At 40.6% G+C, this 72,089-nt stretch overlaps 1 protein-coding gene across 1 annotated transcript; it reads right to left on the bottom strand.

The window, feature by feature from the left end:
* Positions 1–36,375: 36,375 nt before the first annotated feature.
* CD83 (CD83 molecule) lies at positions 36,376–52,826 on the bottom strand. Its single transcript, XM_060771657.2, has 5 exons — positions 52,748–52,826; positions 52,051–52,184; positions 40,731–40,929; positions 40,507–40,613; positions 36,376–37,108 (listed from the first exon to the last, which is right to left on the bottom strand). Exons 1-5 carry the CDS (start codon positions 52,788–52,790, stop codon positions 37,019–37,021), a joined length of 573 nt encoding a protein of 190 aa, XP_060627640.2. The 5' UTR covers positions 52,791–52,826; the 3' UTR covers positions 36,376–37,018.
* Positions 52,827–72,089: the final 19,263 nt, after the last annotated feature.

The raw sequence follows: 72,089 nt of genomic DNA, 5'->3' as shown, positions 1-72,089 counted from the left end.
AGTAACAGAGTTGGCAGCAAATAATCCATGAATAATCAAAATCGCGTAAGTGAAACTTGTGAAAGTGGTTGAACAACTCCCATCATTGTAATTCAAAATGACTAGCTGACAGACTTCATTTTGAGAATCTGGCAAAGGCAACGTTGCTAACAAACAAGAGTTATAAAGAAAAGTTACAGGCACAAAAAAGCTAGATGGTGCAGATAGCAGCACCTTTAAGAATATATTAATTGCTCCCACTGATAACTTAAATTTTTCTAAGGATAACTTAAATTTATTGGACCATAAGTAAAAGACTTGGAAATGCCCCTCTTGCTCCAATGCCAGAGTCAGGCGTTACAGGCAAAGGGCGCTGTGTTAGAATGACAGAAATACTGTAATTAGAGAAACTGAAAGACTGTATATGATGTGGTGGCATAAATTACCATTGCCTTCAACAATCTGTGATATTGATGTAATACTACATGGGATTTGTAGGAAACTGCACTTTATAGGCATAAGGGAAACAATTTCTGCCAGACCACAGTAATTCTCAAGGGCTCTACTTAATCCTATTCCCAATAGTTATTTGATATGCAGTCAGCTAAGTGGCATAATCACAAAAACATAAACAGTGCTTGAGCTCTCAGAACAGAGTCCCCCTATCAAGGTAAATTGGCAAAAGGGTTGCATATACATTATTTTAATCCCGAAGAACTTAGCCATATTACAGGTAAACAAGGATGCAGACAATGCTAGAACCAAATGAAGTGGGTTCATTCATGTATTCAGTTTTGCAAACTGAGCTGCAAAGAAGGCAGCCTTTGGCTCAAGGCTCCTCTCCACTGTTGCTTGACCACATTGCTCAGCTCAACTGCATTTAACGCACAGCTGCTCTTCCATTTTCCTCCACTGATATGTCTAAGAAAGGGGAAATAGGAAAGACTGTTGGCAGAGTGGGAACTGTTCTTATTTGAAATCGGACAAATGTTCTTGCTTCTTAGTTCTACAAAACCCACGGGGAAATGTGGACAAAGAATTAACTCTCCAGCCTAGCTTTCATGTGGTCTCCACTACTTGACCCTTATGCCTGCTCAAGTGAATCCCCCAGCCATAAGTTTCCATTTTTAAGACTGCATTTTCAAAAATATTATCAAGAAGGTTGCCTATACTCAACCCAAGCTCATTTATATTATAATTCTTAAGAATGTGGAACTACACTAGTGTCTAGCTTATCCAGCCTTCGCTCATCCAACGTTCTTTATTATCTAATGCAGTCTGCCTCCTGCCCGGATCCACAGCTGTTTCAATACATTGTGATGCTTTGATGCTAAATTCTCAAATACAGTAATTACTACATAATTTTACTGTGTATTGAACTGCTTCTTCTGTCAATTTGTTGTGAAACATGATGTTTTGGTGCTTAATTTGTAAAAACATAACGTAATTTGACATTTAACAGGTTTTTCCTTAATCCCTCCTTATTATTCAACATTTTCACTTATACAATGTTCTGTCACCCTGTTTATGTTGGATAAGCAAGACTCCACTGTAGTTGGAAATCATGAGGTGAAGCACATACAAGAACAATGGGAGATACAAGCAGTGAGACATTTCTCCAGGAACCCAACTCTGTTGAGTTAATTTGGACAAGGCTGGAAATGTGTAAATGAGGGGAAGACAATTCATAGTAGTAGTTGTTTGATTGCAGATATTACAAATACCGTATCGTCTCAACACTAGATACATTGGCATGGATTTAATCAAGGCATACCTTTAGTATAAAGTCTAGGCACATCGGAAGAGTAGAATGATGTTCATTTACTTTAACCACAGAACATTACTATGTCATGTAACTCTGTTGGCTATCCCTTAACTGTAAAAACTGTGTATTCCACTTATACACGTAGAGCTAATCCACTGTCACTCACATGCATAAATCCTGGAGAGCAATGACATATTGCAATCTTATGCACACAAACCTCTAAAGCAGTGGTTCCCATCCTGTAGGTCCCCAGGTGTTTTGGCCTACAGCTCCCAGAAATCTCAGCCAGTTTACCAGCTGTTTGGATTTCTCTGAGTTGAAGGCCAAAATATCTGGGGACCTACTGAGGCAGCCTTATTGATGTAGAAATGGGAATAAGGGATATGCTGCCAAATAAGGAAGGTGAAGGGGGGGTGTCCCGTGTGCAAAAGATGAGTGAGGGGCTTTGTGCAAAAGCTTGAGTGAGGGGTGCAGACCATCACGTGATTTCCTGGAAATCACCTGATTTAAGGGAAATGGGAAACTTTCGTTCTTCAAAAGGTATATATAGAGTTCAGTCCACCAGAAAGGGGTCGCCTCTACAGAAACGCCTCGTTGCGTGGGGGAGGCGGCCAGGCAGCTGCTTTTGAAACTTAATAAACTGCTTTTCCCTTGGATGAATCAAGTTGTCTGTCCCTTTTGACTCCTGCCTGCGCTCGCTTTGAAGGTTACAAGATAAGCTTTGGCAGAGGGGCCCTATTTGGGCAAAAAGGTCTGCTACATTTCTGGTGCTGTGACTCGGATTCAGACGAGCCAAGGATCAAGGGGGCAGATCCTGTTGCCAGGACGATTCCTGATCAGCAGCGAGGACTGGAGATAACCACCGTGAGCCGAGTATGAGGGGCCCCAGCTGACCGGTTGCGGTGCTTCTCTCTTCTGTCCACGTCGCTGGATCAAGGTAATCGCAACGACATAAATCACCAGAGAAAAGCAGACGGGAAGGCCAGGAGGGATACACAGGAGGAGGAAGGAGTCCAGAAGGCGAAGGTTGTTCCGACGTCTACAATAATCTGGCAAGTATTAGTGGTTGAGTGAAGACACTAAGGGAACACACACATACCGGCGCCGGGGGAAGGGAACCACTAAGTCTCCCATTGGGTTGGTGGGAGGAAAGGAGGAGGCTCTGCGTTTTCTGACGCGTACTGTCGAGTGTCCAGACGTCCAGGCCAGAGCCAAATCCCACCTAGAAGCCATGGGAGGGGGGAGTTCAAAGCCAATTTCCCCATTGCAGTGCATGTTACAACATTTTGACAAATTTGTGGCAGCATCTGGTCAAGCAGATCCAGGAGATTTTAAGGATTACAGGTTAAGAAATTTGTGTACAGGCGAGTGGCCCACTTTTCCTTTTGATTGGCCCGAAGAGGGAACTTGGGATCTGAAGAAGATTAGACAGGTAGAGGAATATTGTGCAAGCAAACATCCAGATCAACACATATATATTGCAACTTGGGACATTGTGGTCTCAGAAAATCCAGACTGGATAAGAAAATGTAAACAAGGACAGTGTATGGCAGTCAAGAAGAGAGGAGGCAAGGAAAAAGGGAAGGTTTGGTCACAAGAGGAGGACCAACCCGAGGCAGCAGGGAGAATTGTTAGAAGACCAGCGGCCCCTGCAGTGCCTAATGCCCCTTCACTGCCAGTCGCTCCTCCATTACCACCACCATCACCCCCACCTTATCAGGCACAGGGGGGAAATAAAAACTCATCTTTGAGATACCCAGACTTGTCGGCCCTTCAAGTTGGAGAAGGAGGACAGATTGAGAAAAAGTCCAGCAGAATGCCGAGTGATGCAAGCCCGGCCCAAACCAGGAGCCGGGGCAATTTGGCCCCGTCGTTTGGGTCACCTATAAATGCCCCACTGGTTGAGATGCCCATCCGGGAAGTTCCAATCCTCAACAGCCAGGATCAGATAGTGAGAACATACCAAGTGGTCCCATTTACCAGTAGCGATCTGTTGAACTGGAAAAATTCCACCCCTCCATACTCGGAGCAGCCCCAAGCAATGGCTAACTTATTGGAAAGTATTATGGCAACCCATAATCCCACCTGGCAGGATTGCAAACAATTGCTCCAGGTTTTGTTTACTACTGAGGAAAGGAGACAGGTGATCAATCAGGCGATACTACTGGCTCAGGCACAGCCCCCGGCGGGGACAGATGCAGTGGCTTGGGGGGCCCAACGTCTCCCGATGGAGGTGGATCCCCAATGGGACCCCAACAATCCACAACATAGGGTGGACTTGAAAGTATTTCAGGGCCTTTTGGTGGACGCTATAAGACACGGTCCACCACGCCCTGCAAACATACTCAAAATACAGAGTGTTAAACAAGAAAAAACAGAATCCCCTACAGCATTCTTGGAAAGGTTAGAGGATGCCTATAGAAAATATAGCCCCTACAACTTGGGAGATGACAATGGAAAGAGGGCACTGGCACAGTCTTTCATTACACAGGCAGCAGATGACATAAGAAGGAAGATCCAAAAACAACCTGGGTTTTTAGGAAAAACCATGAATGAGTTATTAGCCATAGCTGACCAGGTCTATATGGCTAGGAACCAGGTAGAAGAAGAAAAGAAGAAGAGGGATAGAAAGGAAGGATACAAGACTCTCCTATCCATGATGGATGGTAGAACAGGAGAAAAGAGGGGCAGAGGACGTGGAAGAGGAAATGGTAGAGGAAGAGGAGGAACTGGAAGATTAGAATGGAATCAATGTGCGAAATGCAGGAAATTTGGGCACTGGCGGGGCCAATGTACAGAGCAAGTAACTAGTGATCGAGGAGGTCAAGAAAATGGTAGAGGAAGAGGCCGGGGACGTAGCAGAGGACGAGGAAGTTATACACCGTACCAGGAAAAGGAGGCAATAGTGGCTGCAGTGGTGGAGGAAGAAGGATGGGAGGACATAGAAGATGGTGAATGAAGGAGCCAGGCTCTTGTTTTGTTGGACCCCGGGGAGCCTATGGTCACTATGGAAATCGGGGACCAACAAATTGACTTTTTGGTGGATACAGGGGCTGAAAGATCAGTAATAAACAAGCTAACGAGCCCACCAAGTGCTGAAACCACTCGAGTTATAGGGGTTTCAGGAATAGTCCAAAAATGCCCCTTGCTCCAGGAAAGGACTTGCAATTTGGCTGGACATAATGTGAGTCACAAATTATTATATCTCCCAGATTGTCCTGTCCCCCTCTTGGGGCGAGACATTCTCTCTAAATTAAGGGCACAGATTCAATTCATTAACACTGGCCAGATGGAATTGACTATTCCAATGGAAGAGGAATGGAGGTTGTTTCTCATAAGGCAGGGAACATCAGAACCACCGAGAGCCCAGTGGCCGTGGGAAAAGACGCCTTTGGTATGGGCAGAAGATAACCCACCCGGCCTGGCTAAATATGTGCCCCCAGTAGTGGTGGAAGTAAAGAAAGGAATGGGGCCGGTAAAGAGGCCCCAATACCCTGTCAGTCGGGAAGCATCAATAGGAATACAAAAACATATTGACAGGCTACTGGAACATGGATTAATTATACCTTGCAGCTCACCCTGGAACTCTCCCCTGTTGCCAATCAAAAAGCCAGGAGGCGAATTTCGCCCTGTTCAGGACTTAAGAGCAGTAAATCAAGTCACCGTTCCTCTGACCCCGGTAGTGCCAAATCCACATATCATGATGAGTTTAATACCTGCATGGACGGCGTGGTTTACGGTATTGGATATTAAAGATGCGTTCTTTTGTATCCGGTTGGCTCCGGTGTCCCAGCCGATTTTTGCGTTCCAGTGGGACACCCAGCAAGCCGGCCAAAGGACCCAATTTACGTGGGCCCGTATCCCTATGGGCTATCACAGTAGCCCCACGATATTCGGACAGGCACTGGCAAAAGACATGGAAGAATTTGAAATTCCGGAGAGTGAAGGGGTGTGGCTTCAATACGTGGATGATTTATTAATAGCCTGTAGGTCAGAGGTTGGGTGTAGGCACTACACCCTGAAAATGTTAGAAACATTGGAGGAAAAAGGATACAAAGTGTCCAAAAAGAAGGCTCAATTGTGTCAAAGAAGCGTAAAATATCTGGGATTTGAAATAACTGAGGGACATCGGTCACTGGGAGTTGAAAGAAAAAAAGTTATTTGTGCAATACCAACCCCGTCCAGCAGGAGGCAAGTTAGGGAATTTTTAGGTTCAACAGGATATTGTCGGCAGTGGATCCCAGGTTATGCTATATTGGCCAAGCCATTATACCAGGCCACCCGAGGGAATAGGGAAGATCCATTCCAGTGGACAGAAAAAAGCCAACAAGCCTTTGAGGCTTTAAAAGAGGCCCTGATGTCATCACCAGCCCTAGGCCTACCTGATATGGAAAAACCCTTCATTCTGTTCGTATCGGAGCGAGAAGGAGTAGCAGTGGGCGTACTTACCCAGGCTTTAGGGTCATGGCAAAGACCAGTGGCATACTTGTCAAGACAACTAGACACAGTAGCCCAGGGAATGCCACCATGCCTGCGGGCTGTGGCAGCAGCAGTAGATTTAATAAAAGAAGCAAGCAAATTGACTTTAGGGCAGCCACTGGTTGTAAAGGTACCACACCATGTGAAGGCGCTGTTAGATACCAAGGGACCACGCTGGCTCACAAACGAGAGACTGACAAAATATGAGGGGGTGTTATGTGACAACCCGATGGTAACCCTAGAAACTTGCGCCACCCTGAATCCGGCTACCTTGTTGCCTGCCCCGGGGGAGGAAATGGTCCACCAGTGCATTCAGGTGATGGAACAGGTATACTCCAGCCGACCCGATTTAAAAGACGTACCAATATCCAACATAGACATGACCCTATTCACTGATGGCAGTAGCTTCGTGGAGAATGGTGAGAGACGTGCAGGATATGCGGTGGTGCAGGGGGGGGGAGAGATTCTGGAAGCAGAGTCGCTCCCTCCGGGAACCTCCGCTCAGCGGGCCGAGTTAATAGCTCTCACCAGGGCACTGCAGTTGGCAAAAGGAAAGCGGGTCAATGTCTACACGGATTCAAAGTACGCTTTCACTACGCTTCATGCCCATGGAGCTTTGTACAAGGAGCGGGGACTCCTTACGTCGGCTGGAAAGGGCGTTAAGAATGCAGCTGAGATTGTGGCCCTTCTGGAGGCGGTTTGGGAGCCGGATCGGGTTGCTGTAATGCATTGTAAGGGACACCAGAGGGGAGAGGATCCAGTTACGCAAGGAAATAGGTTAGCTGATTTGACCGCGAGGGAGGCAGCCAAACACCCCCACCATAAGCAGTGCCTGCTCACTGCAACTGCATTAGAAGACCCCCCATTAGAAAAGTTTGCATATACACAGGAGGAGGAAAATTGGGCCTTGGGGGAAAAAGGAAAATGGAAGGGAGAGGTCATTGTGATGCCAGATAACCGCGTCTACGTCCCTAAAGACATGGCGTGGCACATAGTCCGACACATGCACTACACTACACACCTGGGTAAGACGGCCCTGGCAACATTGTTGGGACGACAGATGTACATCGATGGGCTCCATAGCTTAACAGCAGCGGCTGCACGCAGGTGCTGGACCTGCGCCAAGAATAACCCTCGAGAAGGACCCTTAAAGCCCCCAGGAGTTCAACATATAGGCAACACCCCGTTCGAGGCAATTTTGACTGATTTCACTGAACTGCCTTCGCAAAAGGGCTACAAATACTTGCTTGTTTTTGTGGACACTTACACTGGGTGGGTAGAGGCATACCCGACCCGTACTGAAAAGGCGGTAGAAGTTTCTAGGGCACTGTTGAGAGACATAATCCCAAGGTTTGGAATACCATTGGAAATAGGATCTGATAACGGTCCAGCTTATGTACACAAGATAGTTCAGGGATTGTGCCAAATATTGGGCACCAAGTGGAAGTTGCATTGTGCCTATAGACCCCAGTCATCGGCAAAAGTTGAAAGAATGAATCGGACTATAAAGAATGCTATATCAAAAACCTGCCAAGAGACAGGGCTGGGATGGACTGTAGTGCTGCCCATGGTGCTATTGAAAATAAGATGCACCCCCCACAAAAGAACAGGTTTGACCCCCTATGAGAGACTGTATGGAAGGCCACCACTAAATTTGAGGTCAATAATAAACAAAGGGGGAGACCAGCATGTGATAGGAGATAAACAGACAATTCAACAAGTGCAAGCTCTGGCTGGACAGATAGAACAAATTGCTCAATATACTTCAGAGCTGAATCCACCTTATCCTACCACACCTTTGCATTGTTTTTCGCCAGGTGACGAGGTGCTCATCAAGGAGTGGAAGATTGACCCGCTTGGACCAAAGTGGAGAGGACCCTATACTGTGCTGTTATCAACCCCTACCGCCATCAAAGTGAAGGAAGTCAAGCCTTGGATACATTACACCCGTGCCAAGTTGGCGCCCTCCGTGTGGAAAGTGGAAAGAGCGGATCAGAGTGACCTGAGACTCAGGATCGTCCGGCAACCCCCTACGGGGTCAACAAGGCCATGAAGCTGACCCCATCGGGCACAATAGAACGTCGAAGGTCAAGTATGTCGCAGTGTGGCCCAACAAAAGCACTGTCCTGGAAGTGGTGGAAAGACATTATGATGGGAAGGGGAGGAGGAGACACCAGAAAACCAACAGGAGTTCGGACTATATTTGGGTTCCTAATGCTCATAAATATGATCACTGTGATACAGGGAAATTGGTTAAAAGAACATGCAAGACTTATGTTTGCCCAACATGGTAAAGATGTGTCTCTTATATATGAACATCCAGAAAAAATAGGTGACTTATCTTTCCTCCCAGCCCTAATAGAAGACCCTCAGGTGGTACTTGGGGGATTACAAGGAAGTATTCAAAATCCCACTATGTTTTCCCAGGTTCCTGATGGACTAAATCAAGCTAGGTTTAGACGAATAAGATACACTGCCACTACGCGAGGAATGTGTTTTTGTTGTGGAAATAAGGGTACATGGAATCAAAAGTGGAGGGATTGGGAACGCAGAAAAGCCTTCCTAATAGGGTTAAAAAATTATACTTACTGCACAGATTGGTTTTATTTACATGGTACCCATAACTCCACCTATACAAATAGACAAAATTTGGCAGACACAGATTGGAAAGAATTGTATCCCGAATATCCAATGTTTGATTCAAATTACACTACCTTGAATAGTGGTGGTAGTATTTGTTCAGGATGGCAAATTAGAGATCCTAATATGTGGTTTTTCTTTGACAAATGGGCCACCAATTACCATCCGGGAAGATACCAGTGTGTTGGGGTAGGATATTTAACATTCCCTGTGAGAGTTCTCAGACACCCCAAAACCCTCACAAGGCTTCGAAGGTCCCTACAACCCGTGGTGCCTTTGGGACCCGAGTGTTCAGACGAAGTGATCATAAACTCTGCCTTGTCTGACACTGAGGGCTCACGGGTGGGGGGGGGATTGATAACAGGAGTCCTGACTCTCGGATCCTACCCAGGTATAATCGCCCAAGAGAATAGAAGAAGTATTCTAGGGCTCACGTGTAGGTTAGAAAAAAGCATAAATGCCACTGGAAAGATAGTTAAACAATTACAATCCGAAATTGAAGAGCTGAGTCAGATGTTATTACAGCACAAGTTGGCCCTGGATTATCTGCTGGCAGCAAAAGGAGGATTTTGTTCCATAATAAAGGGCCGTTGTATAGTTCAATTTCATAATCTCAACCAAACAATTGAAGATGATTTAGAAAAATTACAAGAATTGGTAAATCATAACGTAAAAGAAGATGGGTGGAAACCTTTCTCGTGGTTGACTTCCTGGTTTCCTTCAATAACATGGCTCAAAGAGTTGATGCTTATAATCATATTATGCAGTTTTACTTTTCTATTGTTAATATGTTGTTTCCCAATTATGCTTCAAGCCTGCCAAAAATATATAATACCGGTAACGCCAATGAAAAAGATAGGCCTCATCCAGAAGAAAAGTTGGAGAGACCCATAATAACCTTTGCTGATTTGCTTTCGCTTTTGTAAAACGCTTAGCAAAAAAAGAAAATGGAGAAATGAGGCAGCCTTATTGATGTAGAAATGGGAATAAGGGATATGCTGCCAAATAAGGAAGGTGAAGGGGGGGTGTCCCGTGTGCAAAAGATGAGTGAGGGGCTTTGTGCAAAAGCTTGAGTGAGGGGTGCAGACCATCACGTGATTTCCTGGAAATCACCTGATTTAAGGGAAATGGGAAACTTTCGTTCTTCAAAAGGTATATATAGAGTTCAGTCCACCAGAAAGGGGTCGCCTCTAGAGAAACGCCTCGTTGCGTGGGGGAGGCGGCCAGGCAGCTGCTTTTGAAACTTAATAAACTGCTTTTCCCTTGGATGAATCAAGTTGTCTGTCCCTTTTGACTCCTGCCTGCGCTCGCTTTGAAGGTTACAAGATAAGCTTTGGCAGAGGGGCCCTATTTGGGCAAAAAGGTCTGCTACACTACGGGTTGAGATCCACTGCTCTTGGCAAATGTTATACTCCAAAGGAGGACATGTGTTGTGTGCTGCATCATATTTAGGCCCCCATGTTCTTTTATTCATTTTTTCAAACAGATCTTTTAGTGCTCAGCACTGGATATCCAAATACATCTGGACTAGAGCTGCAAGAGTAAGACTCAATATGCTCTAAAGATGTAATCGCCAATGAAGAGGAATGCTGGAAGTTGCAGCTCAATAATAATATGGGGCTTTGTTATTCTCATCATTGTTCTATTGCTTCTCTAGTCCATTAATATACAAATCCGAAAGCTAGGAAGCAAGACCGGGAATACAAGGTCTGTGTTGAACAAATGGTGGTGCCCTTGTTTGCTGTCTGCCCAGGTAAGTTTCTAGCTGGCTCCCTGATAGCATCCTGTCTGCGAGTAAACCAATGGCTCATGTGTTCATGGCTGTAATGCACCATGCAAGGATCAAAGGGGCGGGGGAGACAGAAAACCTACCTGACTACGTCCAAAGTCAAACAGCAGTAATAATTGTCAGGAGAGCACCAGAATAACATGAGTTATTCCACAGAAGCTCTCATGGGCCTTACATGTTGCAGCACATTATTCTCCAGACCTTGTTTAAGAAGGAGGTAGTAGTGTGCAAATCAATGAATCTCTGTGTTTGAATGAGGGAATTATATTGGAGTAATAGGTCTGTAGAATGTTTACTCACTTGAACAGATTTATTGAACAGGTATTGGGCCCAGAGGATTTACCTGCAGGATATGCAGAGCTTACTGAGAAACCCACACCATCATTCAGCAAATACATCCTGCAATAAACAGGATCTTGTATCCATATTACTGAGCAGAGTAAAAAAGTAAAACTGACCCACTTGGATTTTGGAATCATGGTTCGGCATCATAGATTAACTTTCCTGGACTTGATAGCAATGCTGGATAGGACAGCATTTTTCTTCCTGCTTTACAGAAGAAAGCTCTTGGGTTGAAACAGTCCTCTATTTGAAAGGCTGTTCAAATTAACACCCATTTTAAGAGAAAGGAGGAGAGCAGGGGACTTTAAATTTACTGATCCAACAGTTTGCAACAGGAAAGAAGGCATGAAGTAGATACCCCACTATAGTAAAATATTCTGTATTTCCATTTGAATTTGCCAGAAAGTCCCAAATCTCCTCTGGCCCAAGGAATTGTCACAAACAGTGTGTCCAAATCTCCATCCCTACAAAGTCATATTGGCAGGAAGACCTGCTTTGTTTTATTCTGCAGTGGTAGGTTGCCTCCACCATGCTATTATTTGTACTTTGAATACCCATGATTCAATCGGTGTATTTCTTAAAACAAATTGTTACTAATTCCATACCATTACTATGTTCTTATTGCCAATTTGTCACCCAAGAGCCAGTCTTCTATGGTGACTATTTCCATAGTTAGAGAGGCAGAACATCAGTGTGGATCTGTAGCCCAGGGTGCCTTATTTGAAATCCTCCTTATTTGAAATCCTACTAGCATAAAAGAATCTGCCAGAGTTTGGACCCTGTTGGCATTGTCTTAAAGAGCCCAGGATCACCTCCACACCATAGTGAGATGACAGAGTAAGACTTTGTAGAGGTTATTAATAAATTCATTTAGTATTAAAGAACTAATAGTGTGAATATGTGGAAATCCAGGTTCATATTTTGCATAATATAAACAAGAGTGGGCTTTTGTTTTTTTAAAACAAACAAACTTCATTTAAATTCCTTTTGAATCACTCATGTATCTATCAGAGATACATTCCTGATGCTACCATGGAAACAGGATACTGGATAATAGTGAATTATTAAAATGAATGACCTCCATCAGAAATTACCACAGAGTCACCCTGGAAGGATCTAGAAAATTCCTAGAGAGACACCCCTTTAGGAATTTGCTTGGTCCTCCACGGCAACTCTATGGTGAATTCCAGTGGAAATTCACCATAGAGGACCTAGAAAAGTTCTGGACTGGGAGGACACATTTTATCAGATGTGAGAATTGGGCTGTAACTACTCCATAACTAACATGTTCTAGCCTATTAAGGTACAACAGTAAACAGTAAACAGTAAACAAATAGTAAGCACATCTCGATTAATCACACCCATAACAGAGTTCCAAATTGGTTTCAAGGTCATCTACGTAGGGATAAGTACCACTGTTTTATCTCATCACTTCCCTGATAAGCTAGATTTGGAACTTGAGAACTTTGCCGTGGAGAAGGAGTCTCCTATTGCTGGTCCTAGCAGATGCAAGGATGAGTTAGACTATTAGGTAAGACAAAAAGATCAGCCCTACCATATCATCCCAAGTGGGAAACGAATCTTGGATAAACTCTGACGCTGTGCAGGAAAGCAAACAGACAACAAAACCCCAGTGCATGCTTTTAATCTAACCTGCTCATAGCACTGGCCAAGACACATAAAGTTTATTCTAAGCCTGAGTATTTTATATAATTTCACAGGTGTGTAGACAAAGGCAAAGTCTGCATGAGCAACCTCTAATGCACATGTGATCATCCTTATCTGAGGTCTATATGATTAGCACAGAATGTTTTTAGGGCTTGCTGATGAGGATGTTTCTCAGGGCTTGGCACTGTATGTACCCATAACAGGTTGGTGGCACTGGGTACCCAGGATTGTTGTCAAACCATTTCTAGCATAGCACAAATGGCAGCAAACAATGTAGGCCATGAGTGAGATGTCACCTATTGCCGAAACAAACTTAATTAGACCCAAGACAACAGACTAGCTAAATTTGTAATGGGTCTGATTAAGTTCATTTTGGCCATAGCTGACATCTCACTCGTGGCCTACAGGTATATTGGTTTGCTGTGTTGGCCAGAAAGCCTTGGGATGTAAGTACACACCAAAATAGCAACGAATCAGGCATCAATTCTATTTCCCAGAAAGTTGCTTCCATGTACAACAAATGGTGCCAGTATGGGCCACTCTTGATCAATAGCAATAAAAATCAGCAATGCCTATTATAAGCAGCATCTTACACAACCTGCATGTGCAGTTCCAGATCTAGCAACCAAACTCTGCGTGCTTCAGCATGTAACTTTACTTTCCTGGATTGATTCCACACACTTGGAAACGGAATGTACTATCAAGAATGGGCATCTACTAAGTTTCTCTATCAATCAGTTTTCTTATCACTCTTGGTGATGATGGATTGTATTAATTGTGACTTACAGACACCTTTGTCAATGTTTCATCCAATCATGTTTTAAATTTATTTGGAAGTATGTGCTTTAATTCTTTATCCACAGTATATTTTAAAATTAATCTTTCGTAATTTAAGTTGTAATAAATTATTGTTGGGCCAGAATGTCTAATGTATCTTTAATGAATGTTGTATGTAATTATATAATGCTGCTTTTAGTCTGGACACCAGCTGTTTTATCAATGCTTTGCACAGCATTTATAATTCATGATCAGTTGCTCTGTGCAAACTGGAAAAGGTGCTCAGCGCTCAGATGGAGCTGGCCATGAGGCTCTCTGAACTCTCAGCTTTATGGTCAGCAAGACAAGGAGGAAATGAGGTTATTCAAGGTAACTGTTGATAGATAGAAAGCCTGCAGATAAAGCTGGTAATGCATATATGGGTTGTTAGAGATTATCTGCTTCAAATTTCTAAAACAGTCACTTACTCAATGCTACCTACTTTAGCTAGAATCCAATTCAGAACCTAGCTTTGAGAAATAATCTTCCTATCTCCCCATTACAATTAGAAAATCACAAAACCCAAGCTCAAATTACCAGAAGGCCAGAGCTCTTTTTTTTGAGTTCTGCTTACCCTGGAGAAATGAGGCAAGAGAAGCTTAAATAAGTTACTTTTTGCACAATTGCTCCCAAAATCTTCCAATGTGGCAAGCTTGGGAGGTAATTATTGCCCATTTATCCTGTGCCATCTAAAAATATCTCAAAATGGGGGGGGGGGGGGGGTCAGACCACTGTGAAAAGTTGTGCAACATGATTTTTATTCCTGGGTTATAAATGTCATTTCCTAATTGGTTCTATCACAAAAACATTACTTCAAAGGTTTCAAATGACATTCTGCAGCACTTTTTGCTATAGTTTTTCAATGAATATATCATCAAATTGCAACCAATTCAAACCAATAGTTTGTGGCGGCCACAAAAACAAAGTTTCTGGAGTATAACAACTGCTTTCAAAGTAAGTATCACACAATTAAACAGGAACAGATTTTTTCCCCAAATGTTATATAGTGTTATCAGTCAGAGTTGGACTCTAAAGGAAACACAAAGCTGGTGCTACCAATGTAATTACTGGAGTACTGTGATCAAACAGTTAGGCTCCAATATCTACTAAATGCTTTTCAAGTTTAGACTCACCTTCAGTGTAATATAATCTATCCTGGAATTGGGCCTGAATCCCCTAAATGCATGAGATCCTGTCTAATCTTGGAAGCTAAGCAGAATCAGCTCTGGTTAGTAATTCGCTAGGAGACCACCAATGAATATCAAGCTTCTTGGCAGGGGGTTGGACTGGATGGCCCACAAGTTCTCTTCCAACTCAATGATCCTAACTATATTTCAGAGGAAGGATTTGGCAAAACCACTTCTGGTACTCCTTGCCTAAGAACTTCTGATAAAATTAATGGGACCAAAACCACCTGAGTATTCCTCGTTTACTTGTGACATAAGTTCCAGTGAATCATCTGGGCCACAGAGTTGTGTCTTTGTTTGTAGTCCGTCTGTGCGATTTTCTTGCAACAGCTGAGGAGATGGTCCATGGTTTCATCAGCTTCCTTGCACAGTCTGCATTTTGGGTCATCTGCTGATTTTTCAATCCTGGCCTTAATTGCACTTGTTCTGATGGCTTGCTCCTGGGCTGCAAGAATCAGGCCTTCTGTCTCCTTCTTCAGGGTTCCATTCATGAGCCATAACCAGGTCTTCTCCTTGTCAACTTTTCCTTCAATCTTCTTCTTCTTCTTCTTCTTCTTCTTCTTATTATTATTATTATTATTATTATTATTATTTCTATTATTATTACTCAGTGTTGAATGGCTTATTATTACTACTTGGGTATTTTAATTTAATTTATTACTAGTATTATTTCTACTAAGTGTTGAATGACATTAGTATTATTGCTGTTAATATTATTCCTAATCAGGAATTATTATTATTGTTATTATTATTGTTATTATTGTTGTTGTTATTTGATACAGAACAAGATTAGCACATAGCAAACAAGATCACTATGCTGACTTTTGGACTGGATCACGTGTTGGACACTTCCCAAGCGTCTAAGAGTATGTGAAGTATCAGCGCATAATACCTGCAGATCTGAATAGGGTGGCCTTTTGCAGCTGACAGATGACAATTTTGTCAACAACAATTGTTTTTAAATGCAAGCCAAAGGTCTTTGGGCACTGCACCCAGTGTGCCGATCACCACTGGGACCAATTTTACTGGCTTGTGCCAGTCTTTGCAGTTCAATCTTTAAATTCTCATATCGTGTCAGCTTTTCCAGTTGTTTCTCTTCAATCCTACTGTCACAACATCAAGCATCCATATTTGGTTTTTTAACATGATCGTGAGGTCAGGAGTATTGTGCTCCAAAACTTTTGTCAGTCTGAATTTGGAAGTCCCAGAGTAGTTTGATGTGTTCATTTTCTGTAACCTTTTCAGGCTTGAGATCCCACCAGTTCTTTGTCGCAGACAGATGGTATTTGTGGCACAAATTCCAATGAATCATCTGAGCAACGGTGTTATGCCTCTGCTTTTAGTCTATCTGCACGATCCTCTTGCAGCAGCTGAGGATATGATCTATTGTTTCATCTAATTCCTTGCAGAGTCTACACTTGGGATCTGTTGTTGACTTTTCAGTTCTGCCTTTGATGGCATTTGTTCTAATGGCTTGTTCTTGGGCTGCCAGAATCAGGCCCTCCGTCTCCTTTTTCAATGTTCTATTTGTGTTTTTGTTTGTTAATTTGGCTCTCAATTTTTCCCAGGAACTGTCCATGGAGAGCCTTCTTTTGCCAGTTTTCTCTTCTGCTCTGGATTGTGTTTTTACGGTATTCCCTCTTTGTCTTTTGCACTTTAAGCAGTTTACTACTCTTGACTTCCCTCAATGTTGGTTCTTAACTGCCTTTCACATAATCTACCCGTGCATGTTTCTCTTCTTCTACCGTTTGTTTCACTTGCAGAAGCCTTCTGCCTCCTGATTTTCTGGGCAAGTAAAGTCTATTGACATCACTATGCGGATGTCATGAGTAGTGGATTGTCATCGGTTTTCTTGTTTTTCTGTCCAGATCATCCAGCTCTGCTTGTGTCCAGTTCACAATCCCAGCAGTGTATCTAATGACAGGGATGGCCCAGGTGTTGATAGCCTTGATCGTATTTCCACTATTTAATTTGCTCTTTGAAACCTTTGGATATATTCTTTGCCGACCACATTTTTCACATGCCCGTGCTTGATACTGTCCAGCTGTTGTATGCCCAGATATTTTTAGGCTTCAGTCTGATTGCATTTTGTGGTTGTTGTTGTTATTATTATTATTATTATTATTATTACTATTATTATTATTATTATTATTATGGTATTACTATTTTGAAAAGAGAGCGACCTTTGTGTGAACCATGAAGGACCTCCGGCGCCACCTGCCGCCCATCTGGAGTAACGCAGCTTCCCCTGCGGCGTGCTTTTTTTTCCCGAAGGCTCTCGGCTAAACCAAGCGTCGCGCGCGAGACAAGCGCCTAACTTTCCCTCTGAGTTGAGATTGGCTGGAGGCGCGGAGCTTCTCAGGGGATGACTGACAGGCGCGCGGCCGCCGCCTTCCCTCTTGATGGGGGAGCGCGCGAGCCGCCCGGCGGTCACGTGGGTTAGCAACAGGCAGCAGCCAGTGAGAGGCGAGGCTGTCAGGCGGGGCTGTCTGTCGCGGCCTCGCACTACGCATGCTCGGAGAGGGAAAGGCAGGCCTCCCCCCCACCTGAAGAGCTTCGGGGCGAAGGCTGTCGCGCGCTCAGCATTGAGAGAGGAGCGCGTGCTGAGCCTCGTTGTCATGCTTCGAAAGTAGCTTGTTGCTATCCCACAGAGGAGCTCCCACAGAGCCCCTGAAAGTGATGCTAAACCAAGTCCTTTCCCAATTATGATCAGAAGGGGGGTAGCTTTGTCCTTCCTCTGAGGCTGAGAGAGTGTGACTCCCAAAGCTGCCAAGGTTCAAAGCTATATACTAGGCATGGGCATACTTTGGCCCTTCAGGCGTTTTGGACTTCCAAGTCCTATCATTCCTAACAGCCTCAGGCCCCTTCCTTTCCCCCCTCAGCCGCTTATGCGGCTGAGGGGGAAAAGGAAAGGACCTGAGGCTGTTAGGAATGATGGGAGTTGAAGTCGTGGAAGTCCTACCAACAGCAGCCTTGTGAGGCAGGCCGGCCTGACGAGTGAATTACCCAAGGTTACGCAGAGAGTAGTTGGCCCAAAAGGCCCTTGAAACTGGATCTCTCACGTTCCAGTCTTGAAGTGCATCTACAACCAGGCATGGGCAAACTTGGGCCCTCCAGGTGTTTGGGATTTCAATTCCCACAATTCCTAACAGCCGGTAGACTCTTATAAATTGTTCATTCGTTCAGTTGTTTCCCACTCTTCATTTCATGGACCAGCCCACGCCAGAGCTCCCTGTCAGCCGTCACCACCCCCAGCTCTTTCAAGGTCAATCCAGTCACTTCAAGGATGCCATCCATCCATCTTGCCCTTGGTTGGCCCCTCTTCCTTTTTTCCTTCCATTTTCCCCAGCATAATTGTCTTCTCTAAGATTTCCTTTCTTCGCATAATGTGGCCAAAGTACTTCATCTTGTTAGAAATTGTGGGAGTTGAAATCCAAAACACCTGGAGGGCCCAAGTTTGTCCATGCCTGATCTATATTATAGAATGAATGAAATTTGACACCACTTTGGCTCAGTGTTCTGGAAACCTGGGATTTGTAGTTTGACAAGGTCTTTAGCCTTTTCCCCCAAAGAGCACCAGTCCCTCGATAATATTATTCAATAATATGAATGCCATAGCAGTTAAAGTGGTGCCAAACCGTATTAATTCTACAATGTAGAAACACCCTAGCACCATCCACTACACTACACAGACCCTTTTTGCTCTGTAGTTTTCTGGATTTTACATATATTTAACTGTTACGGAGATATGTCCTGCCATTCTAGCATCACTGGTGTTTCTGGATTCTGCACATGCTCTACTTGGCATGATGGTTTTCGTTTGTTTCAGCTATACGTTTCTATTCCTGGGAATAATGCCTTTACATGATGAAATCTTTGGATTTGTGGTTACCTAGTATATGGAATAACTCGCTGTCATTTATTGGAGGCAATCATAATCTGTGGGAGTTGCTTAAAAAGGGTGGGTGTGCATTTAATGTTAAGCATCTATGAACTAATTATTGGCATTTATATAGCGTGCTTTGATTTATTCTTGTGATTTACATTTCCTGTAATATAAATTGTGAGATTTAGATGTTAAGCCTTGTTTTGCATTCTTGGATAATTTTTCTTTGGTTTGTATTTTGTCCCTCCAGGAATCCTCCAGCTAGCTTTTGGTGACACAACACACATACCAACACATCTGTACAGAGCCACGCAGCTCTGGGAATGGGTGGGAATAAATGTCAAAGATTTTAAGCTGGAAAACGGATATTTAGAAAAAGGAGTAAAATTCCTTACCAGCCCAATGTGTTAAGAGTATGGGTGCATCTACATGGGAGTTGTGTTTTTGCAAGGTTTTTGCCTTCCCTGCTGGTGCCTCACCAAACTACAACTTCCAAGCTTTCATAGCATTGACCCATGGCAACAAACTATATTCATTATACAGCGCAGATGTGGAGAGCAAGGTTCAATTCTATATTTGACCATAGAAACCCACTGGACTACTACGGGTTATTCACACAGTCTCAGCCCTAGAATACCCCATGATAGGTTCAGTATAAGTCAGAAATTACTTGAAGGTATGACAATTTTTAATACATAAGAGCTAATTTCACTACATCTAATTCGTCTTGCAGGCTTCATCTCCCAAAATCTACTACTTAAGTATCTGGAAATCTTATCTACTTTTCTACATCACTGTCCTGCTTGTAGTCCAAAGAAATAACTGTTCCCAATTCTGGCCTGACATCCATTTTGCTTTCTTGTTAACATTAAGTGAAGAAGTGTTATACAGGGTTAGTCAAAAAGAATAGGCCAATTCGGGTACAATTAATTTTCTTATTGGCCTATTCATTTTGACTAACCCTGTATTTACCTAGGTTTTAGGGTATATTACCATGAAGTTTTTACTATGTTAGCTATTTATTCTGCTCTATTATTGTTGCATAATTGTTTTATTCTCCAGAAATTTCTTAGAACACTCCAACTGAAAAGACTCCATTAAGTACTACAAAATAAATAATTAGATAAATCAATGTACTTATTTTCACAATTCTATGAACAAATATCCTGGTCTCTTTTAACTCTATTTTTTTTCATGCCTACTACAAACATATTTTGTCTCACCCATAAAAAGATCTAGATAAAGGAATGCATATATTTACTATTTTGCTGTTAAATCATTGTGTCCCCACACAGGGCTTACAGTCACCTTGCCTCCTCAATCATATTAATATTTCAGGAAAATAAATATTATGGCACAAAGCTGCCTCCTTTGAGAATCCAGAGTTTGAATAAGCATATTTAAAATAAACAACAAACAAACAACAGTGCTGTGTGCATACCTTGATATTTCCTTCCTTAGAGGTATAAATGACTGTGTTAGAAGTCTGTGCTCATGAAAAGAACATGGGAGTTTGCCAAGCCTGCAGCCATTTGAAAGAAGTGCATTTTTGTCTTCAGAGGGGGGAAAGGTGTTAATATTTTTCCAAGCAGCCATAAGGAAATAAAGCTAAGACTATTTTACATTTTGGCGTGAGACCATCACACAACTTTCCAAACAGGAAGACCATGTGTCCTATTTGAAACATTATATTAACTCAATAATTAAAAGCACGTCAAAATAATGCTGGAGCCCAGTGTGATCCAAAAAATATACAGAATGAACGCACAATGACCCAAATGTAAATGGTACCAAAGACATTCTTTAAAACTCCCTTTTCTAAAGATCCCTTACTCAGCTTAAAATCCTGGACATCAATTCCCAGCCATACCCAAAGCTGTGTACAGATGTATTGGTACGTGTGTTGTGTCACCCAAAGCTAGCTGGAGGATTCCTGGAGGGACAAAATACAACTCAGTCTTTTGTGAAGTACCATGACAGTTGCCTAACATTACCTTCCTGCCTTGCAAATATGATAGGCCTAGAACAGGGCCTCAAAGGTTTGATGTTATAACATAATCATCCTGGTGGTTTCAGCAGTCATTTGAAACCTTCACCCAAGCTATTTGAGTTTGAATTTTTAATCATTTCTACTGAGTGTGAAGGGATGATTTTGATAACAAATCAAATGCCCCGACTGTACATGCTAAGACTTTAGGGTTGCCAGTTCTCAGGGTGCTGGCTGATGCATCAGGAAATTGCCATGTTTTTATGGATGCCCAGGCAAAGACAAATCTCAGTAGAGGAACCATAAAGGAAATAGGGTTACTTTAAATCCTGGCCATCCATCTCCACACAGCTGCCTTCCAAGCTCTGTGGTTCAGGATAAATATGGTGTATGTATTGTGCTGATGCAGTGTCAATGTACCAACACCTCAGGAGTGAGTGGAAGGGATTGGACATATGCATATGTAAAGCAGGTGATAACTGAGTATAGTTGACAAAGACCTCAGAGCATCCCTTTATTAGGGAATCAAAATGAGAGTTGTGCAATAGGGCGGAGGCACTTTGACTCTACAGCAGAAAAAAATCTTTGTAACTGTGTCCCACAGAACACAGTTCTAAGCTAAAATCTGTGTCCCTCCTTAAAAAGTTGAGCGCTGGGCACTATTTATGGTTTTGCAACCAGTATTAAGAAAAATATGTTCTCCATAGCATCCTTTTACCCTTACAAATATACTTGGGCCTCTTGTGTCATTTGGAGCAAGAAATAAGAGAACCTGCGCGTTGCCACTTCTGAACCTTCTTATGGTACAAACTTTGGCAGCAGTGGCATAAAGATGAATGGAGAAGCGGGTTAGTTTTTACTGAGTCCCAGAAACAGAACAGAGTCTAGAAAAACTTCTCACAAAGAGCAAGTCCACACAGAATATGCATCGTAGTGAGAAGTGGAGTGAGTACTCCAGCTATGAAACCATTTTCCTGCCTGTCCAACCATCCGAAACTGCTTCCTTATTGTTTTATCTGGCTCTGGGTTGACATTTTACCAGTTTAGCATAGTTTCATCCCAGTTTGAGACCATTTGGATGAACTGAATTGCTTTCATGCCTGTTTCCAGAACTAGTTGGCTCAGAAACAATCCTGCCTTAGTCCTTGCCTGTCTCACTTTCGTTATATTGCAGATTTTTGTCTTGAAATACCAGGGGAATGGGAAGCTGTTGATCTGATAACTCTAAATGGCACCCACATATTAGAACTCCACATACAATGCCATGGGATGGTAATGGGGGTCTTGTCGTGGGGGCAGGACTGAAGACCCACAGGTCGAAGGTGGTCTTGTTGGTAATGGGGGTCTTGTTGTGCCGGCAGGACTGAAGACCAACAGGTCGGAGGTTCGAATCTGGGGAAAGCATGGATGAGCTCCCTCTGTCAGCTCCAGCTCCCCACGTGGGGCCATGAGAGAAACCTACAAGGATGGTAAAACATCAAAACATCTGGGGCATTCCTGGGATACATCCTTGCAGATGGCTAATTTTCTCACAGCAGAAGCAACTTTCACTTTCTCAAGTCGCTTCTGTCATGAAAAAAAAAAAGCAGTATAGCTATGGGGCTTTCCATGCCTTTTCCCATTGGGATGCAAATTTTAAATCTCAGTGTCCAGGAGGCTGGAAGAAAACTTTTGGGTAGAGCAATGCATTTCAGCTCTTCAGTTTAAAGAGAATGTACAGCCTTCTACATGTCACTGTACTACAGTTCCCATTAGCCCTAGCCACCAGGCTGACTAGTAAAAGATACAAGGAATTGCAGCCCCACAAAATGTGTGAGGACTTTGCCCACCCATGATCCAAAATGGGTGTCTTAACTTGATGATTCAGTTACTCACTTCTAGATATGAAGGCAAGATAAAGAGTAATTAAGATGCAGTCCCACAGCCTACAGGGATGTTGTCATGTGCTTTAACATTCACAGTAAAAGACCAGCCGTTTATCACATTATTAATCAGGCAGAAGTAGAGCAGGGCACACTATTCCCAGAGAGACTGTGCCAGCCTGACCTTTTTTTTACTTTCTGGCTGCTTTTATTTATTCACCACAAAAGTCTTCCCTTCTCAGTAGAGAAAAGTTTCACTTTGCTGGCAGGAACCTTACTTAAATCTGAAATGCTTTAGTCTGTCCTTAGTTGACCCCACTCCAGGGTATTATTGCCCTTTTTCAAGAGTAAAAGAGACCTGAGTGCACCATTCCCACTGAAGATGTGAAGTGCTCCATGCAGTAATCCTATCATTTCTTTTGATTTATATTCTCTTCCCTTATTCACTCCAGTATCCTATTTGCCTTTTCTACAAGAGTCATACATTGTCCTAGTTGCTGCGAGGGTTTTACTGAAATAACCCTTAGAGCAAATTTCTTTTTAGGTCCGCTTGCTGTGAATTACTGTTCCATTTAAAATGCACTTTTTCCCTTGCTTCATTGCACCCAAATTTATTATGTAACATTTGCTTTACATTTCCTCTTCACCAGCCCAAGTTCCTATCAAGAGCAACATCACTTTGAAAGGACTGAGACTATATTTCCTTATAATTTTGAATGTTGTACCTTCCACTGACTTTGATATCCTACTTTCTCGTATTAACTGTTTAACTATTGATTGTTAATAATCGCATGAATTCTAAGGATAGGAAGTTGCACTCCTTTATAATTCCCCCAGTGGGAGTGGTTGGGTGACATTATTCCTTTTCAGAGTAATTTTCTGTATTTAAAATCTGATTGATTGATAGCTTTATACCCCACTTTTGACAAAGTTAAAATGAAAAGCATATCAATATTAAAACAATGATTAACATATCAACAAAAAACAAAGTGTAAATATGAATGGAATGCTCCAAATGTGAACTTTCAGTTCACAAAGGGAACCCATCACACACAAAAAGATGCAGTATGGAGTGCAGAGCTTGGCTTTCCCTCTGACTATGCTTGTTGGATATTCGCTGAGATGTAGTCCAAAAATTAAGGATTCTAGTTTAAGGAATTTAGCGAATTAGCTATTATTCCTTTCATAGTGTTCTTCATTTTATGCCACTTGTGTGTCCCTTCTCCACTGTCACTCACAAGAGTCAATTGCATCTCTCCACTAAACACACATAATATATATGATTTCCTTAAGTGAAGCATTACCTTTGTTTCTGCCAAGTACTGTGGAGACTCAGATATATATAATATGAAGGGAACAAAACCAGAATCTTTCTATTTTGACCATATTGATGACCTGCCTCATCTATCTGAACAGTGTTATTGGATGGCTGACGTAAGGTTTATCTTTAAAAGGCTTGTGTTATGCACTGTTTCTAGGAAACAGTTATTCATTTTCAAGAATTGCATCCCTACCACTGTGGTATGTGTTAATAACCTATATTAAAATATTTTAATAGACTTCTGAGTCTAGTCCAGCTTTTATTAGTATTTAAATCTAAACAAGCAGGCTTTATAGGCCATAAACAATGCAACGAGACTCTGAGATAAAGGAACATCCTGAAATAAAATGTCCCTCTTTAAAGGCATTTACTTAGTGGTAGTAAAAAGGAAAAAAAATTCTGGAAGAATAGCAATCAAAGTGTTTGCCTGGTGTATTTATTATCCTTTCAGCGACATGCCATGAAATGAAGACACTATTGTTTATATTCAGCCGATTTCAAAGATGTTTGCACATTTCACAAAATGTCCATATTTACTAGAGAGCTGTTTCCCTTTTACAAGCACAAATATCCTACCATAAACAGTGGCCCAAACCTATTGCAACTGTGTTGGCAAATAAATGCTGTTGTATAGATTGAGCGTCATTTATCTCAAATTCTAAAATACTCCAAAAACCAAAATTGTCCACATAAAGGGCTGAGATAGCGACACCTTTGCTTTCCGATGGCTGACAGTACATATGCTTGCACACACACACAAAAAACAATTAAAATATTTTATGTAGCATTACCTTCAGATATGTGTAGAATGAGTATGTGACATCTAAATGAATTTCAGGTTTAGACTTGGGTTCCATCTTGAAAATATCTCTTTATGTACATAAATATAGATATTTGAAAAAGCAAAAAAAAATTCCAAAAATTCCAAAACACTTCTAATCTCAAGCATTTTGGATAAAGAATATTCACCGTGTACCATATAGTGCTTGCTGTATGTGGATCGTGTGTACATTGTGCATTGTAAGGTTTATAGCATACTGTAGAAACTGTGGTAGTCCTCAATAGTCATTTTCTGCTCAGCCATTGCGCACTGAGGAGTCTAAGGACAAAATTTTCCTATATCTCCTGTCCCTGATCAGAGATAATGAATGAATTCTTCTAAGCAGAATTGATCATGTGGATGGCTTTCTCCCATTGTCTCTAGACAGTGGGCAAAACAAGAATCATCTATCATCCTTTTCCAGTTGCATAGATGATAAAGGATTTGCAATCTGACTATAAGATGCTGTATTTTCTGGCGTTTAAGGCTACTTTTATTTGTTTGTTTGTTTATTTCCATTATTTCTATCATGTTCCTTCTCAACCCCCGAAGGTGGACTCAGGACAGCTTACATTTGGCAGCAATTCAATGCCACTACATATAACAGAGCAATATAATAACAATTAGAAAAATAAGTAAAACATTCATTAAAACAGTAAAAAAACCCAGTATTAATAGCTGTATCACCATTCCAGTCAATTCCATATCCAATTCCATGTCCAAAGTGCTATCTATGTCTGTTGTCCAAAAGCCTGGTCCCAGAACCATGACTTCAATTTCTTCTTAAATGACAGGAGGGACGGAGCCAATCTTACCTCAGTGGGAAGCGAGTTCCACAGGCGGGGAGCCATAGCCAAGAAGGCCCGGTCTCTCATCCCTGCCAAACATATTTGCGATGCTGGCGAGAGCAGGGCCTCCCCGAATGATCATTAATCCAGGAAAATCTTCTCAAAAGTTGGGGGTCATCTTATAGGGCAGGTGCTGAAACTTCCAAGCCAGACTAGAGAATCTGTGGTTGCTGCATTATTGTTGTTGTTATTATTATTATTATTATTATTATTATTATTATTACTTTATTTGTACCCCGCTAGCATCTCCCGAAGGACTCGATGCGGCTTACATAGGCCAACGCCTCAAAACACAATACAACAAACAATACCTAAAGCAAATTAAAAAATTAAAAACAGTTAAGCAGTATAAACAACAACAATAAACAATACATCAAGACACTATAAAACTGGGCCGGAGTAATGGGTACAAGATTAAAGTGCTGATGTGGCAGGAGATATGTAGGATTATAAAGTAAGTGCAGTGTGCGGTGTGCAGCAATCTTAGTTCTACTAAAGTGCTTCTAGGACTTGGTATTGGAGATTCCTAATCTGGGAAGGCACATCGGAACAGCCAGGTCTTCAAGTTCTTTCTGAAGACTGTCAATGTAGGGGCCTGTGTAGGTGGGGGAGCATATGGTGGGGGAGCTCGAATATGGCCGCAGCCACATCCCCACCATATGCAGCAACCATATAAAAGCAGCAAGGACGGCTCTGTACAAGTACAATAGAAGAAAATCCACTTACCAGGATTCATGGAAAGAAGTGACTTAACGTGGTCCCGATGATGAGTTGAGGGGGGACCTCACCTGGAAGGTGTAAGTGAATGGCGGAGTAAGCTGCAAGCGTCCAGGATGCCAGGTGTGAAAAGGGGTCAGGCTGCCAGCCTGTGTAGATATTCCACTAATAAATATAAAGGGTGTTCAAATCTCCTGCCACCATTTTGGGTTCATTTAACCTGAGACTTAGAGATTGAGATTGCTTAAGGCAAAGCAGTAACTGTTGATTTATTTCTATCCTTCGAGTTGCATAAGCGTGATGGTTTCAAGAGTACTGTATAAATGCTTGATGGTTGCAATGATAGTTATTGATTCTTCTCTTATAAAGATGTTACTTTAAACATAGTTTCTGTGTGGCTTTTGTTTACGTATTTCCTCAGCCTTTCCTTCATAAAACCTTCGTAATATTACTCCTAAAAACAGTTTCCCAAACAAAAACTACACTCCTTAACCGGATGCTGAAAATCCTGACTACTTTGCACTTTAAAACCTCTCTACTACTAACTTTTCTCTCCCAGCTCCTTGGTATCAGCCAACTACACTAATTATCCCCAGCTAACTGAAAAAGAATGTTCAGTTGGTGTCCTCTGCCATTCTTGACTCCGCCCATCTGTTATGCCTTAGCACCTGCTCATTTGCATTTGGCCAATCAGGCTGCTCCTATGCAAATAGCTCATCCCCTGGCTCGATGAGAGCCACAAAATGGCTGTCTAACTTCCTGGTTCTACAAAATGGCTGCTCACACACCAACCCTTCAAGGTAGGTCACATATGAATTTTCCCAGGTAAGTCAGATCTGTTACACCCGGGGTATGGAAAAAAAGGGATAGAGTGGCACTGTGCTCAGAAAAACACACCTCTTTCACCTGCCTGGCCCGCCCTTGTATCTTATAACCATACCTCCTTCTCTGCCTCTCAGATCTCGCTCCTGAGGACTGCAGTAAAGCAGCGCAGATAGAATCATAGAGTTGAAAGAGACCTCATGGGCCATCCAGTCCAACCCCCTGCCAAAAAACAGGAAAATTGCATTCAAAGCACCTCTGACAGAGGTGCTTTCCAGACTGTTTAAAAGCTTCCAAAGAAGGAGCCTCTACCACACTCCGGGGCAGAGAGTTCCACTGCTGAACGTCTCTCACAGTCAGGAAGTTCTTCCTCATGTTCAAATGAAATCTCCTTTCTTGTACTTTGAAGCCATTGTTCCGCGTCCTAGTCCCCAGGGCAGCAGAAAACAAGTTTGCTCCCTCCTCCCTATGACTTCCTCTCACATATTTATACATGGCTATCATGTCTCCTCTCAGCCATCTCTTTTTCAGGCTAAACATGCACAGCTCTTTAAGCCGCTCCTCATAGGGCTTGTTCTCCAGACCCTTGATCATTTTAGTCGCTCTCCTCTTGACACATTCCACTTTTCAATATCACTCTTCAATTGTGGTGCCCAGAATTGGACACAATATTCCAGGTGTGGTCTAACCAAGGCAGAATAGAGGGGTAGCATGACTTCCCTGGATGTAGACACTATACTCATATTGATGCAGGCCAAAATCCCATTGGCTTTTTTGCTGCTGCATCACATTGTTGGCTCATGTTTAACTTCCTGTCCACGATGGCTCAAAGATCTTTTTCGCATAAACTGCTCTCGAGCCATGCGTTCCCCATTCTGTATCTTTGCATTTCCTTTTTTCTGCCTAAGTGGAATATCTTACATTTGTCACTATTGAACTTCATTGTGTGCATGTGCAAGATCTGAGAGGCAGAGAAGGAGGTACAGTATTAGGAAAACTACCATATTGAAATCAAATCTGAATTTTTTACAAAATCTATTTGGTGTGCATTAAAAGAGGGGTAGTCTTATACGGCAAGTATATCCCAAACTCTATATTTTAACTGGAAAAGTTGGGGGGTGTCCTATACGCCGGAAAATACGATAATTGTTGCTTAAGAAGACACATTTCACCATACTACAGAAAGATGTTTCCACTGTATATAAAGTGAAAAGATTTTCTGCCATTGGCCATATTTTTTGCTTGCTTAGACACATAAAAGTGAATTTGTGGTACAAAATGGAACACTACTACTATTCTTAATAAATACAATCATATGAATAAAACATAATAAATTGCCACAACCACAAAGTCAATTCCCTAAAGATAAAAATGTTCCACAAACCAGGCTGACAATGTTTAATAGAGAAATATTTCTGTTGAGAAACTCTGACTTACAGATCTTAATGTATAGCCTCACATCACATCTCCAGGGTCAAATTTAGTGATAATTCCGCTCATCTACATGAGGGATTTTTTTTTCAAATTTATAATTTCCAAAGGGCACATCTGCTAACATTCTATTATAATTTTCTTAACTCCGTTTCTTTCATTAAGGAGCTAATTTTGTTCCCAAGTGGATCATTAGCTTTTACCCATTTTGATTAATTTAATTTGTACTATGAAGAGCTACCTACGGCTTCATGAACTGAATGGGAACTTTAGCTTGCATTAAAACATAGTCTTTGGGAATCTTGTCAAATCTAATTGCATTGCAAGGAATTTAAATTCATTTCCTGTGACATTATTTCAAAAGCTATAAGACGCAAAGTGTGCACTACCACCATCACGTGGCTGTCTTCATTTCACGAGATGTGGGCAGGGCATGTCTCCGGAGTGTAGCTCAGCAGCTCCCAAATTCCTGATATACAAGGATGCTAACTTGACGAAATGTCTGAAGCTCTTTCTGAGTTGCTACATTTACAGCGAGGCCAAAAAAAAAATCTCAGTAAATGGCTCTCCCTGAGTTCTACCGATATCATTGATCTGCCCCTGGTGAAACTTTTGACATGTTTATTGTAGAATACTATTTTGGCAGTTTGCCAACAAAGGCATTTATGACTACATTTCTGTTCATCTTGGAAAATATCCCAGAATACGCTCAACTCCCCTCTGGACGGAGACTACTGAGAATGACAAGAAGTAGCTGCACAATTGACAGGCTCTTTCCCCTAGAGTAGTTATGGTATTGGAAATGACCACAGAAAAATGGTAGAAGATGAGTAGCATTTCTGCAAGTTTGGATCTCATGGTTGAAAAGCTCCCAACCCAACATGACAGCCCCCAGGATTAGGTCCAATAATTATGCCAGCCTGGAGCTATGCATAGTTAACTGGGCCTGGAATCTTTTAGGCAGATATTTTGCCAATTTCAGACTATGAAGAGAAAAATAGTTAATGCAAAAGATATGCAGTTGGCCATCCACTGGAATTAGGGGCACAAGAACTATGCAAAAAGAAGAAGAAAACACAAGTAAAAACACTGTTTATTTTGGGTTGTTGTGGGTTTTTCGGGCTATATGGCCATGTTCTAGAAGCATTTTCTCCTGACGTTTTGCCTCCATCTATGACAAACATCCTCAGAGGTTGTGACCTCACAACCTCTGAGGATGCTTGCTATAGATGCAGGTGAAATGTCAGGAGAGAATGCTTCTAGAACATGGCCATCTAGCCCAAAAAACCTACAACAACCCAGTGATTCCAGCTATGAAAGCCTTTGATAATACACTGCTTATTTTATCTAAGAGAATATACCTTTTTCGTGATTTCAATGTCCTCCAGTGTGACTCTCCAACTCACCAGAAGTTGTGCTGGAGGACCTAGAAATTCCTAGAAAGAACAAGTCTCTAGGAATCTCTAGGTCCTTCAACCCAAATCTGGTAGAAGCTGATCACAGGATTGCACTGAGAGATTATTCATCAAATCTGTGAATAATTAAAATCCACAAATGTGGAGGACTAACAGCACTGGGTTATGTTACCAGTGCCCAAGGGACACTGCTAATCCATGGTCCAGCTCCAAGACCCTTGCAAATAAGCCTCCAAAGTTGTCACAATACAGAAAGCACACATTACGAATGTCCAATTTACAAAGTAAGAACATTTTCAATACAGGATGGATGGACACTCAAAAGACAACTGCCTAGCACACACTCAAGCAAGAGCCCATGTTACCCATCACATACACACAGCCAGCCACTCTGGTATGGCCCGCCAACCAATGATATCAAACCCCAGGTTTAATTCATTCACTGGTGGTTCTCACCTTCCCAGGGAAGGAGATATCACATGGCCAAGGAGAAGATGACTCCTCTTTTCCTACTACTCTCTACCTTGCCAAGCATCATTGTCTTTTCTCTTCCAGTATGTCCAAGTACGACAGTTTCAGTTTAGTCATTTGGCTTCTGAGAATGTTCAGGCTTTTGAGTAGTCCAGGCAACTGTAGAACAAAACACTACTGTATTGTATGTACATTTTACTGCAAGTTGCTTTAGAACTTTATCACACCGACCCACTATGATGCAATAGTAGCATTAGTGTAGATACTGAATTGAACACTTTTCATATTGTACTTATCTTAAGTAATGTAATTGCATCAGTTTGCCAATCTGTGGTCCTGACATTAGACTTCTGCACACCCTTGTGTGCGTTCCTACAGTCTGCATACCCAGCATACTTTGCAGTTTCATTGCGCTAAAGAATTAATAATAAAAAAATAGAAGTAAAACAACTACCTTGGGAAGAATGAGGGGAAGATAGAGAGGAGGAGAATCCTACCTACTGACAATAGGTTAATGGCAGCATGCTGATAGAGAAGTGGAAAAGACCTATCCAAAATGATGTGGTATATTAAACACTAGCCATCCCCTGCCACGTGTTGCTGTGGCCCAGTGTGTGTATATGTGTTTTGTGTGTATATATATGTATTTATATATGCGCATATATTTGTGTATATGTGTGTGTGTGTATATATATATATATACACACACACACACATACATGGGTGTATATATGTGTATATATATATTTGTGTATTCATGTGTTTATATCTGTATATGCATATTGTGTATATGTGTGTGCTTATCTATATGCATATTTGTGTGTATATATGTGTGTATGTATGTGTATATGTATATGTGTGTGCATGTATATATGTATATTTGTGTGTGCATGTGTATATGTATATATGTACATATATGTATGCACATGTGTATATTTGCGTATGCTTGTGTATATATATGTGTATATGAACGTGTGTATGTGTATATGTATATGAGTGTATGTATATATGTATATATGGTGTATTTTTGGGGGGGTTAAGTCTGTTCAGCTGGGGGGGTGTTGAGGAGTGATGGACACTCATTGGACTGTTAGGTGTATTGTGTCAAAATTTCGCGTCAATTCGCCCAGTGGTTTCTGAATTATGTTAATCCCACAAATGAACATTACATTTTTATTTATATAGATAAGGTACATTAAAACATTACAGTAAGTTATCAAATGCACAGGAGGCCATTATACTTTGTTTAAAAATGGCTACTATTACGACCTTTCTTCCTTTTATTTCCTATTCCTTCTGTGTTCATCCCTACACTTAGGAAGGAGTTGTGCTGTCTTCCAGATTGATGGGTGTCAGGATTTTCCAGGCTGCGTCATGGCTTACTCGTACATTTGCTACACTCTGTTTTAGACACACAGCAATTAGATTTAAGTATATATTAATTGATTTGGATCTTAATGACCTCCTGTATATTTTCAGCCAAGCTAGTCTGATGCTCAACCATTTAACCTCCCCAGCCTGTTTATCTTGGCTGACCATCTCCTTCCATGCTTCCATGATGTTATTTCATCTGGCAGCCCTGAGCATTTCTCTTTCATTGAAACCCTTACTTTATCTCAGTACGTGCACGCATACACACCCTGGTGAATTATTGCTATAATGAGATAAAGATCTCTAGCCAAGGAACAATTCTTATTATAAAGTCCCCCTGGTCCTCCAAGAGACCTCCCCTGGGTATATATTAAAACCAAAATGGCCACGCACAATCATTTAAATCTACAAAACTCAATTCATTTTTGACTCCCTCCAGGCCATTGTCTTACAAGTGACCTAATAAGGACGAGTTGTGACTGTCTCCAAAGAGTACATGAGAACACCATGCAGCCATTCCCCAACATTTTCAGAGAGACTCAAATTATTTCTGCTTTCATGTATTTCATTTCGAGAGAGGACCTTTTCAGATCTATTAAGCTAAGTTCTTGGAGAGGAGACTCATAAAGAAAAAGAATGTGCACCAGAGCTAACTTGGAGGTTATTTAGAGGTTACATAGCTTAAACATATTTTTAATTAAAAACTGGTTATGTTCATCAGTGTAGAACAAATAATAGTCAAATTCTATATTCCCTGCCAGCATATTAATTGTCGAAGGTTCCCATGACTGGAATCACTGGGTTGTTGTGAGTTTTTCGGGCTTTATATCCATGTTCTAGAAGCATTCTCTCCTGACATTTCACCTGCATCTATGGCAGGCATCCTCAACAGACCTCACAACCTCTGAGGATGCCTGCTATAGATGCAGGTGAAACATCAGGAGAGAATGCTTCTAGAACATGGCCATGTGGCCAGAAAAACCTACAACAACCCAGCATATTAATCGTTAGATGTTCCATATGTTATTGATTCTCATGTGCAACTCAGATCTGGCTTTAGTGACACATGCCTCAATTACATCCCATTTGGATTATTCTAGCACGCTTTCTGCTGAGATGCCATTAGAAACCTTCGCTCATCCAGCGTTCTGCATTATCCAAAGCACTCTGCCTCCTGCTCAGGTCCACAGCTGTTTCAATACATTGCAATTTTTGGTGCTAAATTTGTAAATACAGTAATTATACATAACGTTACCATGTATTGAACTGCTTTTTCTGTCGATTTGTTGTACAACATGTTTTGGTGCTTAATTTCCAAAATGATAACGTAATTTAATGTTTAATAAGCTTTTCCTTAATCCCTCCTTATTATCCAACATTTTCACTTATCCAACGTTCTGCCGGCCCGTTTATGTTGGAAAAGTGAGACTCTACTGTATATGAAAGACCATAACCACAGAAATGACTGTTGGCTTGCATAGCGATGAGGAAAATAGAGCAGTGTTAGTCAAAGTAGTGGTCCACACATCACTGCTAGTCCCATGAGCCACTGGTTGTAAGTCTGCACCAGCTTCCAAGAAAGGAATAAGCAATTATGGATAACAGGCATAAATATGATGTGTGTCGCTGGTACATAAGTGAAAAGAACCCTCCCAATCCAATATATTAGTTTGAGAGGCACTCAATGTAATTTATCTCGATTCAGAGGACTCAGTCCTCCACTTACATACAAAAATGCCTCTTCTAAGGGTCGATTACAAAAAGCATTACTTATGTGAATGCAATTAACACATTTTGTTTCTATGTTTTAATTGCAATGGGAAAGGGAGAGATATTAGGATCTAGAGTGTGGTGTTTAGAGAGCAGAATAACACATTCCTGCCCAATCACAATTCTTCTGAAACTTCCCCCTTCTCCTAAAATAGGCACTAGCTCCAGGGCATAACCCTCCTCTTAGTCCAATTGTGAGTCTTGCCTCCAGGATTAATAACAGTTTTGCCTGTCAGCTGTCAGTTTATGGCAACCCTATGAATTTCTTAGTTTTCTTAGGTAAGGAATACTCTGAGATGGTTTATCAGAAGTATAGCCTACCAGCACCTGGTATTTCTTGGTGATCACCAATCCAAATACTAATGAGGGCTGACTCTGCTCAACTTCCAAGATCCAGTGCCCTTAGGGTATTTAGGCCATTCAGTGGCATCTATTTCCACAAACTATTGCAGAAGGAAAGAAAGCATACACTTTAGTCCCAATCACTCACCAAAACCAAGGGTTCCAAACAAATTTGGAAGGTGGAAGCATATTGTCTGATTTACATAATTTGTGGAATGCATAATGGGCCGCAGCACAAGCATACACCATCTCAAAGTTAAGAAACCATGCCTTTTCTTTAAATGTCTTGATTTATTTACACACAAACTGAAGAAAATTCCAAATTCAAACTCCTACACCTAGCAAGCTACAATCTTTTTAATCAAGCAATAGGAGCAGCGTTGGCGCAATGGGTTAAACACTTGTGCTGGCTGAACTGCTGACCTGAAGGTCAGCTGTTCAAATCTGCAAGACTGGGTGAGCTTCTGTCTGTTAACTCCAGCTTCCCATGCAGGGATGTGAGGGAAGCCTCTCACAGGATGGTAAAACATCTGGGCAACATCCCTGCAGACAACCAATTCTCTCACACCAGAAGCAACTTGCAGTTTCTCAAGTTGCTTCTGACACAATTTTTTTAAAGTTTAAACACACAGATTTATGTTACAATTTCAGAATGGGATCACAGTCACAGCAAAAGCAAAATGTTGTGCACACTTAAAGACAGGCAAGTTTTGTTGTGGCATAAACCTATGTAGGCAGTAGTCTAAATGAAATCTTGTCTCAAATAAACTTGTTTGCTACAAGTCTCTCTGCCTTTGTTACTTTCACATTATGGAATCTATTACGCATGAGAACATATATAAGAACTATGAAGGATAGTCTTTTTTAACAAGAGGAAATGACAAAAAGTCCCATGACATTTTTCTTCATTAGTGAGAGCAATAGTTCCAAAGGATCAGTTAAATTGTGTATTATGATTACCTTGGACAGCTGGTAGTGCGGAGTGATTGTGGGTGGAATTGTATATCTATGGTGCTATGTGAATAATATTCTCAGTTGTATGACACATTATCTGCTGCTTATGACTGAAAACCATTTATGGCCAACAACTGTAATGATATCCCTGCTCTAAAAAACATTGATATACAGACAGTCTCCAAGTTACAAACATCTGACTTACAAATTACTCATAGTTAAGAACAGGGCTGAGACTACAGGAAGTATGAGAAATTTACTCCTAGGAAAGGAAATTCACTCCTGAAAGAGTTATCATGGGGAAGTTTCCAAGGTTTTGACACCAATTCTTGTTTCCACAGCAAGCCAAATTTTTCAAAATCCAGTTTTCACAGGGATGAAAAGTGAGGTGAAATCTTCTGAACAGGGGAAGAGAGAGCAAAACAAACACCACAGAGGTGTTAACCCCTGCCTGTTCTATTCAAAGCTTGCTTATATATGTGGAGTCACACTTTAAAAATGTACCTGTTCTGACTTACAAATTCAAGTTAGGAACAAACCTACATAACTTACCTTGTTTGTAACTTAGAGACTGCCTAAGTCTCTAAGATTGCTATGGCAATCACCATGGTATCAATACGTTAGCATAAGTATTTCAACTTTAAGTTTTCAATAGTTTTCCTTTTTCCATCTCTTCTCTTCACAGATATAGTTGTTGTTGTTGTTGTTTTTTACTGAGCATTGCAACAAACACTTGTTTTGGAAAGGGTTGATTGAGAGGTTTTTCTCCCCAAAACACACTTTGCAAAAGAATCAAGTGGAGAGCAATATGTATCTGCAACATGTTCTTCATCTCCAAACTTATTCATATCTACTCAAAGATAGAGAGTGTAAATACTAGGCTTGTGCACAGATTTGGTTTGGTCAGTTCCCTTTGGCCAAGACGGCTTGTTCGGCTGGTCGTAATGGGAAGGGTTCAGCCGCCATGTGTTTTTTCACCCAAATCGGCCCACATGGCTGCCAGGCGCAGCTTCTTCCCTTCCATTCAGGAGCACGCAGCACATGATTTCTTAACCCCATTCTTCAAATCCAGGCTTCTTTGAAAGGAAGAAAGGAAAGGGTCCCAGGAAGGATGCTTCCGTAATCCCATTCCTCAAACACAGGCTCCTTTAAAAGGAAGAAAGGAAAAGATCCCAAGAATGGAAAGGGGAGCTTCGTAAGTTCCCCATTCCCACCAATGGGTTGTATCTTCCCAGATCTTTCAGCTGCTTAGCCAAAAACAGGTTTTTTCATTTGCCGATTTTCAGGAGGCTCCTAAAAACAGATCTGGGTACCCAACGAAATTCGGATCACCCTCCAGCCAAATTGCACAAGCCTACTAAATACCCGCAAAGTCCTATTTGATCTGGGAAGCTAAGCAGGATCAGTCCCAGTTGGTACTTGGATGGGAGACTGCCAATGAATACCAGGTGCTGTGGGTTATTTCTTAGAGGAAAAAATTGGCAAAACCACTTCTGTGTATTCTTTGCCTTAAAAAAATTCAATAAAATTCATGGGGTCATCATAACTTGCCTTGAAGGCGCATACATACATACACACAGTTAAATGGTATTCATGGGTAAGTGGATTTAGGGTTGAAAATATAAAGACATGTCTTAAGCATTCGGGCATCTTTTTAACAAATAGTAACTCTGTAGCAATAGTAATTGGACACCTTCTCTTTAAATATTCTCCTGCAAAATCATGTCTATGCATGCTACAGTTTGAGCAAATAAAGGGCATACTTGACAGTCTCAGAGGCATACAGAAATAAACACAGGTTGTCATGCTATACACTTGAGACTGAGGCTTCAGTAATCTTTCCACCCGTTCATTGACTGATCAATCATTTGAAGAAGCATTACTGTCAGAAAAAATGTACCACAGAAGCCATTATGTATGCTTATTGAAAGAGTTGGCTCAATCAATTATTTATTTGCCAAGTTCAAGGGCCAAACCCACTCTGCAGCAGTTTTGCATATTAAGGACAACTGCTAGTCAGAAGGAAGAGATGAGGATACATAAACAAGTCAATCTGGCGACAGTAGGGTAGTAACCTTGAATGGAAATTGCACTGTTGTTGATGTAAGTTCATACTGCAGTGAATGAAACTATGTTCTCTGAAATAGTTCCCTGCTAAGGTAAGTAGCTGATAAATTATAGCGGCTTCCAAGTTACTCCAAGGGAAAATGTGCATTAATAGTCTATACATCCATCTTGATGATGTTATTATTACTGATGAGCCTCTAGTGATTCAGCAGAAGTCAGCTTGGTAGAACTTTGGTTATGTTGATCCTTGGCCAGTAGAAACCAGGCTTTTAGCAGGTATTAATGTGGCAAAGTCTGTTGTCTGTGTGTTTTATTCTGGATTTATGATAATCTGTAGAGCTTTTTCCTTTTAAGCATGTCTAGAAAAGAAAAAGAGCCTTTAAAATCATCACTTATGGAAAAATAAGAAAAATGCTTAATAGTGAGCCCTTGGTATCAACTGGGGTTTGGTTCCAGGAAACCCCAAGGACACCAAACCCATTGATATTCAAGTCCCATAAGTAAATACAATGGGGTAGTACAATAGAGTTCCCTATATACAATGACAAAAAGTTTGGTTTTTTTAAAATGTTTGTAAGCATTGTGTGATTGAATCCATGGATACAGAATCCATGGACACAGTGGGCCGAACGTACAGTTGTCCCTCCACATTTGTGATTTTGACTTTTGTAGATTTTATTATTTACAGACTTGATTTTTAAAAGTTCTCTCTAGGAATCTGTAGGTCCTCCAGTGTGACGCTATGGTCAACTTCCTCTGGTCGTGCTGAAGGATCTAGAGATTTCTAAAGAAAACACTTCTTTAAAGACCTCATCACACTTACAAATTAAACCTCGTAGGATACTTGCCAGCCAGTTGACAGATGGATGGGTACAAAGCCTAACACACAATGTCCCTCAATTTCCAGCAGAGGCCCCATCCCCAACCACATGTGGAAGCATCCTAGAATGCTTCCTTATCAACAATGGAGCCAGCACACTTCTGCCCGGTTGGGTGACGCTTCCTCCATATGATGGAGGACCATCGCTGCTCGCCTATCATTTCGCCACACTTGCTGGTAAAACAGCACCCGGAGTGGGGGACAACGACGTAAGGTCCGAAGAATCTCTCGGTTCTCCAGTGCATTTATGTAGTCAACTTCCAGTGGAAGTCAACCATACTGAAAAATTTAGAAATTCCTAGATAGCTGTACTCTCCGGTTGAACAAAAAAGCATTATTTTTGAAGTTTTTCACTTTTAGGGGTGTGTTTCTAATCCAAGTGAATGTGGAAGACTGACTGTATTTCATTGGCTAGAGTTCCTGGTCGGGTCAAGACATTTTGCCATCTGTGGCAAAGGCAAGTTAGTCCTCCTTCCATGTGCTGAAACTAACACTTTTCTGGCAGCTGAGTTTTATATGAACCTTGGTTATTAGCACAATGTCCTCTGCTGCCTCTCAGGATAGTTCTGAAGGTGCAGAACATGCCATATTAGACATAAAGGATTATCCTCTAATTCGAGTCCTAATAGAAGCTATCAGTGAAGGTGCTTTCAGTTCTGTGTCCTTCTTTCCATCACAGGTATGGCCTGGCCAATCCTCTGTGTGTCATTATTGCATTCAAATGCAGTGCTTGTTCTACAAACAAACAAGCTAATGTAACCCAATGTAGAGGCAACTTTTCCGTTTTTTCATTCTTCTGTGTAAGATGAAATGAAGGATGTTTTACATCCCATTTCATACGCTAGTTTCAATTCTGAAATATTATCAAGTTTTAATGCCGAATTCTTATGTATTTTATCAAAATGTATGCATTAAAAATGAATTTTAAAATGTATTAATGCTGTCAGTCTTCCACATTCACTGAAGTTAGGGATGCAGGACTTCTACAAAAGTGGGGAAAATGCAAATGAAACCCTCTGCTTTTTTAACTTGAAAGAACACCTTTTTGGCAATCTCTAGGTCCTCCAGTTGGATGTTGACCTAGAATTGCACTGGAGGACCTAGAGATTGCCAAAAAGGAGAGTTAATAATCAAATCTGCAAAAGTTAAATCCGCAAATGTGAAGGTCTGACTGTAGTACAATTTATCATAGACTCTAAAATCAACCAAAATGCTAAATACAGAGAGAAACGACAAGATAGAAGTGAATATATTTAACTGTGAAAAAGTTCCTCTTTTGAGATTTAGGCAATATTAAACATTAATGAAAGCTGATTTTATGTCTGTGAGCCCTTATTCAAATAGAGGGAATATGTCATACATAATTTTTCATTGGGATGGTCATCTCTACCAAAGGGCTTAGTTTTTTTCTTCTTCTTCTACGCACAAGAATTCAACTGCAAATGGAATGTATAGTGTATATCTGTGGAGATACAAAGAGGCCTTTTACTCCTGGTTAATTTTCAGGATAGACAGATGAAAATATTTGTCTATGATTATTTTTGTGTTCCAAGTTTAATAATTTCCTTCCAAATATTTAAGGGGAAAGTGTATACTGAATGACTCAAATTATTGCAAAAGATTCCCTCAACACACATACAGAAATGTACACATTCGACTGCTCCCTTTCAGTATAGAAAACTATTTTTTTGGGACTGGAGCATCAACTGCTGATATTAAAAATTGGAATAAAGCTAAAGAAAAACACTAACCCAGCCATCATGCCAAAATACAACCTGAAGAACATCCCTGTAGAATTTAAAGATAATGTAAAAATAGATTTGCATTATTAAGCCAAATTCACTGAAAGCCAGAAGAACTCTGGACTGAAGCCAGGGACACTGTCAGGGAAGAATGCAACAATACACTATCTGAAGCCAAAAAGAAAGAGAAGTCTGAATGGATTACAGATGAAGCTGTTCAAGCAGTTACAGTTAGATAACAAAAGTAAAAGTGACAGAAATAGAACCAGGGCCAGAAATAGAGCTGTTGAATGAGTTCTACACAATGAGAACTATAATAATAATCAAGGCAGAGAAATAGAAGATGACATGAAAGGAAGAACAAGAGATCTCTTCCACAACATTCAAGAACTCAAAGGGAAATTTAGATCTAGAATGGGATTGCTCTACAACGAGCAAGGAACACTTTTACATAACCAAAAAGAAATAAAAAGCCAATAGAAACAATTCACTGAAGAACTATATAAAGAAGATGAGAGGGTGGTCATTTTGTTCAAGGAATAACCATTTGAAGATGAACACAATATTTTAGAAAGTAAAGTGGGAAGACATGACTTACTAGAGAAGACAATAATGCTTGGTAAGGGAAAAGGAAGATGGCATTATAGACGGATAGACTCAGGCCCCCTCTACACTGCCATATAAAATCCAAATTATCTGCTCTGAACTGGATTACATGGCAGTGTAGAAGGGGGCTTGGGTAGGCCATAAAATCCAGTTTCTGAATCCAGATTATCTGCTTTGAACTGGATTATATGAGTCTACACTGCCATATAATCCAGTTCAAAGCAGATAATATGGATTCAGGAACTGGATTATATGGCAGTGTAGATGGGGCCTCAATCAAGGAAGCCACAGCTCTGTGTCTGCAAAACCTGAGTGGGGCATTGGATAACAGAGTGACTTGGAGATCTCTCATTAATAGGGTCACCATAAGTGAAAACTGACGATGGCAGTTAACAACTATGGCACAAACCAGAAGATTCTTACACATGAGTGGATCCCATTTATGTATTCCCCAGTGAATACTGCAACAATTGTACCTGAAATGGGAGCAGCAAGGATATTAGAAACAAGCAAAAAAAAATATACTTACACAAGCAAAGAAGATTAGAAGCAAGTAAAAAACCCCAAGAGAGCACAGCAACAGAAGTTCTGTTCTGTAGTTTTTATCTTTTGCATCTTGTGATTCCTCGGGACAGTCTGCAAGGCAAGATAGACATATTTGCTTTGAACTACCTTGACTGATTCATGATACACACACACACACACACACAAACCACAAGCCAACAAATACAACTAACAGCCTCTCAGTCATACCTATTACTTTTAATGTAACTGTACTGCTTTGGTTGTATTTTTTAATTGGTGTCTTTAAGAGGCACTTATAGGTCCCACTGCTGTAACTTGTAGTATTTCTTAGCATCAGCGAATGCCAGGTGTCATTAGAAGTCTCCAAGGATTCATTAGGTTCTCTTGAATAATCATGCGCTTTCAGTTCTTTGCTGTTTTCACCAATCTGTCAAACAAAAGCAATGGACAGAGTTATGCCAGCTACCAAAAACAGAAACTACTTATACTCCCATTCTTAAGGATTAAGAATCCTTAACTGCAATATGGGTTGGAGTATGTCTCAGTTTAAGACTCTGAGGAGCTCTGGAACAGAATGTTTATTTAACTAATGTACACCTTCCAATTTACTGAACAAACTGTTAGTATCATTTTTATGTGGAGCCTTGCCAACTACATTTAGTAGGTTTTAAGTGTAGTGGCATTGCTAATGCACAGGAGACCTACTACACATTCCTGGGCTCCACTTAGTTTTTCCCCTCCATAGTTTTTCCTAGAGTTTGAAAAGAAAAACTCATTTTAATTAGAGCTCCCAGAATCCTTCAGCTAGCATGGCTATTCTAGGAGGTATTTTTTCCCAATCTCTGCTCCCTATGTTTCCTGTCTGCTGTGCTCTATCTTGCTACCTTGTCACACGACTGCCAAAAGTGTCCCACATCACTCCACTTCTCCCCGGGGCGTGGGGAAGCCACTGCCCCTCATCGCCGGGCTCCTCCATGGGGGGAAGTGTGGTGCGAGCATGGTGCACACAGCTTCCTCCCATTAAAATCAGTTGCAACATGGGAAACCTCCCATGTTACCACAACAGCATGCTGGTTCTGCTCTCCTTCACCCACAGAGCCCACACTAGGTCATCTGATGGGAGCTATAGATGAACCGGTGCATGCCACCAAAAAGTATCCCATTTTATGAGGTTGTATAAAACTCTTGGTATCACTTAGAATATAAGGAAATCAGGGTCCAGAATAATGTGGGAAAAACTCCATAGCTAGAGAATTCTCCTTTTCAGGCTCCATGCATAGAGATTGATGCAACCGGTCATTCTCTATTCTATGTGATTTAATTTGTGTGGTTGCATACAATTGTATGGCTTTATTATGAGAAATTGTTCCAGGCTTTTCCTTCAGTTCTTACTGATCTTTGTGCCACTGGTTAGAAGAATAAAAGAGAACTGTATTCATCTGGTATTATATCAGAATGAACACATACAGACTTCCTCTGGCCGATGATTGCAGAAAACATACCTCCTGCAGGTAGTGAAAGAGGAGGAATAACCAGCTTGGGTTGAGAGTAACTAGGCAGCATTCACCAACATGATGCTCATAAATTGTAAACCAAAGTTACTGTAATCTGCAAACTGAGTAAGTATGGGGTTTAAGGTAGGAAGTTTGTTGTTGTTTATTCGTTCAGTAGCTTCCGACTCTTCATGACCTCATGGACCAGCCCACGCCAGAACTCCCTGTCGGCCCTCACCACCCACAGCTCCCCCAAGCCAGTCCCTTCAAGGATGCCATCCATCCATCTTGCTCTTGGTCGGCCCCTCTTCTTTTTTCCTTCCATTTTCCCGGCATAATTGTCTTCTCTAAGCTTTCATGTCTTCTCATGATGTGGCCAAAGTACTTCATCTTTGCCTCTAATAGCCTTCCCTCTAATGAGCAGTTAGGCTTTATTTCGTGAAGTATGGACTGGTTGGATCTTCTCGCGGACCAAGGAGCTCTCAGAATTTTTCTCCAGCACCTCAGTTCAAAAGCATCTATCTTCCTTCACTCAGCCTTCCCTATGGTCCAGCTTTCACATCCGTAGGTTACTACGGTGAATACCATTGCTTTAACTATGCAGATCTTTGTTGCCAGTGTGATGTATCTACTCTTCACTATTTTGTTAAGATTGGTCATTGCTCTCATCCCAAGAAATAAACGTCTTCTGATTTCCTGGCTGTAGTCTGCGTCTGCAATAATCTTTGCACCTAGAAATACAAAGCCTGTCACTGCCTCCAAGTTTTCTCCCTCTATTTGCCAATTATCAATCGGTTTGGTTGCCATAATCTTGGGGGGGGGTTTTTGTGTTTAACTGCAACTCAGTTTTTGCATTTTCTGCTTTCACCCTGGTTAGAAGGCTCCCCAGCTCCTCCTCGCTTTCGGCCATCAAAGTGGTATCATCTGCGTATCTAAGGTTGTTAATGTTTCTTCCAGCAATTTCAACCCCAGCCTTGCATTTGGCAAGAGTATACAACCCTGTCGTACACTTTTCCCAATCTTGAACCGGTCTGTTGTTCCATTGTCAGTTCTGACTGTTGCTACTCATTAGACAGATTCTTCAAGAGAGAGACAAGGTGATTTGGTTTGCCCATACCACCAAGAACTTGCCACAATTTATTATGATCAACACAGTCAAAGGCTTAAGGTAGGAGGATTCAGAACAAATGATTTTGTTCTGCAAGATTTAAGGGAAGGAGTTCCTAGACCAGCGGTTCTCAACCTGTGGGTCCCCAGATGTTTTGGCCTTCAACTCCTAACAGCTGACAAACTGGCTGAGATTTCTGGGAGTTGTAGGCCAAAACACCTGGGGATCCACAGGTTGAGAACCACTGGCCTAGACCAGTGATCCTTTGGATTCCAGGATGTAGACCTGAACGATGTAGTAGAGTGAGATGAGTTGCTTAAGTTACAAACAAATCTGTCTTTACCTATGGAGGAGAATAGGGGATGTTTCCCACAGCTGCAAGAAAAGCAAATACATTCTGAACACAGGGACACTTTTGCAAACGCTTTCATTCTCCAGTGGACAATGTTGATTGGATTAAAACTCCCCCCATGTAGATCCGTAGCATACTAAGAGATGTGCAGAATCTGTTTGTCAATCTAATTTGTTTACATGATGGACAGATAGTCAAGAAGGAAGGAAGGAAGACTGAATAAAAAGAGACAGGGAATTTCTCTCCAACATATTTTTTTTTCTAATTTATTAAAAAGCATAAAGTTACATAGATACACACACACATATTCTCTTTCAGAATTCATTAAAACACTGTACAATTTGAATAAGCTCTCTGAATGCCCTTTCTAATTACAATTCTTTTTCATCCCAGTGTGATCCAGTTCTCCCTCACTACACATTCCTTTCTCAGTTGAATAATTAAAATTTTGCCTGTGGAGACATCTAGTGGCAGAAATTAGGTTTGACAGAACAGTTCAATGGCATTCCACAGGCAAATCCTTTTATAATTAATTGCTTGCAAATGAGCTGTTGGAATCTAAAGATTTCTAAAGCAAAGTATATGAACAGAATCCTGAAACTGGATTATTTGCTATCCAGTTCTTTGTCATCTTGAAACTATTTGCAAGATTTTAAAAAGCTTGTTGCTAGATCGTGAGTTTTTACACATTTATTTCCAAAGATGTTTTTTATATATAGAAGGAAACTTTTCCTCCCAATTCTCTTACTTAGCAGGGAAAAATGGAAATAAATTTAACAATGTGCAAAACCAATCCCTGTGCCTATTATTAAAGTAATGATAGTAGACCGTTCAGACCAAACAAACCAGAGGTTTTGTTTAGTTGTATCGATCCACTTGTGAAATGTTTCTACAGCTCGTATTAATACTATTTTCATCTCCTAATTCTAATTCTATTGTCATTCCAAATCCGTTGTAACATAGGACATCCTACACACTATTTTATAACAATGTATTGTCGAAGGCTTTCATGGCTAGAATCACTGGGTTGTTGTAGGTTTTTCGGGCTCTATGGCCATATTGTAGAAGCATTCTCTCCTTACGTTTCGCCTGCATCTATGGCAAGCATCTTCACTTTATGATTTTATGAGGATTGGTGCTGATTACACTAACTGGGCAAACTATTCAACTGGTTTCTGTAGTTGCACTATACAGAGCAATGTCATCTCATGTCTTTATCTCACCAATATGACGACCTAAATATCCTGAAGGCGCCAGATTCTGTCTGAACTTGAAAGCTAAGCAAGGTCCACTTTGAATGGGAGGCCACTAATGGAAGTGCTGAAGGCTGAAGAGGAAGGAACTGGAAAAATCTCCCCTGCGGCCCCTTCTATACTGCCATATAAAATCCAGATTCTGCTTTGAACTGGATTATATGGCAGTGTAGACTCATACAATCCAGTTCAAAGCAGATAATGTGGATTATCTGCTTTGAAAATCTGGATTACATGGCAGTGTAGAAGGGAGCTGAGTATTCCTTGTCAAAGGAAAACCTAGGAAATGTTACCATAAGTCGACAGGCTATTTAAAGGCACATGCATACATACATACCATTAGATACAACTCTAGTAACTTTTAAGCACATTCCAGCTATCTTTTTGTATACAATCCAATCAAACATGCAAAAGTAACATTCCTTGATCTTGGACCAATGTTGCTCAGCTCAGATGTTAGAGCCAACATAAATGGGTCATTTTCCCCCACAGGAATCAGCAGGTTTAAGCATTTTAGTCTCTATAATGCTAGAAATTTGAGAACTGAAAGAAAATTTCATTTTGGATAGGGCATAATTCTTTTTTTTTTTTTGGAGGCAATGACCTCATCCTCCGCCCCACAGGTACAGAAATCTGTATTAGGCTAGTGATATATATGTCATATGTCAAGTGTGTCTATGTTTGAGGCCAGGAATTGGAACATCGGAGATAATAAAAAAAATCAGAGTTGAGGAATATCAAAATGCCAGTATACAAAGGAACATTGTAGCATCTTAAGAGACTGAGAGAATAGATTCAGTAGAATAAGTTTTTGTAGATACAGGATGCAACTATACTGTAGAATTAATGCATGTTGACACCACTTTAACTGCCATGGCTCAAGGCTATGGAATTGTGGGAGCTGTGTTTTTTTGAGGCACCAAGACTCTTTGACAGGAAGTCTATAGACCTTGTTAAAACTGCAGCACCCATGATTCCATACCACTGAGCCATGGTAGTTAATGTGATGTCAAACTGCATTAATTCCACAGTGTAGATGTACCCTGGTTCTCAGATTAAATAAAGATAATGATAATAGTAGATGCATGGAGTGAAGTGCCTTGGAACAGACCTTTATAGACAGACTGTTTGAATAGCTGCAGTAATGCAAAACTTGAGGGTATGGTAATGAGGTGGCAAAGATAGGAGGAAAGATGTTGTTTAAAACAAAGATGAATTAATAACCATATGAATGGTGGAGAGAATTATTGGAATGTAGTTTCATGTCAGAAAGGAGGTGTGATAAACTGGCCAGAGATTACATAGTGTTATAATGGGTTTAGTGTGCAAGGAAATCATTGTCAGGAGATGCAGAAATCTGAAACTAAAACTAGCAGGAAGGCTTCTATCCACACTGCTTTATGCAGATGACGCTGTTCTTCTTTCTAGAACTCAAGTTGGACTGAAAAGAGCCCTGAGAACATTAACAAATCACTGTGAAGCAGAACAGCTGCATCTCAAGTTTCAGAAAACCAAAATTATGATGTTAGCTAAATGACCCAAGAAGCACAACTGGGGAATAGATGGAAACAAAACTGAGCAGGCTTCAAGTTTTGAATACCTCGGAGTACTCCTCCATTGCACTAACAGCAGGAAAGTCCATGCAAAGTATGCAGCAGTGACAGTGCAAAAGAGCATGTCCGCCATCTTAAGATACCTCAAGATGGGAGGAGGCCACTTTATACCAGCGGCACTTAAATTTTTCAAAGCTAAACAAATCGTACAAATGCTGTATGGAGCCCAGCTTGGCCCCTTTTCAAATTATGCTCCACTAGAGCATGTTAAATCAAAATTCCTAAAATCAGCTCTACAGACTCCCAGACATGTCTCTAATGCCAGAATGCGATTGGAGACAGACTTCGTGAAAGAGGAGACGAAAGTACGGATAGCCATTCTCAACTACTAGCTACCCCTATCCTTCTTCTCACGTGGTCTTGCCCCTCTAACCATGAGGGACAACTTCCAGTCCACATGGGTTAAAATGGATTAAAAGATCACAAGACTAGGTTTCTCCCATGGATAATTGCTAAGCATGAGATGGGACCAGCCAAGGATCTCATTAAGCAATGGATCCTGGACATAGAGTGCCAGTCAGACCTAGCCTGCCTCCCAGTCTTTATTGTTAGTGAAGCCAATAGATACCTCACCACCCCCGTGGCATACCTAACAGACCTGGAGTTGCCCAAACACCAAAGGCCTTTTACCCTGGCAAGATGCCATGCCCTGCTATTGGCTGTACTGGAGGTATTGGAAAACCTGTTGCATCTCAGCTAGGGTTCACCTTGCTCAAACACTCACCAAGAAGCCACACATAGGAATATACAGTTTATTGAAAAAGCACACACAGTAAAAGAGTAAAAAATCCAAATCGGTAAGATACAAGGAATTCCAAAAGCCAGAGATAAATCTCCAATGCAAAGATTAAAGCATGAACATAAATCCAAGAAGCAGGGTATAATCATGAGTTCGATTAATCCAAAAGACAAGGAATAAAACATCAACTTGAGTAACCCAAAAATCAAAGAACAATATATGAGCTTGAGTTCATGGTAAAATCCCCAAGACTTAAAGCAAAACTTGACCAGGAAAGGCTTGAAGTGAGAACCAAGGCAGGAACTTCTTGCTCTATCTGCTATGTTGCTTGATCTGAGAACTGAAAGCTATTCTTTCCCTAATTTAGGACAGCAATGCATGAAAGCATTCCTTTGGCCTTGAGTAGTCTCTCTTGGTCTCACTTTCCCATCGCCTGGCTTGCACCTGGAATTCTTCCTGCCTGTCAGCTTCTAAAGCAGTTTCGTTTTCACACAGAGAATCACCCAAATCCCCCTCTGTTCTCCCAACTAGGGAATCACCATCCTGTTCTGACATCCTCTCTGTCTGAGCATCTCCAGAAGCACCAGGCCCTGCAAGCCCTGCACCCGCAAACCCCTCATCATCGTCCTCAGCTGGCTGAGCCACAACAAGACCCCTTCAAAGGAGAGATTATTCCCCGGACATGTAGAAACAACTGAACACAAGTTTCTTTGATGCATATTCTACAGAGACCTTAGAACTAATCACATTACACCATGGCTTCTAAAATAACCAGGGCACACAAAAAAAAAATACTCCACCTTGCTGCTTTCAGACTCTAGCACTACAATAACTTACAGTGTTGCTAAGTTTTGTGCTGCAACCCTAAAAATTAGATGGATAATGATCACCCCCGCAAGGCAACACCCTGTTGGGAATATAGTTAGAGCAACCTGTTACAGCTGAAATGCTACTAGACTTGTAATGTGCCCCTTCCATTCCTTTTAGTGCCCCCCCCCGTGCTTTGACCCCTCTTATCAGTCTTCCCTCCCTCGTTTTCATATGTGCTACATGAACCTGTGTTTTAAACTGTGATTTTAAACAGTTTTCTAATCTATTTTTAATAACTGCTTCATTGCGGAGCTGTGTTCCTCCTCCCAGGGCGCTTGCACCCCGCTTTGTGTTGGTCAGTGACCATAACAAAGTTTTATATTCATAATGGGTTTAGTGTGCAAGGAAATCATTGTCAGGAAATGCAGAAATCTGAAACACCAAATTCACATATGAAATGTTTAGAGTACTGATTTTATTTGTATTTCAAAAACAAACTTTAGCATGATATCAAGTGAAAAGCGGCAAGCCTCTGTAACTCTATTCCAGGCCTGGAAGAAGGAGAGAAACCACTAGTTTCAATGCTACTACGGATCATTGCTTAAAGTTGCCAGAAAACAGCTCAGCTCCAGATATACACATTTAGAAGAAATTCATAGCAATGGGAATAAGAAAAAGAAATGCTACTGACATGGAATGGCATCCTAGGAATATATTTCTAGACACTAGTAGTTTCTAACACAATGTAATGGATGAGCACCCATTTCACTTTGTTATTGTTGGAGAAATGGACTGGAAAGATTTTTTTTTAAAAAAATACTGCATCATTTTATGGTAAATTGAACATAGAAGGAATCTGAAATAGTGCTGTGCAGGAATTTGTGCCCCTCCTCAAAACTGTCATGGAAATTGTCAAGATACGTGTTTTTGTGGCATTATTATTCGCGTAACTAGATCACAATGCAGGATTTGCCATCTGAATGGTAAAATAATGGATTTTTATTTACACAAAAATGAAGTGTAACTGCAAATGCACTCAAGGCAAGCTGTTTTCTCATGTGGATTGAATTAAACAGAGTCCAAGTCTAAGCCCTCCATAGGAACAACTGTGTGTACAGTTGCATGTCTGCTGTACTATACTATACAAAATGGAATTTATTTATTTATTTATGACATTTATATCCCACCTTTCTCACTCCGAAGGGGACTTAGAATTGCTTACAAGTGATATACATACAATATATTATATTATTAGTATAGCACAATATTAGTATTCTGCTATACTAATAATATAATATATTGTATATTGTATATTAATAATACTGCAGTATAGTGGTATTGTACTATACCACTATACTGCAGTATTATTAGTAATATTACATGTAATATGAAATATATAATTATTATATTACTATATTATACTATTATTAGTATTGTATTGCAATATTATGATCAATATTATATGTACAAACAATATGTTATCATTATTAGCATAGCACAGTATTAGTCTTATATATTCCTATATTGTACTATACCACTATACTGCAGTATTATTAGTGATATTACATGTAATATAAAATATATAATTATTATATTATTATATTGTATTGTATTATTATTAGTATTATATTGTATTACAATATTATGATCAATATTATATGTACATACAACATATTATAATATTAGCATGGCACAATATTAGTATTATATATTAGTATATTGTACTATACCACTAGACTGCAATATTATTTGTAATATTACATGTAATATATAATATACAATTATTATAGCATATTATTATTAGTATTATATTGTATTACATTATAATATTATTGTCAAAATTACATGTACATTCCTTTCCATTTTCTGTATTGCATCGCTATTACTAATTTGATGAGTACACATTGATTTTAAACAAGCTTTTCCAGCTTGATTTCAGTATACAGCAGGGCAAGGGATACAAGTTTCAGAGAAATAGCTTGAGGAGGCTCATCAATCCTTGTTGGCTAATCATTAATTCAACACGATACCAGCACACACTGAGTAGTCACATCATCATTGTCATTTTTTTAAAGAGTGGAAGTCAAAGGTTAATTGTTTATATTTACTACCCAATTCAGAGCAACCCTAGACTAGAGATTTAAACTGAGAGTTGTTTGAACTTTACAGTCCAAAATGTCATACTATTTGTTGGAATTACAGTTTAATTGGCCCCTTGGGGCTTTGTACGCTGTTTATTGATTAAGCTCTCAATAGATTTTTTTTTTTTAAGAAAGTGATTAATTCTACAAGTTGGTTGGCCGGCTGCACGCTAACATCTTCACAGCCCCATGCCGTCCTGGTCCTTAAGTGCTTTCAGCGATAAAATAAAATAAACTCAAGGTCAGTTATGCAAAAGCCAGTAAGCGAAGCATCACAGAACTTGAATGGTTCAGAACTACTGCAACTGATGTGTACTGTTTAACATTTATTTGATGCCAGCTGTGCTTGTAGCACTCTAGAGACAGCAGAAATGGTACATCGTGTGCCCAGAATCAATTCACATAAAGATCAATTCATGTAAAAACACTGTCATCTACAGCAGTGGTTCTCAACTTTCCTAAAGCTGTGACCCCTTAATACAGTTCCTCATATTGTGGTGACCTCCAACCATAAAATTATTTTGGTTGCTACGTCATAACTGTAATTTTGCTACAGTTATGAATTGTAATGTATATATCTGATATGCAGGATGGATATCACTGGAACAAATTTGGCACAAATACCCGATACACCCAAATTTGAATACTGGTGTGGTTGGGGGAGGGATTGATTTTGTCATTAGGAAGTTGTACTTGCTAGGATTTATAGTGTTGTTGTTGTTTTTTTTGCAAATAATTCATTCCTGTTACTTATCACAGTGTTGAAAAGTATTCGATTGCTATTACCTGTTACAGTGAAATGTCACGCATTAGAGTAGTGGCTCTCACCCCTTAATATAGTTCCTCATGTTGTGGTAACTCCCAACCATAACATTATTTTCATTGCTACTTCATAACTGTCATTTTCTAGATATGAATCGTAATGTAAATATGTGATATGCAAGATGTATTTTTATTCACTGGACCAACTTTGACACAAATACCCGATACGCCAAAATTTGAATACTGGTGGGGTTGGGGGAGGGGATTGATTTTGTCATTTGTGTGCTGGGATTTATAGTTAACCTACAATCAAAGAGCATTCTGAACTCCACCAAGTTGCCAACAATGGAATTGAACCAAACTTGGCACACAGAATTCCCATGACCAACAGAAAATACTGGAAGTGTTTGGTGGGCATTGACCTTGAGTTTTGGAGTTGTAGTTCACCTACCTCCAGAGAGCACTGTGGATACAAATAATGATAGATCTGGATCAGACTTGGCACAAATACTCAATATGCCCAAATGTGAACACTGGTAGAGTTTGGGGAAAATAGGCCTTGACATTTGGAAGTTGTAGCTGCTGGAATTTATAGTTCACCTACAATCAAAGAGCATTCTGAACTCCACCAATGATGGAATTGGGCCAAACGTCCCACACAGAATCCCCGTGCCTTGAAGGGACTCACTGGCACGAGCCTCCCTCCAGCCTCGCACACTCTCCCTCACCCACGGCATGCGCACCACACTGCCATGCACCGAGCACACCGCTCTCCCTCCCCACTTGGAGTCTCATAAACAGACCAGCCAATCACAGCGGAGGAAGGCTTTTAGTGGAAGGATTCGCCGTGTGTTTCCAAAAAGCAAGAGAAAGACAGGCTAAGAGATCTTCAGCCTTCTCTGGCAAAGGGGTTCCTAATACCATCAGAAATATGTGTTTTCGGACGGTCTTTGGTGAGCCCCCTGAAAGCCCCTCGCGACCCCTCTCCCTGTGGGATCCCAACTTGCAGGTTGAAAAACACTGATATATAGCAATCTAAACCTGATCATTCTCAGACTTTTGTGTAGATAACGCAGCATATGAATTGAAATAGCAAATGTCTGTTTGGTAAACATTTTCAATTTTCCAAAATGACTTCTGGCAGAATTTCTGATTGCCCTCATCTACACATTATAGAACCCATACAAATCTATCTTTCACATTTTTACTCACATCTAGAAAGTAAATAAAATATGAATGAGAAACAAAACTAAAAGTGAATAGTAACAGATTCTTACCTTATACCAGGAGACATTTACCCCCGTTTTGACTTGTAGATCCCCAAAAACCTTACAAGGCAGTGTCACATCTTTATTGCATTCTGCCACTATCTGTAGTGTGGCACCAACAACTCCATGAATCACATGCCAAGCTACAAGAAGGGACACAAAGAAAGGTTGAATGAGTTGTCAAAGGCTTTAGTGGCCAGAATCACTGGGTTGCTGTGTTGCCGGGCTATTCAGTGATAACTAAGGTGGCCAATTTCAACATTCACATTTGCCTCAAACAGACAAGTTCTTTCTCCCACCGTGGACACTCCAAAGATATATAAACCCCACTGGCCTAGTTTCCAACAGACCTCACAACTTCTGAGGATGCCTGCCATAGATGTGGGGAGAGAATGCTTCTGGAACATGACCATCCAGCCCGGAAAACTCACAGCAACTCAAAGAAAGGTTGTTTCTAAATAGGGCTTAATACCATCAACTGCAGAAGGCATCATATTCCTTGTGTTTGTCTTTCAATTTTTAAAACTACACTAGTGAGAACAATCTTCAAAGTATCAGATAAAGTTCAAGAGTAAAGCATTTGAAAAGTAAATAAAACCAGAAAAAGACATGTTTGTTCTATTTCAACATTTTGATAAAAAGGAAGGGTCTCTGGAGCAGGAAGAAACAGATTTTGGAAACAGAAAGAAACAGGAAAAATGTTTACCTAGGAAGGCAAAACGGTAGCAGTGTGTTGAAGCCATGAGCATGTTGTAGAAGTGGTTGATCTTGGCTGTTTTCAGAACGAGAACTGAACAGAAGTGAAAGTGATGACATCTATACTCATTACTATTTAAGTAATGAAACAGTTGGGATTCCCCCTACACAGAATCTCTTAAAGGCCATTGCTTGAGGGGAAAGCCCCATAAAATTTCCTTGTGTGTTCTTAAACTCAGAGAATACAATATTCTGGCAGTCTTCTCAGAAGTGACCCTATTTTTTTATTGTGTCAGAAGTGACTTGAGAATATACTGCAAGTCGCATCTGGTGTGAGAGAATTGGCAGTCTGCAAGGACATTTTAGGGTTTTTAAAATACTGTGGACAAGTCTTCATAGGGATCACCAAACGCAGCATTGCCCAGACACGAATCAAGGAACATGAAAGGCACTGCAGACTAATTCAACCTAAAAAGTCAGCCATAGCATAGCAGAGCAACTGATGAACCAACCTGGACATAGCATATTATTTGAGAACACAGAAATGCTGGACCACTCTAACAACTACCATGTCAGGCTACACAGAGAAGCCATTGAAATCCGCAAGCATATGGATATTTTCAACAGAAAGGTGGAAACCATGAAAATTGCTCAGGGCAATTGGGATGGGAAGGGAGCCATTTTTAGTTAGTCTCAGCAAGGTAAGCTTATGTATAGGATGTGTGCAAGCTTCCCCTGTACAAAAGCTTCAACCCTTAAGACCTTCTGGGGGAGAAAGGTCTTAAGAGTCTCCAAAGAATGTCCAGGAAAACAGCCCTAAAGACTAAAGAACTCCATCTGGAGAACATCTACTGCCTTGCTGGTAGGTCCACTCGGCGTTCGAGACGCAGTTCGACCCGGTAGCGGAGCCCACATCAGTAAGGGTTAGATTACAGTTAGCCTGGGAGAAGTTAAAAAGGGGATTTTTCTTTAAAGAAGAAGTTATTGAAGACAGTTGCCTGTCCTTCATGGGCAAGATTAGGAATTCACCAGTTGCCTAAAAGCTTGGAATCATTTGCTTAACTTTACTGAAGACAAGAGAAGTTTCTGTTTGATTGTTCATTAATAAAAGATTTTGTTGTACTTCTCAAGCCATCTAAAGACTGTTTGTGGTGGAAACCTCTGAGAACTTCTCTTTAGGCCCCCTGGCTTCCCGCTGGGCAAAGGTTGCACATCCTGTTCTAAAGACAATTATTTACAGGCCCAGCGCACAACAGAACAGTACTGAAGCAACCAAGTTGGGGGGGGGGTGTTGAATGCTATCATTAAGGAGGTCAGACTTGGTGGAGGTGGTTGATAAGGGCGGAGCTGCAAGCTATTGAAGGTTGCTTTGCCCCCTGCTGTGCTCTTGGCTTCAGCGTGAGCCGAATTTTTTTTCTGGCTACAGCCCTGGTCAAAGGCAATGGTATTTACTAGGAGATGTCTTCTCTGATTTGTCAGGTGAACCCAAAACTTTGCCAGTTATACTGTTGACATTCAGTTGGTTGAATGTTCATCAACAGGCCAATTTCCTCCTTCTTGGTGGGGGGTTGAACTGGATGGCCCACGGGGTCCCTTCCTACTCTATGATTCTATGATTCAATTTTTTATATCTCATAGTCATATGTTAGCACAAAATTAAATCATTGATAAACATGGCTGCAAAACTGAGGTCCATAAAACTTTTTTAATGTATACTGGTTTTATAGGAATTCGCCATTCTACATCCAAAAATGACTTTAACATTTGCACTACCATGCATGATTTTTTTTCATGACTTGCCTTGACATTTTTTATTATGTAACATGGGATGGAATAAGATTTATTTGCAAACGAAAGTATAAACAGTAAGAAAGAGGGGTAAGACTTCCAACAGACTTTCCAAAAACTTAAATTTGCTGATATGAATCACAAAAATCCATTCAAAAGCACGAAAAGAAATTGCTCTGGAACATCAGCATCCCCACATAATCTGAGTAACAACTGAATTGATTTTTTTAAAAGCCAAATCTGTGAAAGAAGTGCGAGCGGTACAACATTTTATTGTGGTTTTCAAATTCAACACCCAAAAATACATTAAAAACGGGAACATTGTTGAAAAAAAATCAATCACAAGCCTGTGGTTTCTTTCTATGTCAATGTTTTTGTATTCATAATATTTCTTATAAAAATTACATCTTTTAAAAAATACCCATTAAAATTAATTATGCAGAAACATTCCTATAGTAGACTTCTACGTGATGCCATTATTAAATCCTTTCCAGGAATAAATTTCAAAATCTTTTTAAAAACACTTTATTTTATTCTGATTTTTCTTAAAAACAATTGTGAGTGTAATCTTTATTCTTTCTTGAAACAAGGCACACACTTCCTGAGACATTGCCAAGGGAACAATGCATGAAAGACACACAAAATGAAAGCTCTGGGCCTTCAACACAGTCCTATATATCAGAATATCAAGGCAGAAAATCCCACATTATTGGACTCAAATAATCCAGTTCAAAGCAGATATTGTGGGATTTTCTGCCTTGATATTCTGGGTTATATGACTGTGTGGAAGGACCCTTGGATTGTTTATGTGAATGACCTCAGTCTGAGAATTTTCCACAAGTGGGTTTTTCCCTTGTGGTAAAGTTAGACTGTACTTTCCAGACCTGAGTTCCTCCAGACGAGATTGTTTATTGTCTCCCATAACTCAGAGTTATCTCTTCCATTAAGAAGATAGCAGACTCAAAGAAGCCAATATTAGCCAATAAAAGTAGTCATGGCAGGATATCTTTGGTTTTTGTTTTAGAAATCACAAAACTTGGGCAGGTTGAGCCTAGCTGCTGTTTTCCTCCAAAGGAGCCATTGGTACAGTGCAAATAACATTTCTGGTGGTTTAAACTTTTTAGATCTAATTTTCTTTAATGGTGGATAGAAATTTGCAGAGATAGGACAGGATAAACACAGAGATAAATGTATGTAAACAGGCGAAATTAAGGCCAGTAGATTATAGTTGAATAAATGTTGCAATCCTATGTTCATTTACGATTAGGTCTAGGGATTGGCTGTTACATTTTGCAAGCCACAAATTATATTACTTTTAGTGTGTTGCTTTTCAAGGTACTGAGAGCCAAACAATATACAGTAACTGTTGAGTTACTGTGAGCTTTCTGGGCTGTATGGCCATGTTCCAGAAGTATTCTCTCCTGACGTTTCACCCACATCTATGGCATGCATCCTTAGAGGTTGTGAGGTCTGTTGGAAACTAGGCAAGTGAGGTTTATATATCTGTGAAATGTCCAGGGTGGGAAAAAGAACTCTTGTCTGTTTGAGGCAAATGTGAATGTTGCAATTGGCTACCTAGATTAGCATTGAATAGCTGCTTCCTGCCTGGGGGAATCCTTTGTTGGGGGTGTTAACTCGTCCTGATTGTTTCCTGTCTGGTTTTTGAGTGTTTCTCTTTATTTACTGTCCTGATTTTAGAGGTTTTTTTTAATACTGGTAACCAGATTTTGTTCGTTTTCATGGTTTCCTCCTTTCTGTTGAAATCGTTCACATGCTTGTGGATTTCACTGGATTCTCTGTGTAGTCTGTGTAGTCTGACATGGTAGTTGTTAGAGTGGTCCAGCATTTCTGTGTTCTCAAATAATATGTTATTTCCAGGTTGGTTCACCAGTTCCTTTGCTATGGCCGACTTTTTAGGTTGAATTAGGGGAGGTGGCTTGCCATTTAAAGATAATGTATTCCCCAGGCCTCCTATGTGCCTGGGGGAATTCAGAGTTGGGGGTTTACTTCTTGTTTCTTTGTTAAGAAACAAGAAGTAGTCAATGTGACATTTTAGAGCAATAGGAGTGTGTGCATAGGGTGGTGTCTCAGATCTGGGCTCAAAGTGAGAGAAGGAGTTTTAGGGGAAGAGCACTCTTCCAAAATAAAAGGGATTTTTGTCTCGGTGTTGCTGAGCACTGCCACTGCTGGCTGCTTCAGGGGGCCCTTCTACACTGCCGTATAATCCAGATTATCATAGCAGGAAATCCACTTTATCTGCTTTGGGTTGTGAGTCTACACTGCTATATCATTCAGTTCAAAGCAAATAATCTGGATTTTTATGGCAGTTTAGAAGGGACCAGAATGACTGCACTGGACCTGTCAAATCCTGGCTAATACTAAGGGTCTGTGAGAGAGAGGTTGGATCTATATTGCCATATAGTCCAGATTCTCAAAGCAGATAATCCACACTATGTGAGTCTACACTTCCATAAAATCCAGTTCAAAGCAGATCCTATTGATTTTATATGTCAATGCAAATCCAGCCTGGCTGACCTTAAACTCTCAGGTTGGATCTACACTGCCCTATATCCCAAGATGTGATCCCAAATTATCTGCTTTGAAATGGATTATATGGCAGTGTAGACTGATATATTCCAGTTTAAAGCAGATAATCTGTATTTTATGTGGCAGTGTAGATGGGACCTTAGTCCCTGAGAACCCTATGATAGAGTTTCCTAGGGGTTACCATAAATCAGAAGATCCACAACAATAAATTGTTAAAATTAGATCTGGAAAAAGTTTGTTTTTCTGCTCAGTGCAGAACCTGGAACATTTAATTTCCACCCACATAAATGTTATTCTTATTGGTAGACTAATAAAACCCCTTCTACACTGCCATATAATCAATTTCAAAGCAGATAATCTGGATTTTATATGGCAGTGGAGAAGGGACCTTGGTGGGGGGTTTTTAAAAGTTGAATTACATATTCAGAGCAACTCTGACTGATACTATGACTGGATCTACACTGTCATATAATCCAGATTATTAAGGCAGATAATCCACATCTGCTTTGAAATGGATAATCCACATCTACTTTGAATATCAGTGTACACTGCCATATAATCCAACAGACAATCTGAATTTATATGACAGTGGAGATGGGGCCTCAATGGCAACACAAGAGGCTGTCCCAAGGTATTGGGTTTGGGTTCCTGTTGGGTTTAGGATGCTCCTAATCTGGCCACCCAAGTGGATTCATTGGAGGGATGAAGGCAGAGGGCTAAATTTTTGTCCCAGAAAATACATGCAGTCCAGCAGCCACACTTTGCTGGCCCAACTTTTAAGCACACTGTAACTGTTTGGTTATTAAGTGTTGTCAAAGGCCTTCATGGTCGGAATTATTGGGTTGCTATGAATTTTCTGGGCTGTATGACCATGTTCCAGAAACATTATCTCCTGACATTTCGCCCACTTCTATGGCAGGCACGTTCAGAGATTGTGAGGTCTGTTGTAAACAAGGCAAGTGAGATTTATATATCTGTGGAATAATGTCCAGTGTGGGAGAAAGAATTCTTGTCTGTTTGAGGCAAGTGTGAATGTTGCAACTGGTTGTCTTGATTAGCGCTGAATGGTATTGCAGCTCCAAAGCTTGGCTGCTTCCTGCCTGGGGGAATCTTTTGTTAGGAGGTGTTAGCTGGCCCTGATTTATTCTTGTCTGGAATTCCCCTGTATTTTGAATGTTGCTCTTTATTTACTGTCCTGATTTAAGTGTTTTTAAAAACTGGTAGCCAGATTTTGTTAATTTTCATGGTTTCCTCTTTTCTGTTGAAATTGTCCATATTCTTGTGGATTTCAGTGGCTTCTCTGTGTAGTCTGACATGGTAGTTGTTAGAGTGGTCCAGCATTTCTGTGTTCTCAAATAATATGCTGTGTCCAGGTTGATTCATCAGGTGCTCGGCTATGGCTGATTTCTCAGGTTGAGATTAATCTACAGTGACTTTTATGTTCCTTGATTTGTGTTGGGTATTGCTTCATTTGGTGGTCCTTATGCAGACTTGTCCACAGCTGCCTGGTGTATGGTAGACTCCTGTAGAGGTGAGATCTCACAACCTCTGAGGATGCCTGCCAAAGATGTGGGTAAAATGTCAGGAGAGAATGCTTCTGGAACATGGCCATACAGCCAGTTCAGTTATTATTACTGATAGATTCTGGACTTTTCTAAATAGATGATAGATGTAGTTAGACAATTTCGCCAGATTGTGTCAAAAGGCCTATCTAGTAGCCAATTAAAGGAGGGACCGCAATAGCCCCCTTGTGCTGTTATTTCCAACATCTCATTGAGAAGAGATAGGATGCCTCTCATCCTAAAGTTGGAATTTCATCATTCTAACCAGTAGCTTTTCACAGCCTTGCTATTCAGAACTTTATAGAATCAGCACTGCCAATAAATAATACATGCTGATATAAGATATAGGTTTAAGCAAAAAGCATATTATTTTTAGAAACGTGAGGGATACACTATCTGACCTGTAAAAATGTACAGGATATCTTAGGAATATTGGTTTACTATCTACCTATAGATAATAAGAGCGGCAAAATTGCTACCTACCATTTGCACAAACTGCAGGGAAAGCAAGGAATTCCACACTGAAAGGAAACAGCAGCATCACAGTCTGGAAAAACGTCAGTAAATGAGTAGGTGGTGATGTGATATGAAAGGAGAAGCTCAGGTTTCTGAGTAAGTGGTTTTGAAAACAGAGTGGGTGGTTGTAGGATTAACATGTGCTTTAAAAGAGAAGTGAGTACTATTAATTTTTTATTTTTACAAAAACTTAAGCTAAGATAATATATCAGAGCTGGGTGCAGTATGTATGCAGTAATATATTTTATACATTAGGCAAAAATCAAATCTCATCATATTTTTGATCCCATTACAATTAATAGGCAAAAATCGACAAAGTAGTTGACTTGCTATTTCTCCAAATAAGCCCTAGATGGCAACAGTGCTCTGTATAGTCATGCCATAGTTGCATAAAAGTGTCCTTTTAAAAGCTGGAGCTGTGAAGCTAACAAGAGTGTTTCAGAAAAGCATGGTCTGCAGTTCTAAAGGATGACTGCTTTGCCATTCCAGAAGCTCCTGGTGGATGTCAATAGACAGTAAAAAAAAAAAAAAGAATAACAGGTCACAGCCCTGTACAGTTACTCCATACTTAAGCATGTAAATGTTCCGGGCTGCCGACTTCGCACGTGAGGTTTCTCAGGACTATATACCATGTGCTGTAGTCTATCCACTTCATCACATTTACTAAATTCAACTGAGTGCTACACTTAAAGCATGGTAAGCCACTGTGTTCATCACATTAGATTGGGTTCAAGTGTAGGTAGAGCATTCTTTGCATATTTTAAGCGTGTGGGCCAGCATTCTTTTCAAATGTTTTAGGAAATAGTGGGGAAGTGGTAATGATCTGGATGTTTGGCCAGTTCTGTAATGTGATGCCATTAGTTGCTCTCAGGTTTAAAATGAAATGTTTTCCCCCATTTGTGGGAGGGAAAATTGTGGGAGTAGCCAAAAATACCCTTCTCTGGGTGCATCTGCACTGGAGAATAAATGCAGTTGGGATCCACTGTAAATGCCATTGTTGTTGTTGTTACTGCTGCTGTTATGCCATGTTTTCATGTAATGCAGTCCTGGGAAACATAGTTTTCCAATCTCCGTACCCTTCTCTTGGTGCATTTACAATATGGAATGAAGGCCCTTGCACCCCACTTTAAATACCACATCTCCATGAAGTCAAGGAGGAATTTAAAAGGGTCTCGCCCTGAAGGAGAGACCCTGCGGACCCACCAAAGAGGGCTCGCTACTTTGGTTAACAAAAAGAAAGGAGAAGCCGCAATTAAAAGATTTCCCTAAGTTCCCAAAAGAATCTCACCAAAGCTGAAGGAAGCGCCACCGAGTTGATTTTATTGCGATCCAGCTGGAAAGGATGCAAAGCCGCAATAATTCATCAAGCAAAGCATAACGTGTAAACAACTAAAAACCTTTTTTATACAGAAACAGAGTTGTCAGATTTGAATTTCCCGCTCCCCGCCCCTCTGCCGGCTTGGCGATGATTGGCTGGCACTCTACAGCTGGGAGGAGGCTTAGCCGCCTCATGAGTGCCTTGGCCAATCGCTGAGCTTCTGCCACCTCCGCTTCCCGACCAATGAGGAGATAGGGAGGCGGGACGAGAGGGAAACAATCAATTCTTGAATGGATTATGGAGATAGGTAGTGTCCAAATGGCCGACGAGTCCTCAGGGGGGCTTCTAGCCAGCCAGCCTATTGTCTTTGATTGGTGGCAATAAACACTGAAGACTGGCAAGCCTGCCAAAATCTGGATTTTCCTGGAGTTTCGGTGGAGGAAGGTTTGAATGAGCAAACAGATCAGGACAAAGTGTGGCTTTCCAAAGGCTTGTTCTGTTCGGATATGATCATCAATGCCAAGCAGGCACCATCCGCTGGGGGGACTGACTCCAAGCCCCAGGATTTCTGCCCATTGTATGGTTCATGCAAATAAGTCTTTGATAAGGTTCTTTTCAATCAGGCGATTTCCTCCTTCCCAGGGTCACCCAGGGAGCTTCTTACATTTTTATACATTTTTTTCAATAAAAGGGAATAGGGCAGAAGGGTCAGGTAAAGGTCAGGTATAGGGGGCTTGAAAAGGTAAAGTTTCCAAAAAATTTCTAAGAGCCCTTCAGAAGGGAAAAAAGTGCCATAGAAGTTCAAGAGAGTACATAAGTGTAAAGGGAGGTGGTTTCTCAGTAATAAACGTGTTACCTTCTGCTATATATGAAACATAGGACATAAAACCTTGATTACATGTACACACTATCTAACATGGGAAGGCTCCTTGTTGTTGTTGTTAGTGTCTTGGCAAATTGACCAAGGCTTAACCCTTATTATCCAGTCGGGTGTCCTTGTCCTTAGCAAAATTATAAGTTACTATCTTTTATGGGGGGGGGGGTCATGTTCGACTTCATCCATACTATGCGATCCTGGGAGTTATAGTTTCCCAAAGTCCATATCCTTCTCTGGATGCATCTACACTGTAAAATGAATGCAATTGGAGCTCACTTTAAATGCATGTCTCCATGAAATGGTCTTGGGAATGGAAGTTTCCCAAGGTCCATGAACTTTCTTTGGGTTCATCTACATTGTGAAATAAATGCAGCGGGACCTTACTTTAAATAGCATAGTTCCATATTATGCAGTCCTGGGAGTTGTAGTATTCCAAGGTCCACACTCTACTCTGTGGGGTAGGAGAGAGGAGAGGAGAGAGCGCAAAATAACCATTGAATATTGCTTGTCTAAGAAACACTCTATGATATTCATGAAATAGCCACAGGTAAACAGGCAACCTGAAGGAAGACTCATAAACACACACACATACATGATTATGGTAAGAACTGGAACAATTAAACCTGCAATTCTCCCAGCCATAGATAACTAACATATACATTTTACATCTTACATTCCATGTTTTAGCTATTATTTTAAAGTTGTCTAGATTGGGGCTTCTTAAACTTTTCCCATTTGCAACCCCTTTTGGTCCAGGAATATTTACATGACCCCAGGGATACAGGAGTATAAAATAGGTATAAAAACCAAACATTTACTTATAATAAATCAGCATTTGCAAAGCTTACTAAGCAGGGTAATTTTGCTATTTGTGGAGTATAGCTAAGACATTTTCTGCAGCATCCACTGTAAACACTCATGCTGTTGCTAATGGATTGGTGAAAATGTGTAGTGTTAACTAACCTTTTAGTAAAGGTAAAGGTTTTCCCCTGACATTAAGTCTAATCGTGTCCATTTTTGTGACCCAACATTGGGCTAAGGGGGCCCCATTTGGAGTTGGTCCCACTGTTTAGGAAGTAGTGGTCTGGATAGCTGAGATCAAGGGCTAGCAGTGATTTGACTCAAAGAGGCTGAGCGGTCATTGGTGCTGATAGAGCACAAGCATTTCCATATCCTTCTGATCATACAGTATAATGGGATCTTCAGACTTTGGGACTGTTGGGCATTTAAAATGTCACAGCTGATGTTATAAAATGGCTGTCATGAGGAATGCCCATTTTCAAAATGGCTGCTGTGATGGATATGGACAGTCACTGTCCATGAAAAAGCAACAAGGGGCTCATTCATATTGCAAAATTATAGTGCTATGACTCCATTTTAACTGCTGTGGTCCCATCAGTGGAATCCTAGGATATGCAGTTTAGAGAGTGGCATTTAGTATCCTCAGCCAGAGAGAGCTCCTCCAAAGCTTCATCAAACTACAAACCCTGGAATTGTAAAGGATGGAGCCATGGCAGTTAGTGGAACAACACACTACCCAGCCATAGCACATTACACAGCTATAGCAGTCATCAGAGGCACCGTGAATGGGCCTCTAATGTGTTTAAAAGGCAAGAATCTTGTCCAAGAGCCTGAGTATACAGTTCAACTGAACTCAAGCTGGATCTACACTGCCATATAAAATCCAGATCATCCCTTTGAACTGGATTATATGGCAGTATAGACTCATATAATCCAATTCAAAGCAGATAATGTGGATTATATGGCTGTGTGGAAGAGCTCTGAGTCTGTATGAACAATTGTGCTGGTAGAGCTCAAGCACCAGCCGTAAACCTGGCTCAGAGACTGCACCTCCTAAAGCCAGGTCAACAAAAGGCCGGCTTATGAAAAGGCATTGCAGTGTGTCAGCAGAGGCAATAAGGCCATCATGGAAAAATGATGTCGGAGTATTCATCAGGGAAAAATCTTTGACCAATTTTAAGAAAGATTGGAACTGGTTAATCATTTTTATAGCAACGAATTTCTAAACGCTCCAAAAGATTATTGTATATTGCACTCGCCCAAACACATTAAAGTGTTTTTTTATAGAACAGACTTTCCAGATCAAGGACATGTCTAGTGAAAGCAGTTGAGGAATCAGAACAAATAACAATATCATCTTGTCTAGAAATACCATGAATTAAACAGCTCACAATATGTGAAGACTGAAGTCTTGTAATAAGAAAATGAAGAAATCTAGAAAGAAAGATACAAAACCTTTGATTGTATTCTTAACAATTTTTCCATGAAAAAGGAAGTTTAAAGGAAGATTAGAAATCAAGTTAGCTAATGGTGTAAGATTACGGAATTTGCCCTCTTTCAAGAAAGGCAAATTGAGAAAACAGCTCCAGCAAAGTACTAAAGATATGAATGCTGGAAGAAGTTCTTGATAGGTGCAGTGAGAAACATAAATACAACATATATCGAAACATCTGGTAGTTGATTGTGCCACTTGTTGATGTACCCTTCCCATTTCATGACAACCTCACCACATGGTCTTCTGGCTCTGTCCTAAGACATTTCCAGGACAGAGCCAGAATGGAACCCGCTGAAACCCATCACACGACGCAAGGCTACTTCCACCAGGCTTTGTCCTGGAAGCATCCTAGGGCGGGACCCAGGAAACATGGGAGGCTTCCCATGTTCTCATTGCTTTGAACACAGCCAGCATGGAGGGAAGCCAGACAACTATGTCGTCCCGGCCCACCCCCCGTATGATGGGGGAAATGACAATGCGGGCACGGGGTGATAGTTTCCCCTGCTGCCCCATGGATTCTCACACTGTCCGGTGAATCTCCCCAGTGTGGCCCACATTTGGAACCTCCATGTGATGAGGTCCTAAAAGGGCATTTACCAAACCAATCTCACTCCTGCCTCCACTGAGCAATTAATAGCCATTGACAAGCAAATAAAAGGAAGTCACATTTTTAGTTACTCTGCAACCAAGATTAATCCAAACATCTTTCATGCCTCCATAAATCACAAGAAGTGCAGTTAACATAAGAGATTCATGAACCCTTGGCACCAAACAGGAATCACTTTAGTGCCATGATATATTAAACCACAGCTTGTAATAGATTGTGAATGTTTTCCATTTTGTTCTGCTGGGGAAAGGCACAGGTAACTGAATGTTCAATTTACATAAATAATAAAAAATGCCGTGATATCATTTCAGCTGGCCTGCATTTCTCAGGGTACAGGTAGTCGAGTTGCATTATTATCCAACATGTCCCTTGAATACAAAATGTACTAGCATTATTTAACCTTGAACTTGTTTCCTTTACAGTTTGCCACAGTCCTTTCCTCAACCCAGCATATGAAAAAGAGCAAAACTGGTGAAGGGGAGAAAAGAAAAATACATGGAATGGATCACATTCTTGGGACGGCATCACATTCCTGGGGTAAGGCAGGGGCATTCTTGGGGCAGTGGGAGCAGGCAGCAGGGAAAACCATCACCCCATGTCCAGCATTGCCCCCTTCCCCATCCCACGGGGAAGCATCACTGCCTGGCTTCCCCCATCTTAACTTATGAAAACACATGAAGTCTCCCGTCACTCAGGGCCCCATCCTAGGACGCTTCCAGGACAGAGCCAAAGCGGAGCCCCGTCAGAAGTAACGACAATTATCCGTGAAGTCCTAAAAGACTGAGACCCAACATATCCATAAGAGTTACAAGAGTCTCAGTCTCAACCTGCTCATAACTTGATATGATTCTTTTCTATCATTCTCAGCTGTGGCACCTCAACCTCAGATGTATCATCCCATCTATGGACTAACTTTCTCATGAAGGTTATTTGAATGCAGCAACAATGAAATAATTTAGTTACCAGCTCAGAATCTTTTTGTTTTCTTATTCCAGTTGGTTGATTCTGTGTGTTCTATGGTACACGCTGTTTTCTGTTTCACCTAGTTATGATCTTGGTGATTTTATTTTTGTTTAATTATATTTGCAGAGAGCTAGCATGGTTTAGTGGTTTAAGCATTGGACTATGGTCCCTACTACACTGCCATATAAAATCCAGATTATCTGTTTTGAACTGGATCATATGGTAATGTAGACTTAAATAATCCAGGTCAAAGCAGATAATAATGATTATCTGATTTGATAATCTGGATTATATGGCATAGTAGAAGGGGTGTATGACTCTAGGGATCATAGTTCAATTCTCCATTTAGCCATGGAAATCCATTGAGTGACCTTGGATGGGTCACATAGGCCCCATATACATTGCCATATAAAATCCAGATTATCTACTTTGAACTGGATTATTTGGCAGTGTAGATCATATAATGCAGTACAAAGCAGATAATGTCGATTATCTGCTTTGATCATCTGTATTAAATGGCAGTGTAGATCCTGCCATAGTCTTGGCCCCAGAAAAAAATCCTATGGACATCAGAAGTCAGAAATGATTGGAAGGCACACAACAATCGCAACAATTATCTTTGCATTCTGTCTTGATTTCTTAATGATGAAGGGTGGTTTTGAAAAGTTTAATAAAAAATTAAAATCCACAGACCATGAGCAGTTTTTGGCATTGATTCAGTTCTTCCATAGTGTCTTTAAAAGCTCCCATTTCACCAGCAGTTGAGCTCAATGACAGCGGCTAAGATTTATAAAGAAGCTTGAGAGTTTTGTTGTGTATTTTCATTTTCCTTCCTTTCCGATCTGTACAATGCTGAGGGAGCAGTTCATCAATATAAGCAAAGGAAATAGGAGAGAGAAATATGTATCCATCTTCCTCAAAGGATTATTATCAACTCGTATTTGATAGGAAAGGAGAAAGGAAGAAAAAGGCAGGCTAGTTTCTCATATATAGTATTGTATGAGGAAAACAGTTGTGTGAAGAAGACATGAGAATTATTCACACACACTGGAGGAGTGGAGTGAAATAAGGTGAAAGCAAGACATCTAATGGATAAGCAGAAAGTCATAAAAGTGACATTGTGTGGTTCATTCCTGAAGTTTTTTTCCGAGTTCCTCATATTTTCCAGCCCCTCATATTTTCCAGTCCCAATAGAGTAAAATAAGGTGCAAGCATATGCTTCATACATGAATTACTTTGACGGTATTAACTATTTATCTTTACTTACCTCTTTATAGGCTGGATCTACACTGCCCTATATCTCATGCTCTGATTCCAAATTATCTGCTTTGAACTAGATTATATGAGACTACGCTGCCCAATAAGTGGTGGCAACATAAAATGGAACGTGCCTATGTATCTCTCTGCTGGATAAAATGCATTTTTAAGTAAGGCAATTATCTGTATTTATTCTTAGTTATTTTTACCGAGTTCATTTTGTTTCCTCTGTTCCACTTTTAAGCAAGCTAAATCCGTCATTTTTTAAATAATAGTAATTTCTGTAATTATTTATTTCCAGGTTTTAAAGCCTCTTCTTCTTCACACGGGAAATTGTTTAAATTTTCTTGTAGAGTTGATTTCTGTATAATGTTTCCACCTATGAAATAAAAAATGTGTGCATCTGCTTGTGGCAAGCACATTTCTCATCATATTTGTACTATTTGTGCAACACAGCACTTTCACAATCCAGGTTTTGCTGAACTCTTAGTTCTATTCTCCCAATGAGTAACATAGCATGGCAAGATTCTGGTGTGGGGTAGCTCACTGAAGCTCCCAAAGAGTCTGTTATGTTAACATTGTACTGGAGAAACCTGAATAAGCTTATCTCACCTCTTTTCTCTCCTCCCCCCTATGATTCACAGCCAAACTCTAAGCTCTTTTGCACAACAGAATGTCTGGTTAAAACTGATTGGCTTTTGCAGATGTAAGTTTAGAGAGCCTTACTAAAGTTGTCTAGTCTCTTTAAAAATTCCCATTTATTTACTAGAGCAGAGATCTGAAAAATTGCATTATTGGACAATAATATTTTTTATTGTGTCAGAAGAGACAAGAAACTGCAAGTCACTTCTGGTGTGAGAGAATAAGCCATCTGAAGAGACATTGCCCAGGGAACACCAGGATATGTTACCATCCTGTGGGAGGCTTCTCTCATGTCCCCGCATGGGAAGCTCGAGCTGGTAGACGAGAACTCACCCTGTCTCGAGAATTCGAACTGCCGACCTTCAGGTCAGCACTTCAGCCGACACAAGGGTTTAACACATTACAGCACTGTGGCTCCCTTACTGGATAATAATAATCTCTGCATATGCTCTGGTCTCCAATACATTGCTCCAGCTAATAACATCTACATTCTTTTCAGGACTGATTCTAAATCAGCCATGATGGTAACCACAGAAACTGGATCAAATGCTCCATGATGCCACTTTGGTGTCCAGACAGTCCTCACCAATCATAGAATTCCCTGTAAGACTATGGATATTGTAGTCACATCTGCAGTGGTTATAATGGGGACTATGCACAATGGATCGAGCTGAAAAAGACCCAATCCAGCTGAGATGGCCCAAGGCCCTGAGGATACAACATAATCAGGTTAAGAACTAAAACTCTGGAAGTTTTACCAGAAGTCACAGTTTGTTGTGAAGACAGGCAGTGATGGGAATGATTTTAGTTTTCTTTATTGAACATACATGCCATTATTTATTTATTATTTATTTATTTTCAGCATTTCTACCCTGTCCTTCTCAACCCTCAAAGGGGGACTCGGGATGGCTTACATTTGGCACAATTTGATGCCATTAAAATATAACAAAGCAATATAACAACAATTAAAACAATAAATAGAACATTAATTAAAACAATAAAAACAGTATTAACCGTCGTATCACAATTCCAGTCAAATTCCATATCCAAAGCACTATTTATGCCTGCAGTCCAAAAGCCTGGTCCCAGAACTATGACTTCAAAATCTTCCTAAAAGTCAGAAGGGATGAAGCCGATCTTACCTCGTTGGGAAGTGTGTTCCACAGGCGGGGGCTACAGCTGAGAAGGCCCCATCTCTCGTTTCCGCCAGACATATTTGCGATGCTGGCGGGAGCAAGAGCAGGGTCTCCCCGGATGATTTTAAACTGCAATTACAATTCATCCTCTTTAAAACAGGCTCCTTGTAATGGAATACAGTGATTCCAGCATAGTTGACAATATTCAAAGCAGTGGAGGAAATCTTAACTTGAGATGTTGTTCAAAGCCCTCCTTGCATTTTCAACTGTCCCAAAATGATATCTTCCTGTCCCATTTTTTTTTTTTTACATTTGGACACTGAATACATAGACTTAAGAGGAATTTACCATTATCTCTGCCCCATATGAAGGACTGCATGTTTATAAAGCCACTGATTTGTGTATTTAAGGTTTTTAAAAGCCCTGTGTATCTGGGCTTCGGACAAGATTATCCATTGTCTTTCTCTTTCTTTCTTGTTTCACAAATCTGAGTTGGAAGGATAGTTTATTGGCAGAAGGACTCAAATCACACAGTTGGACAGATGTGAATGTCTTAGGGCAGACATCTTCAAACTGTGGCCCTCCAGCTGTTTGGGCCTGTTTGGCCCTCCAACTCCCAGAAGCTGTAACAAACTTGTTCAGTTGTCAGGAATTCTGCGAGTTGAAGGCCCAAACAGCTAGAGGGCCGCAGTTTGAGGATGCCTATCTTAGGGGCTCAATCCCAATTGATGGCACCCTCTCAAAGCCTCTATTTTATTTTATTTTATTGTGATGAAGGGTACCCTCATCTTCGGAACTCCAAGTTTGGATCCTCACTCAGCCATGGAAATCCATGGGGTGACCTTGGGGAAGTCACGCTCTCTCAACCTCAGAGAAAGGCAAAGGCAAACATCTTCTGAATACATCCTGCTAAGAAAGTCCTGTGGTAGGTTTCCCTTTTTGGGTCACCATAAGTTGGAAATAGCCTGAAAGCAAACCAAAACAACTTTTAAAAAAACCCTAACTATGTGAGAAAATGAGCAGTAAAACAATTATGGCATAAATAATCTATACAAAATAATCTTCCTGAGTATATATATGTTCTGTGATCTCACAAAATTATAACAAATGCATGTGTGGGAATACTTGCTTGAAAAGACAGTGTTGAAAGAAGGAACTGATTCATTTGTTTGCTCGTGTAATTAAAAGTGCTTATCCATCAGAAACTGTTGCTAGAAAATGTTGTTGCTTGCAAAGGGGCGGGGAAATGAAATGTCCAAACAAGTACTGTAAAATAGGATTCTGTGAATAATTTGAAATAATTACCGTACTGTTGAATAATTTGCCATCTGGTGCATCCTACAGAATTCCACAGGTAAGACATTTTCCCCTCCTAAAATATTAAGAGTGTATTATCTTTTGCTATAGTGCAGTTTTAACCGGCTGTGAACAAACTAAGCATACTATACTGGCATATTCCAGAAAGTAAATGATTGTGTGACTGTATAACCAGTAGATTTATCTTGGATTGATTAACATAACAGTATCCTAAACTACATTAAGCAACTTAATTATCGTATGTGGTAGGATTTTTTAAAATTTAAATTCATGTCAAGCACAAATTATAGTGATCAGTTTCTTTAGCAGGGTTGTAGGTAAACTATTACTATGGCCACTTATTTAAGCAAATATATTTTACAATCACTAAATCTTCAAGGGGGTAAAGGAGAGATCTAACCCAATAAAATCATAGTCAGGTAAACTCCACAGATGTTTGAAATTCTGGGGACATACAAATTTGAGCCCATGAAACCAGCAACAGACTAAATGAAAGAAAAGCACATTCATATAGCAATATTTTTAAAAGACATTGTAAAGCTTTGTAGCAGGCACGTGTTATTTATATTATGATTTTTAAATGTAAATTCCTTTAGGCCAGTGATTCTCAAGCTTCCTCATGCTGTGACCCCTTACTACAGTTATCATGCTACTTCATAACTGTAATTTTGCTCCTGTTATGAATTGTAATGTAATGTAAATATCTGATATGCAGGATGTATTTTCATTAACTGGACCAAATATGGCAAAAATACCAAATACACCCAAATTTGAATACTGGTGGGGTTGGGCAGGGAGATTGATTTTGTCATTTGTGAGTAGTAGTTGCTGGGTTATAGTTAACCTACAATCAAAAAGCATTTTGAACTCCACCAATGATGAAATAGAACCAAACTTGGCACACACAGAACTCCCATAACCAACAGAAAATACTGGAAGTGTTTAGTGGGCATTGACCTTGAGTTTTGGAGATGTAGTTCACCTACATGCAGAGAGCACTGTGGATTCAAAACAATGATAGTTCAGGACCAAACTTGGCACGAACACTCAATATGCCCAAATGTGAACACTGGTGGAGTTTGGGGAAAATAGTCCTGGACATTTGGGAGTTGTAGTCGCTGGTATTTATAGTTCACCTACAAAAAACTTTGTGAACTCCACCAACGATAGAATTGGACCAAACTTCCCACACAGAACCCTCATGATGAACAGAAAATACTGGAAGAGTTTGATGGGCACTGACCTTGAGTTTTGGAGTGTTTGTTCACCTACATCCAAAGAGGAGGAGGAGGGCTTTTGGTGGAAGGATTTGCCATCTGTCTCCAAAAATGAAGAGAAGGACAAGCGGAGAGATCTTTAGCCTTCTCTGCCATAGGGGTTCTTAAGACCATCAGAAATATGTGTTTTCTGATGGCCTGTGGTGACCCCTCTGAAATCCCCTTGTGACCCCCAGGTTGAGAAACACTGCTTTAAGTCAATGCAATAGTGAGAAAATGTTTATCTAAATAAAGTAGACTATCTACACACATACATCCTGAGTTACCATGCGGAGTTGCTATACTGATGTACACCAGAGGTCCTCAAACTAAGGCCCAGGGGCCAGATACGGCCCTCCAAAGTCATTTACCCAGCCCTCACTCAGGATCAACCTAAGTCTGAAATGACTTGAAAGCACACAACAACAATAACAATCCTATCTCATCAGCCAAAAGCAGGCTCACACTTCCCATTGAAATACTAATGAGTTTATATTTGTTAAAATTGTTCTTCATTTCAATTATTGTATTGTTTTTAAGTGTTTTTTACAGTGTGCATAGGAATTCATTCATGTTTTTTTTTCAAATTTTAATCCGGCCCTCCAACAGTTTGAGGGACTGTGACCTGGCCCTCTGTTTAAAAAGTTTGAGGACCCCTGATGTACACAATGGATGAGTATCCATTATCTGAAATGCCTGAGAGCAGAAATGAATTGGATTTAAGATTTTTTTTTCAAATTTTGGAAAGTATACATTTTGGAGACAGGATCCAAGTCTAAATATGGAATTCATTTATGTTTCATATGTACCTAGCATGATGTATTTCAGATATATATTACCTTATCCATATATCTATATCTCTAAAGCAGCCATGTGGTCAAGAAGGCCAGGAAGCAAGCCAAGGAGGAAGAACTACTCAGTGCCACTTTTGCTTCCACAGGGGAGACCCAGCTTTTTGCTTCCACAGTGGAGGCCCAGCTCTGATTTTTTTTCTCTCCCCCTTTGAATTAGAGAGATATAGAGATGGCAATTCGGTCTGGCCTTTGGAATATATATATATATATATATATATATATATATATATATATATCAACCATGTGGTTGCTTTGTGTCAAGTCCTTTCCAATTTACAGTGATTCTAAAACAAACCTTTCATTGGGGTTTTCTGGGACTGAGTGTGTGTGATTGGCTCAGGGTCATGTAGTGGATTTTCAAGGCCAGGCCAGGATTCCAACCCCGGTCTCCAGATTTATAGTCCAACACTCAAATC

This window comes from Anolis sagrei, chromosome 4 (assembly GCF_037176765.1).
Source record: "Anolis sagrei isolate rAnoSag1 chromosome 4, rAnoSag1.mat, whole genome shotgun sequence".
NCBI classification, from domain to species: domain Eukaryota; kingdom Metazoa; phylum Chordata; class Lepidosauria; order Squamata; family Dactyloidae; genus Anolis; species Anolis sagrei.
Note: the sequence above shows the minus strand (reverse complement) of the source record. Positions and strands in the feature narration are given on the sequence as shown.

Bases quoted from the DNA above. Each gene is read 5' to 3' on its own strand.
- CD83 (XM_060771657.2), bottom strand. From the start codon at position 52,790: ATGCTCATGGCTTCAACACACTGCTACCGTTTTGCCTTCCTAG. The intron at 40,614-40,730 runs GTATGACTGAGA...CTTGCCTTGCAG, and splicing joins AGTTACATTAAAAGTAATAG to ACTGTCCCGAGGAATCACAA. The intron at 37,109-40,506 runs GTAAGTATATTT...TTTCTTTTCTAG, and splicing joins TTCTAATCTTCTTTGCTTGT to ACATGCTTAAAAGGAAAAAG.